General features: G+C 42.2%; 1 protein-coding gene across 1 annotated transcript; it reads right to left on the bottom strand.

Annotated features, from left to right (window-relative positions):
* Positions 1 to 1356: 1356 nt before the first annotated feature.
* LOC120025080 (PHD finger protein 21A-like) lies at positions 1357 to 34519 on the bottom strand. The gene is made up of 16 exons (XM_038969516.1): positions 34439 to 34519; positions 33187 to 33219; positions 32348 to 32413; positions 9630 to 9803; positions 9242 to 9496; positions 8781 to 8864; positions 7798 to 8118; positions 7143 to 7265; positions 6675 to 6726; positions 6441 to 6520; positions 6107 to 6167; positions 4752 to 4918; positions 4044 to 4199; positions 2076 to 2151; positions 1875 to 1978; positions 1357 to 1755 (listed from the first exon to the last, which is right to left on the bottom strand). The coding sequence occupies exons 1-16, from the start codon at positions 34493 to 34495 to the stop codon at positions 1357 to 1359; spliced, it is 2208 nt and encodes a 735-aa protein (XP_038825444.1). The 5' UTR covers positions 34496 to 34519.
* Between the last annotated feature and the right edge of the window lie 16995 nt (positions 34520 to 51514).

Below are 51514 nucleotides of genomic sequence, written 5' to 3' on the forward strand. Positions count from 1 at the left end.
GCAAGGAACATCTAAAAAAAAAAAAAAAAAAAAGGATTTACATCGTTTTTTCCAGTTCTAATATATTTTATAAGAAACCAAAGTAATGCGAAACAGAAAAGCACTTTTGAAGAAGCATATCTTGATGTTCGAAAACTAGGAAGACCTGAATATAAACAGATTCCCCCAGAATAAATTGTTAGTTTCCTTTAGCAACAGATCCCAGGGGCGTGACAAACGGACACAAAAAACCTGTCAGACAATATCTGAACTGATAGTTGATAAGTCCCCGTGCAGGCCTAGAGCTGCATTCACATGGAATATTGATGCGGCAGCTTTCTGTCTATGTCTCTGAACGTATCAATCAACAAATTGGTCAATCATATTCTCAAAATAATAAAAAGGAATGCTAGGTTCAGCAACAATGGATAACGCAAGACAAGTCATGATAAGGTGACCTCGAAAAGAAAAACATCTTCATTGTCAATGAAGCCTGCAATGAGTCCATGTGATGCTGCTGAAGACCACAGACCGTAAGCTGAATGCTGGGCTCCTCCCACTGTAGCCGGTCCGTCTGGCTGTCTGTTGGGCAGCACTGAGGTGACAGTGGACACAACATGAACGTCAGGCTGACCTATGTTGATCCATCATCTGTCCTGCGATGTTACTTTAAGCTGTATTGTCAGGAGTTGTTGGTGATCGTAATGGGGCAGGTGGGATAGATGGATGGAGGTGAGCTGGAGCTCCTGTAAGACAAAAAGTGAGATTTGGGACTAATCATATCCCTCAGGCAATACTTCAGTGATTTTCAAAACTGTTGACAAATACTGCAGCAAACAAAAACCTCGTCCCCTGGTAGTTTATAAATTCCAAATGGCTGTTATGGTGTTTTGGTTGATCCAATTGTTTATGGTGTGGTGTAGGTGGTGGATCTTCAGGCGAGCGGGCAGGTCTCGTCTTTGGACATCTCGGATCCATCTCCCCTGAAGCTGCAGACTAAGACACCCTAAGAAACCATCCCCACAAAGAGGCGCCATGGCGACTATTGGAGGCACACATTGGTGTGATGTTTATTACTATTAACAATATCCTTATTATGAGTAAGAGCGTCAATGTCGTCAGACTTGAATAATAATCCTTGACCTCGATTGGCATACCACTGGTACATAAGTCACCCTCCTTCGTACCTTTCCATTTCTCGGTCTGATAATCATAATGTCCTCTCGGACAATCCAATAATACACAACTACAATAACAACGACCCCAAAAATATATATGTCGGTGTGTGTTAATCGATTGGCAACTTTGGGCAACTTCGTGGGGTGCTTAATCTTTTTCTTTCCCTCTCTTTGGGGGTTCCTGTCCCTGGACTGGGTGTTATTTGACCCCCTCTGCTATATCCACAAGGGCCGGTGCTATAGTCTGGGGAGGCTCAAAGGTTTTGCCAAGGCTGCTGCTGTTGAGGTTGTCAATCTCTTTAACTTCCTCTTTCTTCTCTTCCTCCTCGGTCGCCCCGTCCGCGTTGTTGTTCAGGTCGTCGCTGCTATTGTTAGTCATGTTCTTGTGCTCCTCAGGACTTGTGTCGTCCGTGTGGTCAGCACTGGCACAGTCTGCTCCTCCATTTGTCATGCTGGTCTGGAGCGCTGGCGGTGAGGCCTCAGGGGATGGGCAGAAGTTGATGCCCTGAATGAGACGCACCAGGCCCTTGACCTTCTCCAGGGAGTTGTGCATGTCCCTCTGACGGGCCAGGATAGTGTTCTTGTTCTCCATGCATTTCTTTAGAGAGAAATAGGGACAGACTCATTAGTAATTAACCATCCAGTTCATGTGCTGTTTCTGAGATGACTTCACATACCTTCAGGGTTAGCCTCAGTGTCATGCAGTGTAATGCTTACCGTTATGGATTGGCTCAGCTGTTTGACCCTTTGTTCTAGCTGTTCTCTGTCCTGCTTCAGTTCCAAGCTCCACTTCACCAGTTTCTGCTTCTCCTCCTCTTTAGCTGTCAGATAAACCATTGCAGTCAACATTTAAGTGCTAATTAGATGAACACAAATTAATTTGGAGGTAGCTCTTTTTATATCTGGCTTCTTCTGTACCTGCTTTATATGCAATGTAGGAATGAACAATAGCGAGGGTTCCAGGCCATGGGATTGCCTCATCTTTCATCAAAATCTAAAGAAGAAAAGAGGAAACAATTGAATCCATGTCAACAATAGGCTTAGTTATGCTTCTTTTTTTAATGTTTGAATAACCATTCAACCATCCATTATGTTTCAGTCGCTTTTTGGTGGAGACAAGCGAGCGGAGAAATACAATATAATTCAAATACTGAGCTATATATTGTATGCTCCCCCCAAAATTGGGAAATTATATTATACGAATATAATTGTTTAGAGAAAGAGATTTCTGTTTAACAAGTTATACTTTCTTCTCTCAAAAAAGGTAGCGTTCAAAATGATTGACACTCCTACAGATTCTTATAAATGAAGTAGTCAAAAGGTTTAGTATTTGGTCCCATATTACTAGCACATGTGATTCTACAAACTTGTTGGATGCATTTGCAGTTAACATTAGTTTTGGTTGTTTCAGATTATTTTGTTCCCAATAGAGATGACTGGTAAATAAATGTATCTAGTCACTTTGATTGTAAATAAGAATAAAATATGTTTCTAAACACTTCTACATGAATGTGGATGCTACCATGATTACGGATAATCCTGAATTAATTGTGAATAATGATGAGTGAAAAAGTTACAGAGGGTCAAAGATCATACCCCCAACACATGCTAACCTCCCCTGTTATTGGAAATGGTGAGAGGTTAGCATCTCTTCAGGGTATGATCTCTGGCCCTCTCACTCATTATTCACAGTACCATCCACATTAAATATACAAGCGCTTAGAAACATATTAGATTGTTATTTGCAATAAAAGTGACTCTAAAATGATGCAATACATTAATTACCATTCATTTGTATTTGGCACAAAATAATCTGAAACAACCAAATGAACTGCAAATGCATCCAACAAGTTTGTAGTCACTTGCCTAGTTAAATAAAGATGATATTAAAATGTTTTTAAAAAACCAAATAAACAAGCTTAATGTAGTGTGCTATGAATATGGGACCAAATGCTAACCTTTTGACTACTTCAATTCTACGAGTATTTATGTGTGTCAATAATTTTGATGACTACTTTTGAGAAAAAACATTATTACTTGTTAATCCAAATCTTTTTCTAAACAATTGTATTAGTTTAAAATAATATACTTTCCCCACAAAAAAATTGCATAAAATATAGCTCGGTATTTGAATTATTTTATTTATACAGTTATTATTGCTCATCTTTATCAAGGGTGTCAACAATTTCGGGCCGCACTGTATTATTTAGTTGAAATTGCCTGAATTCTTCGTCCACTTTTAGATGTTTACACAATCATGGCTCTGAACGCTGTTGTCAAGGATTTTAGGACAGAGAGACAAGGCCGTGAATCAAATGATTATTGGTTACTGTAGGTTATCATACTGTATGTTATGGAGATATTGCACAGAGGGATATCAATATAACACGTCTTCCCTTTCAACCAAGCTACCAAAAGCCCAGGGACACATACAGGGCCCCTTTGGAGCACTTTGGAGCACTTCCACATAAAGTGCACACATCTTTCAGAGACCAGACGGACAAGAAAAAAAATTAAAAGGTAACAAGATGACAGTGCAAGAAGCATTTTGAACAATTAATGAAGTGGAATGCATGGCGCTTTCTCATGCCTGTTCAAAAACTTTGTTTGGAGAACATACAAAGCTAGGAAACAGTCTTATTGCTCAGACCCCCTACACTAAGACAAGCTCTGAGATTCCTGAGAGCACTAGGACAAGGTGGCATGAGTGGTTCTCACTGAGGTTTCACCTTCTAATATCTCACTCTTACAAACTGGCTTGAATAAACAGGGGTGGCTGTGGCTCAGCTGGAGCTTGTATTAGCTGCATTTAGTTTACAACCGGCCTGGGAACTGCTGGGGGAGCTTCTAAGTGGCTGAGACTGCAGGGACAGATGCTGCTGTTACCTGGTCGTGACATTTGGGGCAGATCCACATGCCCCTGGGAATGGTTTTCAAGGGTGGAGCGAGGCAGTCCAGATGGTAAACACGTGCACATGTGTCACACATGAGCAACTGACCACTGCGCCTGCACACAGTGCAGAAGTCCTCATGGATGTCTCCCTGTCAGGAAGAATTGCATCAATCAGTATTGTGGCCACTACGCCCAACCGATCATACCTGGATATGTGGTACTAGAGGAAAGGGAGTCGAACTTCACTGAATGACACCTGCCCAATCTGACTGTGCTCTCAAACTGTTCACATTGTAATTGTGTTTGTGGGCACTGGGTGTTGTTCACACGAACCAGTTTTCACTGGATGACCGCGAGTAATGTTGCTGGTCACGGTACCCTACCAAACCCCAAACACCACTGTCAACAGCAATCACTTGCGATGCGTTGATCCAAACATCCTCAGCCAAAGGAGTGAGGGACTTTTCACTTTGTAAGGTTATGGACACCAGGACACACATAGATTGTCACACATAAATGAATGATGGATGTAATGGCATGTAGGGTGTAAAAGTGAATGGATGTGGAAGGTTTCATGTTGTAAGGAGGGGTGGTCTGTCCTGAAACCATAGGGCCTCTGGGAGATACCAGTGAGGGGGGGATTTGGGGGGAGGCTTCCTCTAGTCCTGGTAGGTGCAGTGGGCTCTCCATCAGCTACTTACATCCCCGGAGCTGGGTCTAGGCAGAGGGAGGGTGTGGGGGTGGACGGGGAAGTGAGAGCCCCCCCTCTCTGGCCGGTGGTGGGCCGGGGAGGCGGAATGACTGCTGGTGGGGGATGTTGGGGTGTGAAGACCCAGCTCAGGAACACTGCTGTATTTGGGTGGGCGACCTGGGTGAGATGAGACACGACAAAACAAAACAAAAACAAAAGAAAGGAAAATGGGAGAACAAAATAAAAAAACATTCTCATGACATACCTGTGACAATGGGTCCTCATTGGCTAGCGCATAAGGAAGAGGAAGAGGAGGAGCACAGACAGAAGCGTTAGTACACAGCGAGGGGGAACAGCATGAAGTCGGGTCAAGAGGAAGGGTGAGCTGGGCAAAGCTGACAGTTAATTAGGACAGTAGTTCCGAAAACAAAGCAGGTCAAAGCAAGACATAAGCCACATCGTATCGACCCGCAGGGCAAGACTTTGTTGAAACAAATGTAAAATCTAATATCTACATTATTTCAATGTACTATATGAAACAATAGGTCAAATACAGCTGCATTCAACATTGTCAGTCAGAACATGGGAAGCAAATGCTTGGTTCATATGAGGATTCATTCTCCTAAATGTTCTACTCACAGAACCGTAGTGTACCACTAAATATGTTACATAACAGGCCTCTTAAGTCTGTTACAAACAAATGGGTAGTGAGATCTGATTTGGCTTGGCATGCCATACTAGCCTGAAATCCACAAACCTGTTTTGTTAACATTCCACCACATATACTCCATGTAATGCTAAACATGAGAAAGAGTGGCAAGGAGTAGAATGCTAACTCAGACTGGTACCCAGGCTAATGCCATACACATAGCGTTCAGACAGCGACAGGGCTGAAATCCACATGGGGTTTTGCTTGGTGGAGTCCTGGGGTGAGCACATACAGTACAGAGCTGTGAAGCCATCCTCAACAATACATTCAGAGCAGGGTGGGAAGGCATCTTACTGAGAGGGCAAAGAGAGCTGGTTAAGTAGCACGAATTACAGACAGGGCAAAAGCACAGAGTCAAGTGGCATTAAAAGCAGGAAGTGCAAGGAAAGAGCCAGCTCTATTGCACTAGCATGATAGCACAACCAAAAGAGCTCCTACAGTAAGTCTGTGATGGGGCAGTATCACAGTACAACAAAACGATGTATACTGGTCTCCACAGTTGTACGAGATATGACAGCATAGACTTCCTCCTGGTGTCTGGGAGAGCAGGGGTGCGGTCCAATTGACATTGTGTTAACAAGGTTACAAGGTGGGACACTCCACACAACCCTGAGTAGCTAGACGTTTCCATAACCTGACAGGGGATTCATACTGACCTCTCTTCCTGGTGCCTTGGTGTAGAGGAGTGTTCAGGTATGTGACGCCGTTCTTCTTACGCTGTAAATATAGGTTGTGTTTACTACTAGGTTTGGTTCTCTCACAGCAGACCTAGAACAGGTACAGTATCCAGAGTTGGGGTCAGTTCCATTTCAATTCCAGTCAATTCAGAAAGTAAACCAAATTCCAATTCCACATTCTTAACCATTGAAGAGAATTGGAATTTCAATGTACTTCCTGAACTGACTGGAATTGAAATGGAATTGAGACCTACCCTGACAGTATCATCATAATGCCATAATAATAGCAACGTTAGTGGCCTATACACTGTACCTCAGGCTCAAACACTGCTCCACTGTATACTGGGTTTGCTGTTGTTCTCCTCTTGCGCTCCTGCCTCCGACTCTGGATCTCTGCACAGGTATAGAATAGACCAGGTCAGTATAACACATTGGACATATCTGATGTTAAATTGTCTTCATGCAGGCGCAGACATTATTGTAAAAACATATACAGAATAGGGTGGGGGGGGGGGGTGCTATAAAATATCCATTTGGGTCTTCCAACCTTCCAGATGGTCATATGTAACCAGTCCCAAGGACACCATGAAAGCACGTTTCTGTGGGAGAGAACAAGAAGTCAAATGTTCAGTCAAACGTGTCAGAAAACAAGATTGACCCACAAAGCTGACCATATACAGTACCAGTCAAAAGTTTGGACACGCCTACTCATTCCAGGGTTTTTCTTTATTTTTACATTGTAGAATACACTGGTTGAGAGAATGCCAAGAGTGTGCACAAAGCTGTCATCAAGGCAAAGGGTGGCTACTTTGTTTAACATTTTTTGGGGGGGGTTACTGCATGATTCCATATGTGTTATTTCATCGTTTTGACGTCTACACTATTATTCCACAATGTAGAAAATAGTAAAAATAAAGAAAAACCCTTGAATGAGTAGGTGTGTCCAAACTTTTGACTGGTACTGTACATTTATTTTCTTGTTTTCATTGCATCTGTGTATAGAGTATAGGCCCACCTGGGGGTTGTCCTCTCTCTTGTTCCTCAGCAGGGGTGGAGGGGTGCTTCTAGCGGTGTGTGAAGGGGAGGAGGGCGCACTGACCGATGTCTTCGGCTCTGTAACACCCCGAGCTTTAACAGTCTGGAGGGACGGAAGTAACGGAGTTAGCCGCACACAACAAGAGTCACAGTCCCTCCACGGTGGATGTGACGCCCCTTCATGAGAGACCGCTCTCAACGAGGAAAAACACACATTTTCACACACAGCAAACCAGGACAGAGGGTGGTGAGCACCTGGCTTATGTAGGTGGATGACTCTCCATTCGTGAATGTTATTGGGAGGTCTTCCAATATTCAGTGTATCTACGAACTCACTCTCTGGAATAGAGTTGTGGCAGCCGCTCAAGTACCTAGCCATGCACATCAACAAAGCAGGGTGTCTATGCCGACCAAATTGAGTTAAGTAAGAAGCCTGTGATGAACACAAAAGAGCCAGGCTAACAGCTGGGTGCTTCTTGGTTTAACAGCAATGAAAATGGTAATTCTACTACCGACGGCCCTACTGAAAATATTATCTGGAAGCTAATAGATTTCATTTGATTGGGTCCACGGAGAAGACTGTAATTTAAACAAATCATGTTTGCCCGCCCCCTCTTTGTTCCCCCTCCTCTCACCTTGGTGTCAGGGCTGAGGCTTCTGATCTGAAGGGTCTGATGAGTTGCCAGGGTGGCCATAATGGTGGCTGGCGAGGTGATGACGATGCCAGTCAGCTGGGCAGATGGCAGGGTCTTGGTGATGCTGGCGCAGGGCTGGCCGTTTACAATGCGTACCTGGTGGATGGGCCCGGTGGTGGAGGCCAGTGAGGTGGAGGTCAGCTTGGTGGTCAACATGACAGGCCGCTGGAGGAGTTGAGGGGCAGCCAGCATGGGAGGAGGGGGCGCAGGGGCAATGGGTACCGTGGAAGTGGGCGTAGGCGTGGCTGGTTTAGGTCGGACCTGGTCCACAATATAGACAGGAGGATAGTGAGTATACAGTATGTAAGGACCCATGTCTTTTAAACAGTAAGAAAAAGTGCATATCAATTATACAGCTTTGTCATTAACCCTCTGTGATCAACACACAAAGCAGCAACAACAGAGGACATGCCACATTCACAACAAAGGTTAGCAGGAGGTGGGTTGGCACTGGGCAGGTAGATTGAAGGAACAGCCAAAGCACGTGGTAAGGAACAACACCGCTGACATAGATAGTGAAGCCAGGTAGTAAGCAAGGGGTTACGAAAATGCCACTGAAACAGGTCTTGGGTCAAGCCTTCGGTCCTGAACAAAAAGCATACGAATGCAGGAACACACACACACACACGTCACAAAAGGACACAAGACAAACAACAAATTAGAAAGAACTTGCTCCACCAGTCCCCTCCAGTAGAATCCCTATTCAGACCTCTGAATAGAAAACCCTTGTAGTCTGGTAGGCTATCCAATCAAAGTACCTCAAATGGAGTACATTTGACGTTATAGGACGTCAGATGATAGCTAACGAATTAAAAGCTTAGAAGCTGGTCATTCTAGGACTGATATCCAGTCTAAACGCCCCCTGTTAGTGTTACTGGAGAGAGGCTGCGGGGTGAGGGGAGGGGAGATCCACGTGGACGAACCTGCGTTAGAAAGGTAGGTCGAGGCGTCAGTCTAGGCGGAGGGATAAACTGAGGAACTTTGATAGGCTGGGCAGTGGCCTGCACCTGCGATGAAACCATCCGTTTACACACGTTAGAGAATGCGGAAAACCATACACAGTCTCAAGGAGATAGACCATGAGAACACACTCATGAACGCGCAAGTCGCACAGTGAAGAAAAGTTGGTCCCAGATCCGACTCATTCCTTGTGAAATCTGCATTTGCAGACACTCTTGCGGCGACACAGAAAAGGGCGATACGTCCTCCTTATCTAAAGAACACGGCAACCCCACCTGTGCCCTGTGATTTCAAATGTTTGTTTACAAAATCAGAAATATACTATTAACACAATTGGGACTTCAGGGACACTTCAGTGTAAATTAATTGTATGTGCAGACAATGAAGGGGAGTGAGTGACATGTGGGACATACAGTATACTTACAACAATAGTGTTCTTGGAGACTATCCGAACCGGCTCCATTCCCTGATGGGTCAACTTGCTGGATGTCTGAAGGTTGATAGGTGCACTCAGTGAGTCAGGGTGACCTATGCTGGCCTTGGGCGTGTTGCTGATGGCTGTGACCTTGGCGACGGAGGGTCGCGGCGTCACGGCGGAAGCAGGCATGGTAGCGGTGGCAGCTTTCAGTACCAGAGGTAGAGTCTTAGTGGCGATGACCGGGGTGATCGTCATCGTGTTCTGTCCAGGAGAGAAGCTAAGTTGAATATGGGGCTACCCTTCAACAACACATACGAACAGATTACTATTACAGCAGTGTGTGTGTGTGTGTGTGTGTGTGTGTGTGTGTGTGTGTGTGTGTGTGAGCAAGTACCTGTGGCGTGCTCAGTTTGTCAGGCGAGGGCAGGGAGGGTGGGGTGTGGAGGTTAGGCAGGGCAGAGGCCTTCCCATCAGGCTGCACTGGGTGCTGGGGCTGCTGATGGGCCTGGACCTCCGGATGATCCTGTTTCACCAGCAGCTCTTTCCTCAGCTGCTCCACCACCTTCTTCTGCAAGACAGCGGAGGACACAGATTTAAGTCGACAGAAGGAATTCTGGAGTTTTCATATGGACCGTGCTGTCCTGGAGAGGTACATACATAATGATGACTCAAACAAAACTGTTCAGTACCAGGATATCAAAAGCACGAAACAAAAGTAGAGAGACAAGCAACTGTCCTTGTCAAATGTTATTCTTTACCTCATACAAACCCAATTCCATTCGTTGCTGACTCAGTCATAAAAAAATAAAAGTATCTTGATAGGCAATAAAGGCATTTTTTGCTTAAACGTAATAGAAATGCTTTTTGCTTAAGGCAGAGGGAGGTGGTGAGGTAAATGGGAACAGAAAGAGCGAGAAGAGAGAGGAACAGCATCTGCTTCAGGTTAAATTCACACTGAAGAGAACAGCATCTGCCTCAGGTTAAATTTATACTGAAAATAAACGACATCAGCTAACAAAAAAAAAAATGGCCACATCACTGAACTAAAGCAACGGTGGATTCCAAACTGTGTACATTACCCAGTTGATAGTTGAACAAAAAAACTATGTATCCACATTTTTATTCTGACTAGACCTTAATAAAATGAAATGAGGATTCTTTTCAAACGCATGTAGGCCTAAATCCGGTTAGATATACATGTAGCCCTCACTGGGCAATACCAGGAAGTGTCCTGGAGACTTCTAGTTATTCCTTTGTTATGGCAAAAAGGCACAGATTCAGTATTATATGTGTATATATTAACCACAACCAACTACTACAGCTAAACATTAATGCAAAGTAAATGAGGATGAACAATCCTCCTAGCCTCCTGCAGAATCAGTTCTTGAAATTCAGTTTGGAATTTGGTCCAATAAAATACCGCCTGGAACTGTTTTACACACACTGTGACAAAGACACACAAGGCTTGACAGCAAGCGAAGTGGCAGGTGTCCCAGATTCCCCCTGGCTACGGCACATAGGACACCTACCCCAGTTATGAGCAGCCTGCTTCTAGGCAAATCATCTGTGCCATCCCCCAACAGGTTTATACTGGTTCTGACACAGCAAATCAAACATTCTCAATTATCTGTAACCTTACCCACACAGTGAGCATCAATCCTTATCTGGTAGGCTCATAGAATGCTTTGCGGTTTATAATATTTCCTGCTTTCTTTTATGCCCAGACAGCTAATTGCTGAACCTTGCACACACGCACACACACACACACACACACACACACACACACACACACACACACACACACACACACACACACACACACACACACACACACACACACACACACACACACACACAGTTTCCAATTGGCTTGGCTTCAGACTAGTTCGCATTGACTGTGGCACTGGCACTGCCCCTCGCGGGCCAGCCAGGAGATAGGAGAGGACACATATGATGAAGTCAGCACAATGAGACGCAGTTCATTCTTCCCTCACATTCACTCTATTGACGTATGCATTGAAAGTCCCCCCCCCCGCCCCGCCCCGCCCCGCCTGCGTCTGATAAGACAGAACAGAGTCCGACCGCTCTAGTTCACCTCTGTCCATTCACTCACACTCACTGCAGTGAAAAGTGAGCCAATGTCCTCTCAGCAGCCATGGGCGGGCCGAGCCAAACTTTTTGGAGGGTATCTGACTGTTTATACGTACATTCTGTCAGAGCAAGTAAAAACACCCAACTGTAGCTTTACAAGGAAAATATAACCATTAATGAATAAATATAAATCCCAATAATGTATATTCTTTCTTACCTTTTATCTGACTTAGTACAGTAATGATCATGCTCTTTTTTTGGGGTATATATATTACTGGCATTGACAATTGTTAGATTCATACTACACTGTTGAGGAAAGAGCTTTCAAGTAAGCATTTCACTGAAATACCATTTCAACTTAATTTGATCCCCAATAGGTGAACAACCTTCATGTTTCTTTCTATTCATTGAAATAAAATATTTTTGTTGATCAAATCAAGCAGTAGTACAATACGGAACAGCCTATTTGGAAATAGACCCGACATGCGTGAACAAACACTCTGAGACCACATGGCAACTGCAACATGAATTAATAATGGAAGAGCAATAAGCATGAGGTTTTTAGAAGTGCTGTTGTGAATGGCATGGGTTTGTGTGTTAGTTTAACAAGAGGGGATGTATCAGTATTTAGCCAGTGACTTCCCCCTTCCATTCATGTACTACATCAACCCTCTGGTCTACAGTCCCACCACTGCACACCTCTAATGTAATCTTTCATTGGTTTTGAGGTGAGGGTCCTGTCTGCTCTACATGGTGATGCTGCTCACATTCCCTTACCTCCTCTTAAAAATCAGGCCTATTTAACTGCTACAGGCGCTGCACTTTCCACCACTCAGTGCAGCATTCCACCACTCAGTGCAGCATTCCACCACTCAGTGCAGCATTCCACCACTCAGTGCAGCATTCCACCACTCAGTGCAGCATTCCACCACTCAGTGCAGCTTTCCACCCCCCCAATTTTTTTTTTTTTTTTTACATACATTTTTTTCAGAGACTTCCATGTGCGCATTAATTAATCAATTATAAAGTCAATTTGATTTGACCAATCTAACTACATAATGGTAATCATGTATTTGGATGGTAAATCTCTGTTGATAAACTGCGTAAATCAAGATGTAGCCTAGGCCTATCCACAACACAGGTGAATGCATATGCAATAGCAGTGTGTGCATGCATTGTGTTATTGAGCTTGTTTTGACTGACATTTGGAGATAATAGCAGTCAGTTAGCATGACTTTCATGAATTGTGAAGCCTGTATATGGTTCATTACATGAATTGTGAAGCCTGTATATGGTTCATTACATGAATTGTGAAGCCTGTATATGGTTCATTACATGAATTGTGAAGAATTCACAACAAGTGACGTTAGCTGATGAACATTATCTCATATAACCACACGTATAAGATCTCCTAAACCTGCTTTTACCACAGATCTTATTTTCAGCGTTTATCCAAAATCCCTCAAAAAAAAACAGCATTGATTTTCCCCGTAGGCTTTGTCCAACGAACCATTTTTGAAAAAATGTTATAGTATCGAAAAAGTACAGACGTTTAGGTATACCGTGCAACACTACTAATAAGGACTGAAGGCTCAACATTGGAATTTCATAATCTGCTCAGCGCACTCCTGTTAAGCCTTGAGGACCGATGCAGTGATTGCTATTATACTTTTTGTTTAACTAATGATTTCGTTTTAAACAAGCCTTTTTACCGTCCGCTTATTATGGGAATTCTAATTAGATGATCGTGTAAAAGGACTCCACATTAATTGCATTTTTTTTTTTAAAGTCAGTGTAACGCTTTAGATTTTATTTGGCAAGGTCATTGATGCATATGCACAAGCTGCCCTTTAGTGCTCCGCAAAGAAGAATTGGGCACATTCAAGCATTATTTGCTGTTATTGCCATCAGCTACATTGAGTCAATGGACAAATAACTTTCTATGCCACGCACACACAACCACAAGCACGCAAAGCAGGACAGCTGCCACGGCGAGACAGGTTTCATCAAAGACCACCCTCGTGATTCTGACAGTTGTCCTTATCAGACAACAGCTATCAGCCGCTAAGGTCTTGGGACATCTTGGGCTAATGCAAGACATCTTGTATCATCCTCAAATGTTCCACCTCTCTTACTCCACATATAGCTACAGTATGTGAACTACTGTCCTTAGGTCCTTTTAACGTACCTCATCTTTTAGCATAACCGTTCAGTATTATCTGATGCTCAGTAATAGCTAGACCAAGCTGACAGCTTTTCAGAGACCATTTTCACAGCAGGATAAGTTTCATTATGCAGAAGTCCTTGGGCATACGGTAGATCAGCCAGTTACATTTCCTCTTGGGGTCTCCCTAGTGATGGAATGCTTTTTGTTGAGAGAACACAGCCCAGTAAGACACGGTAAGAAACCTGCACAGGCAGAGATGACCTCCAGAGGGCACAATGGGGGACACTGTTTATCAGTTGTATGTACAGACAATGTGGTCAAGGCTTAAATGATAAATGATGAATAAATACAAAGTCAAAAAGACACGAATCTCTCAAAAACCAAAACAGGATTGGACAATAACTAAATGTTACACACAGTCTAACGTACTTTCTTAAAATCATTTGTTGAGAGACCATAGCAACAATTCCTTTCCAGTTATAGATTTGAACCACAAGTGAGTCATCTCCAGATGCTTGTTGGCGTGTTTCGGAGGCCTTGCAGAAAGCCCTGTGTGTCTGCTGAAGTGCTGAGTTGGCTGCTGAACATACGGCGCAAAGCAGTGGTTGGCTAATCAAAGGCCCAGTGCTCACTCAGCACGCACAGCAGGGCGCCCTATAACTGGCCCCCCTCCCTCTTTCTCTGGGAGGGTCTGTCGTTCACAAATTATACATGGTGGAAAGTCCAAAGGATGCCTCCCGGGGAAAAATCTGAACCAATGCTCTACTAAATGGTCTTTAGTCTCTGGCTTCAAAGAATCAGCTGTTTCCTCTGTGAGGTTTCCTCTGTGAGCTTTCCTCAGGGTGTGTCAAAACCCATAGCACATGTTTTAGAAATCCCTTTCTTCATCGGCATTGCCGTTATTCAGGCATTCACTCGGTGACATTGTCAGACCTCTTTGTCATGAGTCCCCGACTACACGTCGATCACTCACTGGGATCTCTACCGCGTGAGTGACGGGCGAGGGTAAATTGCACTTCATCACTCAGCCTCCGACGGCCATCCCCCTGTCAACGAGGACAGAATGCTGTCATTTCAAATGACATACAAATGGGAGGGGAAGCAGTGACTCACAGATGAGATTGACTTTATAAAAGCACAAGCTCCTTTATTTCCCCATCTCATCTCAAGGGAGGGATATAACAGATGGAATGAAGGGGTACACTCTGTTCAGACTCACTCCTCCTCATCATGCCATATCATGGAAACCGTGTACAGCAGACCTGGGTCAAATACTGTACATATGGCATATATACTGAACAAAAATATAAACGAGCCAGGCCCAGCCCATTAGAATGAGTTTTTCCCCACAAAAGGGCTTTATTACAGACAGAAATACTCCAGTTTCATCAGCTGTCCAGGTGGCTGGTCTCAGACAATCCCGCAAGTGAAGAAGCCGCATGTGGAGGTCCTGGGCTGAAGTGGTTACACGTTGTCTGTGGTTAGGAGACCGGTTTGACATACGGCCATATTCTCTAATACGATGTTGGAAATTAACATTAAATTCTGGTAGAGAAATTAACGTTAAATTATCTGGCAACAGCTCTGCTGGACATTCCTGCAGTCAGCATGCCAATTGCACACTCCCTCAAAACTTGAGACATCTGCGGCATTGTGTTATGTGACAAAACTGCACATTTTAGTGGCCTTTTATTGTCCCCAGCACAAGGTGCACCTGTGTAATGATCATGCTGTTTAATCAGCTTCTTGATATGCCATACCTTTCAGGTGAATGGAGTATACTGGCAAAGGAGAAATGCTCACTAGGGATGTAAACAAATTTGTGCAAAACAATTGCGAGAAATAAGCTTTTTGTGTCTATAGCAAATTTCTGGGATATTTTATGTCAGCTCAGGAAACATGGGATCAACACTTTACATGTTGCGTTTATATTTTTGTTCTGTATACTTTTAAATGACTAACATGCGCTTGATTTCATTTGCCTGGTACAAAGAAAAAAAACAAATAGTCCAAACATTTGATTTAGCTTGGAGTTATAAATATTACATTGGTACTGACCCGGTATATAGCTTACTTATGTTCTTCTTATTTCTATTTTCTTTGTGTGTTTTTGTTCTACTTTTTTTTATAGTACTACGGATATAGATTACTGCATGGGAAAGAGAAAGCAAGAAAGGCATTTCACTGTACTTGTGCATGTGACAATAAAAACATAAAAACTAGAAACTTCAAGATAAACAGACGTATAAACGATGGCATCCAGTACTAATCATCAACATTCCCTAAGATGTATCTTTTCCCATAAAAGCCAGATCCTGTGTATTGGTACTCAGCTATCGTCATTGGCTTACGACCTGCTGACTCTGGCTTTCCTCTCCCTCTCATTTTTATATTTTCATTTTTTATCTTCCTCTGAAACAGGATGAAATGTGAGCGGCACATCTGGCGCTTCCCAGCCATGTGGAGGGAGGTCTGGTGGGGTTGGGGCTGCCTGCCGCCTCTCAGGTGTGAGGATTTATCCCCCCCGACAGTCTCCCCTCCCCTTTTGTGCTGATGGTATTTAAACAGCATGTTGAGCCCTTGATTGAAATTCCTCTCACACTACCGCTTGCCTCACAGTCTTCCCTCTCTCGCTCCCCCTCCCTATCTCTCGGAGCTAGAACTAAACCCATCACAGACACACATTAACACTCCCCTCTCGCTCCATCTGGGGAGATCCATGACACATACAAAGCCTCCATACTGCAGCCAGTGTGTGTAATTGTAACACATACTGCCATGCTTGCACGCACACACACTACAGATTACATTGGGATATCTGTACACACAGTAGCAAGGGGTAGGCAACCCTGTTCCTGGAGTGTTGCAGGTACTGCCGGATTTTGTTCCAAATAGGCATCATTGATCCGCTAATTGATCAGTTTAGTGATTGCCTAAATTCAACACGCCTGGTCTTCCAGGTCGGTTCAATCGAAACCATGAAGTGCCTGCGGAACTCCAGGTGCCTGCAGAACTGCCTACCGCTGCAGTAGACTCCTGTTGCCTTCCTCAGTTGGACACAGGGTTTCCCAACCCTCTCCTCAGCTCCCCGGAAGTTTCACATTTCTTGTTTTAACCCTACGGACACACCTGATTCAATTAGTCAACTAATCATCAAGCCTTTAACTAATTGAATCAGGTGTGCCAGTTCAGGGTTAAAACTAAAATGTAAAACATCTGGGGGGGGGGCCGAGGAGACGGTTGGTAAACCATGAGTTAGAGGGAGTGAGTCTTCCATGTCCTTTTGTTTCGCAGCAAAGATTCGTGAGGGAGTAATAAACACCAGAGGATGCAACGCGTCAGCTACAATTATTCACTGCTCAAAAGTTCCTATCGCCACACATAAATACACAGACACACACATATATACGCAGTTACGCACACGCAGCCAATTCAAAAGTACCAAGTGTCAGGTAGAGCTGTATTGTTATGAGATTATCTTCACGCCACAGCTGTCTAATGATGGCAAGGTCATATTTTCACACTTCTTTCATAAAACTAGAGCACATTTCTACAAACTGACAGAGATTGTGGGGCAAAATACTGAGAACATGAAAGAGTGAAAGATGACACTTGATATTGAGGATGAGACGTTGAGTGTGACAGGAAAGTCAGAGCAGGGATCCTATCCTAGCCTGACACCATGTAGCTCCTCCACACAACCCCTTTCCACCGTCTGCCCTTTCCCTGTGCCTTTCATTATCACCCGTTACAGTTAAAGTGATAGTCAATTTCCCTAACTGTCAAACACTCCGCTGCCAAGACAACGCTCTTCACGGAGGCAGAGTGACCAATGCATATTACAGTAAGTACGAGTGTGATTTACATTTTTAAAAACGCAGCCAGGCCGCCTCAGTTGCACTAGATTGTGGCGATTTCATGCCGCGTCCATCTCTATCTACTCTGTTACATTGTTACTTGACATTATTAGTTACATTATGCAATTATTGCTTGACAATAGTAAACATTTCTTACAGAGGGTAAAATAAAAGGGATAAAGAGCTGGTCATCCCGTCAGTTTCATCTTCCTCTCACAAGAGCCTGAAGCTGAGTTTAAAGTCAGAGCTACCTCGGGATGGCGTCATTGTAAAGCATTGTAAGGGATCCTGGGATATTTACTATGCTGCTGTACTTTAATGGTAGTCGTTAATATCAATTAGCTGGGGAGCGTTAAAACACAACGCAGCTTCTTTTTTTTGTATTTTAGAGAGAGGAGAGGAGACAAAGAGAGGTTGAACAAGAGGGTGCTTAGGTAATTATCATCAGGCCTCTAAAAGCATACACAAGCATTTAAGTTAAAAAAAGAAAGAAATTGATCAATTACATCCGATAAACGTGCATGGTAGATACGTGTCACTACTATTAATGCAATCATGGCTGGCCACATTAGAGGTTGACCTCGGGAGGCACTTTCACGTGTTGTCAGCCTTTAAGCTAAGCATAACCCAGCAGATTTAGCTCTACCCCCCCTCCCATCAAGCCCACCACACCTAGAGCTAAAACCCAGGGAGGAAACAGTAAAAGCTTTACAGTCTCCTCAAACACACACACACACACACACACACACCACTGCCAGAATGAAGTATTTACTCAGCAACTACATGCATCATGGGGTATGCGCTGCTCTCTTTTACTCAGTCAGTCTCTCAGTCAGCCACAGAGCGCTGTGAAAGTGGGTTAAGCAGGTATAAAACCTCTTCTCTATCCAGACAGCCCTGCTCCCTGCAGATACGCTCTAGTGGGGTGGGAGGAAATGCAGGGCACTGAATACAAATCTACTTTCAAAGTACAAAGTGCTGAACAATGTAAACTGCACCCCGGGCAGAAAAAGGATTAGCATTTCCATGAATGTGTGTTAAATCTTCAAACTTAATTTCTAAAATCAATTTACTGAGTCCACCAGGAGCAGAGCTTTACCTGCTTTGAAATAGATAAAGCAACTGATAGTATTAACAAATTGGGTGATTTGTTTATTTTCTTCTAATATTTACCAAATAAATTATTTATAATCTCTCGTAATTACCTACAGCATTTCTTGTGTGACGCATATTCTAAATCCTTCTCAGTACAGAATAGAAAACAAGAGAGAGAAAACAGAATCCATCTACCCACATACTTAACAAGCTCATTGTCTGTAGTCACCTTCAAAGCGTCCTATGAAGCACATAGCATTCAAATATATTTTTGTAGGATCTTTAAATTGAGTCAAAGACCTTGGCCTGGTGACTTATTCAGCCTGAGCAAATGTTAATCTACCGAGAGAATGGTGATGGTGATGTAAGTATCAGTGAATTGCAGGTGGGGTCATTAGTTTTAAGAACACGCCAAGGAAAGCACACCCCAGGAGGTAGTATATAAGGCTCATTTCTGATTTTCACTGTATTAGTCAGGCATCAAGGAGATTATCCCGGATTGTAGTTTAAGGTTTCCGGGGGCAGACAGGACAGACATGCAGTGGAACAGCGCGGGGGCATGTCTTAGTGAAACTCCTCCCCACACGGCTCCCAGAGAGCATGGTAGTTGGCCCCAATCTCCCAGTGACAGCCAGCCAGGCTGCTCCCTTTCTCCTGCTCTCCTCTGGCCTGCCACAGTCTCCTCTCCAGACCACAGTGCAGGGAGCCAGGGGGCATCTGTGTGGAAGAGTGAAGCTGACATTCTAACACAGAGAGGCACCGTGCTGCTGGATTAAAGCACATCCTTCTGGCAAACACACACTCCCTCCCTCCCTCTCCTTTCAAAACAGTGACTTAGCAACGTTCTGCCACAGCACTTCTCAGGAATAGGGATTTTCTGATTCTTTTCAGTTTAACGAGAAAAGACATTGATAGAGATTTGATAGAAATAGAGATGCATTCCTCCCCCATTAGCTTTTAAAGTGTTGAGGGTAGAGGTCGACCGATTATGATTTTTCAACGCCGATACCGATTATTGGAGGACCAATAAAAGCCGATACCGATTAATCGTCCAATTTTTTAAAAATGTATTTGTAATAATGACAATTACAACAATACTGAATGAACACTTATTTTAACTTAATATAATACATCAATGAAAATCAATTTAGCCTCAAATAAATAATGAAACATGTTCAATTTGGTTTAAATAATGCAAAAACAAAGTGTTGGAGAAGAAAGTAAAAGTGCAATATGTGCCATGTAAGAAAGCTAACGTTTAAGTTCCTTGCTCAGAACATGAGAACATATGAAAGCTGGTGGTTCCTTTTAACATGAGTCTTCAATATTCCCAGGTAAGAAGTTTTAGGTTGTAGTTATTATAGGAATTATAGGACTATTTCTCTCTATACCATTTGTATTTCATATACCTTTGACTATTGGATGTTCTTATAGGCACTTTAGTATTTGCAGTGTAACAGTATAGCTTCCGTCCCTCTCCTCGCTCCTACCTGGGCTCGAACCAGGAACACATCGACAACAGCCACCCTCGAAGCATCGTTACCCATCGCTCCACAAAAGCCGCGGCCCTTGCAGAGCAAGGGGAACAACTACTCCAAGTCTCAGAGCGAGTGACGTCACCGATTGAAACGCTATTAGCGCACAACCCGCTAACTAGCTAGCCATTTCACATCGGTTACACCAGCCTAATCTCGGGAGTTGATAGGCTTGAAGTCATAAACAGAGCTGAGGAGGAAGAGCTGCTGGCAAAACGCACGAAAGTACTGTTTGAATGAATGCTTACGAGCCTGCTGCTGCCTACCATCGCTCAGTCAGACTGCTCTATCAAATCATAGACTTAATTATAACATAATAACACACAGAAATACGAGCCTTAGGTCATTAATATGGTAGATTCCGGAAACTATCATTTCGAAAACCAAACGTTTATTCTTTCAGTGAAATACGGAAACGTTCCGTATTTTATCTAACTAGTGGCATCCCTAAGTCTAAATATTGCTGTTACATTGTACAACCTTCAATGTTATGTCATAATTATGTACAATTCTGGCAAATAAATTACGGTCTTTGTTAGGAATAAATGGACTTCACACAGTTCGCAACGAGGCAGGCGGCCCAAACTGCTGCATATACCCTGACTGCTTGCACAGAACGCAAGAGAGGTGACACAATTTCCCTAATTATAAGAAATTCATGTTAGCAGGCAATATTAACTAAATATGCAGGTTTAAAAATATATACTTGTGTATTGATTTTAAAGAAAAGCATTGATATTTATGGTTAGGTTTGGTGCAACGACAGTGCTAAATCATCACCCGTTTGGCGAAGTAGGCTGTGATTCGATGAGAAATTAACAGGCACCGCATCGATTATATGCAACGCAGGACACGCTAGATAAACTAATAATATCATCAACCACGTGTAGTTAACTAGTGATTATATGAAGATTGATTGTTTTTTATAAGTTTAATGCTAGCAACTTACCTTGGCTTCTTGCTGCCCTCGCATAACAGGTAGTCAGCCTGCCACGCAGGCTCCTCGTGGAGTGCAATGTAAGGCAGGTGGTTAGAGCGTTGGACTAGTAACCGGAAGGTTACAAAAACGAATCCCTGAGCTGACAAGGTAAAAATCTGTCGTTCTGCCCCTGAACAAGACAGTTAACCCACCGTTCCTAGGCCGTTATTGAAAATAAGAATGTGTTCTTAACTGACTTGCCTAATAAAGGTGTAAAAAAATATTTAAAAAATGTATTTAAAAAAATTAAAAACGGTGTTCAAAAATATCGATTTCCGATTGTTATGAAAACTTGAAATCGGCCCTAATTAATCGGTCGACCTCTAGTTGAGGGTAAAAGGGGCTGTAGGGTAGAATGGAGGTGTAGCTACTCCACTAACCTTTGAACTGTAAGTGGGAAAAGTCAGTGAGAGGACTGGCTCTTTACTCTCCTCTCTTGAGACGGAGCTAGATGTCTACGGCAGATGTGTCGGCGCACTCTGGGAGGTGACCGGGAGATCACTGACATACAGTACACCTGTCCCAGCCACAAGTGCAACCCTAATCACCCCACAAGCGCCAGCAGAAAAAAAAAACTCAAAGTTCTAGCCAGCTGCTCACGAAAAGACCGACTGTGCCAGAAACGACCATATGGCTCACCTGTTGCTAAGGAACAGTGATCACTGAACCCTGTGCAGACTGACTCCAACGCAGGTACCTAACACAGAAGAAATAGGAGTCTACCTGGTGGGCTGAATGTAATATGTATGCCCCTACTGTGTGTGTTTTCAAAGTGTGAGGAGGGGAAAGTACAACTTAATGTGTGGTACAGCCTCAGAGTGTGGTAATAATTAAAAAGTACATTAGTCAGAAAACGTAATTTGATGTATATGCAATTGGAAATTGCGTGAAACAATGCTTGTCTGCATATAGAAGAGTGCAGCCGAGGACAACCATATATTGTATGCAGGAAATGTTTGGTTCATTTGAGGGCAATACTGTGAGTCATCCCTCAACAACACTAAAGCACTTTTAGTTTTCAGCTCTTTTCATGCCCAACCCATCTCTCTCCTCCCTACCTCCCCTCTTCTCTTTCCTGGGCACACAGCAGAGACACACATCTAGACTCACTCAATTGTTCCACGCATGGAGGAGCAGCGGTGATAATAACTGGGCCTCGCAGCAGGGACTCTCGTTAGAGCCTGCAAATACAGCTCAGACGGAGTGCCAGATTAACCAAGCCCAAACCAAACTTGCACCAGCCTTGAAACCAGCCCTGAACCATTCCTGAAGTAGCCATAAAACAACACTGCCAAAAAATGCCCCACTAGCAAACTTGTGTCCCTAGAGCAATATAAGAGTGATAATAGTATCATGAATACAGAATGCTAAAACTTTACTCCACTGCTTGAAAGTCTGTGTTAATCCATTTACAACATATTCATAACGTGTGAGATTTAAGAATAAAAGCATTGACAAAAGATGGGGAAAAGGTTTTTTCCTTGGCGTCAATGGTTTAGTCCTTCCATTATCTAGCATATTATCATACAGTCTTTCTATTCCTCACGTTTTCACAAATGGCACAAGCGCAACTAAACTCAGCAAAAAAAAGAAGAAAACATCCTCTCACTGTCAACTGCGTTTATTTCAGCAAACTTAACATGTGTAAATAATTGTATGAACATAACAAGATTCAACAACTGAGTCAAACTGAACAAGTTCCACAGACATGTGACTAACAGAAATGGAATAATGTGTCCCTGAACAAAGGAGGGGTCAAAATCAAAGTAAAAAGTAACAGTCAGTATCTGGTGTGGCCACCAACTGCATTAAGTACTGCAGTGCATCTCCTCCTCATGGACTGCACCAGATTTGCCAGTTCTTGCTGTGAGATGTTTACCCCACTCTTCCACCAAGGCACCTGCAAGTTCCCAGACATTTCTGGGGGGAATGACCCTAGCCCTCCGATCTAACAGGTCCCAGAAGTGCTCAATTGGATTGAGATCCGGGCTCTTCGCTGGCCATGGCAGAACACTGACATTCCTGTCTTGCAGGAAATCACGCACAGAACGAGCAGTAGGGCATTGTCCTACTGGAGGGTCATGTCCGGATGAGCCTGCAGGAAGGGTACCGCTTGAGGAAGGAGGATGTCTTCCCTGTAACGCACAGCGTTGAGTTTGCCTGCAATGACAACAAGCTCAGTCCGATGATGCTGTGACACACCACCCCAGACCATGATGGACCCTCCACCTCCAAATCGATCCCGCTCCAGAGTACAGGCCTCGGTGTAACGCTCATTCCTTCGACGATAAACGCGAATCAGACCATCACCCCTGGTGAGACAAAAACGCTACTCGTCAGTGAAGAGCACTTTTTTGTCAGTCCAGTCTGGTCCAGCGCCGGTGGGTTTGTGCCCATAGGTGACGTTGTTGCCGGTGATGTCTGGTGAAAACCTGCCTTACAACAGGCCTACAAGCCCTCAGTCCAGCCTCTCTCAGCCTATTGCGGACAGTCTGAGCACTGATGGAGGGATTGTGCGTTCCTAGTATGACTCGGACAGTTGTTGTTGCCATTTTGTACCTGTCCCGCAGATGTGATGTTCGGATGTACCGATCCTGTGTAAGGTGTTGTTACAAATGGTCTGCCACGGCGAGGACGATCAGCTGTCCGCCCTGTCTCCCTGTAGCACTGTCTTAGGCGTCTCACAGTACAGACATGGCAATTTATTGCCCTGGCCACATCTGCAGTCCTCATGCCTGCCTTCAGCATGCCCAAGGCATGTTCACGCAGATGACAGGGACCCTGGGCAACTTTCTTTTGGTGTTTTTCAGTCAATAGAAAGGCCTCTTTAGTGTCCTAAGTTGTCATAAATGTGACCTTAATTGCCTACCGTGTGTAAGCTGTTAGTGTCTTAACAACCGTTCCACAGGTGCATGTTCATTAATTGTTTATGGTTCATTGAACAAACAATGGGAAACAGTGTTTAAACCCTTTACAATGAAGATCTGTGAAGTTATTTGGATTTTTACAAATTACCTTTCAAAGACAGGGTCCTGAAAAAGGGATGTTTCTTTTTTTGCTGAGTTTAGCTTATCAACAGCTGCGAGACTTTTACAGTGGGCCATAATGTCACGTCACAGCCAGTCCGTCGGATTCCCCTCTATTCAGTACTGGGCAGGCCAGTTGAGACGAGCCCAACCATCCAGTGCAGTGCCATTTCTCTGGACCCACAGGGCTCCTCTCCTCATAAAATGGCCCGTACTATTCAGACCATTGAGGCAGTCAAAGAAAGGACAGACTGCAAAAAAAAATATTCAATTGTGCCTAGTTTCAGTGCCATGGGTCATTATTTCTACAGTGGAGGAGCTCAAGGTGTTTTATTATCCCTGGGTGGGAGCCACACAGGCAGACAGGTATTCCGAGACAATAGAGCTTCCTCATTTAAAGGATGGCCAGCAGCCTTTTCTTTGGAATTCTGCAGACCAAATTGAATAGCACACCTCTTAAAAGAGGAAGGGACCGCCACATAGTATCATAAATACAGAATGCTGGAATTTTACTCTACTGCTTGAAACCTGCTTGAAAATATGGATAAATCTTGTGCCAACCCACAAAGAGACATAAGACACCAGCTCACTGACACACAGTCTCCCTGGAGTACATTATCAGAGAAGGTAGGTTCAGCACTTTCTGCCCCCATGTGTCCCAAGTTTATCAGGCCAGATCTGACCAGTGGTTGAACCCCTTTTATTCTCACGGCCATCCTCAGCGGTATACCTCTCAAAAGCCAATAAAATGTAAACTCGCCAACAGAGCTACAATAACGCTCAGAAAGACAAGCTACTGAGTCTCTACAAATAACAACGAAAAGCGACTTTCCTCTTCCAGAGTAACAAGGATTTTCGGAGAAATATTCCGATTATTTACCATTTATTTCAACAGTGAAGTCATCTTGAGACTAGAGTCTCTTTCGCAAATGAGCCCTGCACAATACAAAAACAAGCACATAAAACAGGCAAGTATAGATAAACATAAATATAGACAATATACACATTAAGATACAAAAACGAACACATTCTTCATTATAAAAGAAATCAGCAGTCTGAATTGTCCTAGGGACTTCAAAGCACCCAATCAAAACATTGTTTTGAGATTATCTGGAGGGCTTCCCGCATAGCTGCAAAATCAGACTGTAGCGTTGTCACAGCCAGGGCAGCAGTCGGGGAAATTGCATACATAATAGTGTCACCAGCATATCCATGAAATGTAAACATTTTAACAGATTGACCAATAGCATTTATATAAAATCGTAGAAAGAACAGGTCCTAGTATCGACCCCCACAAAATGCATGGCAGTTTATTTTAAATCCAAGAAGTGAGCTTTATGTCTGTTTTTTACTACTTTGTTACTTATCAAAATGTTGAAAGAACTGTGCTGTCAACTCAGATTATAACACTTCACACCGACACATAGATACAGTGCTGAGAGACTATGTGGAAAAAATACTGTAAATAGGGAACAGGGGAGAGTTAGGGGGGGAATACAGGAATCGATTTTTTTAAATTTTACATTTTTAAGGGTTTTCAACTGTGCTAAAGACAACCCCAGTCTGAAATCGATGGCTGGATCCTTGCAGCATGATTTATAGAAGCACAGCCAGGCTGCTTCCATAGCCCCCCGGTGGGCTGACATCCCCGGAGTTGAGCCTTTTCATTAAATGTGAGAGAGAGTTTACATCTTTTCAGTCCACACAATGAAAACTGCTGATGTGTGGAACGCTAATAGTCTCTTCCAGGACATTTTAACTAAACGGCTTCTGAAAAAGTTTCTCCACTCATAAAATAAGTAATCCGTGCTTTATGGGGGCTAAGCGAAGGTCCTAACAAGAATGAATTGCTTATAATGACCTTTTTCAAAAGCTTGTTAACAAACAATTAAATCATGATTTATATGTTTATAAGCAGAACGTCAAATGCTGTGTTACACAATTTATCTGTCAAAATTATATTCCTCAAGAGCATTGCCGTATCTAACTCCCAATCAAGCCAGTCCAGGAAATAAGTCAGCTAGAATCCTCTCGAACAGTGTGAAACGCTAGATGAAAACAGCTCAGGTCCATGAAATGGCCTGCAGGTTTCTCCACACACACACACACACACAACCCACCTGACCTTCAGTCAGTGCTTTAATATTTCATTCTTTCTGGTTACAATGCAGTGGTAGAGGTCGTGTGGCCAAAAGCACACTGGTGTGACTAATTTCAGCAGAAAATCCTCAGATTGAGTATTTGTCTTTCACACATAGTGCTGGAATGAAGTAATCCTCTCAATGGGCCTCTATTCATACAGACAACGAGTAGTTCAGTATGATAAAAAATGTAAATGCTCTATGGAATGATAATCTAATCGTTCCTGTGATAAGCTACGCTCATCCGACATCGACTTAGTGGAGGCCCCACACGTCATAGAATATAAATCAGCTGCTAGTGTGAATTTACAGAAAAACACTTTTAAAAATTCATAGCTGAGCTGCTGAAATACTTGGCCTGAGCAGCCTGCCACCCTTGTTAAATGAACCTGGTATTATTCACACTCCGTCAGCAGGTGTCCTGCCTTTCAGCACTGGGCAAGAGACAGTACTGAGAGTGCTATGCCTGAACTGTGCGATGTAGTAGGGAGTTGTATTTTCCAAAAGGCCAATATTCTACATAGTTTAGCGCAGAAAACGTGGTAGTTAACTACAGTGACCATAATACATTGAGCACCTACTTCTTTTACGCTTGCTACGTTAGTGTGGGGAAGACACGGAGAGAGACAGAAGAATGTGCAATCGAGACGGATAGAGAGCAGTTGTTTAACGAGGTATCTCTACCTGAAAATACATGAGCTAAGTCAGAACGGGCAAATTTGATTGTGGTGGGCGCAACAACAAAAAACGTCATGAGGGATTGCAGTTGCTCGCAGGTCTGCATACCTGTAGCACATGAACACGTGTGAAACTTACTCCCCAGCCTTATGTGTCCCACTTGTGTTGCCTCATTCGCTAGCTTTTGAGGTGGCGCGATCAGCTAAGACGCTTGAGGGAGGACGATCACATGTGCTAGCAAGGCAGAGGTACCGAGTTTGCGCCGAATCGGGAGCAAGTGGTACTCACTAAGCAGGCAGTGTGATATCCACTACATACCCACATGTGCATAACCCCCCCCACCACCGCATTGCAAGCTAAATATTTTAGTAGTCTCCTGCTTGACAGAGGAGAAAATGTTTACGTTTTAGAGTTCATTTTGTACAATTCTACACATTTTGCCACGGGACGTAGAGAAAATGTAGTTTTAAAGCAAGTTTGCTGCAATACTACACATTTTGCCATAGGGTGGAGAGAAATGTTTGCAGTTATTTATATGACATTTGAGTGAGGCTGACTAACAAAATCAAATGGGGGTCCCCAGGCTGGTAATTCGACCATGATTACTAAGTTTAGATAGCTGGCCACTTGACTTACCAATCAACATTTTTTTGCTTACGTGGGCTAATTAAGTGACTATCAGTGACTGACATAACAAGAGAAAAACTGCTAATGGACAGCCAAATTTCGAAATTGCACCTTGTGTATGCTACTATTCTAACTTGCAACAGTAAGTTGACACTAGAGGCCTTCACTGGTCCAAAAAAGTTGGACCCATTCCGAAATGGACCTGGGGCTTTCCCAACCGGACCCAATATGAATAAGTAAATTTTTACAATATAGAGACCCATTCCAGACAGACCTGAGGACAACAAGACTCATTCCATATTGGCCTGATTGGATCCAGACTGAGTGAGGGAAGCAGCAGAAAAGTAAAATGTTATGCTACTTTATTAACCGGAGCTGATAAAGTGCGAGGGAGAGGAGGTAGAGAGTAGTGACGCTCTAGCAGGGGCCAGTGCTGTGTGTGTAGGCTACTACACAGGGAGGAGGAAGGGAGAGGTGAGACTGCAACCAACCAAGCCAGCTCACGCTATAGTAGACTAATTGCTGCCATAGCTAGGTTATTCATCATCTAATATGATTACATAGTACCTGTCTTCAAACCGGGAGAAGCTAGTTAAGCTAGCTAGGTAGGCTAATTAAGGCTGCATGTGCTTTTTTGTCCTACACAGTTAAACAACAACTCCATTCAGAATATAGTAGTAGCAGCCTACCTGTTGGCTCTTGGTCATTGTAGGTGGTCCTTCTCCTTAAACTTCCAATTCCATCATGTTAATTCCATCTTCCATTGAATAGATATCTCCTAACTTTTGCCCCACACAGAGGCTCTATGACTAGCCTATTGCCTTTTTTGATGGCTTATTTTGATGGCTTATTTTGATGGCCAACAACAACAAGCTACACGTGCCACCTACGTGAAAAGCAAAGAGCCGCAACATAAATTATACAATTTCTCTCTCGCTCTCTCTACTGTAGCAGTCGTGTTTTTAACTATATGGGTCCTTCTGGAAAAGTCAGTTAAAATTACACGTACCTCGAGACAATCATATCTGATTCGACCCGTGACATTATTTAGAATTCTGGATCCGGACCCGCTTGTGTATTCGGGAACAGGCCCATCCCTGATCAGTTACCCATCCCCGATCTAAGTGGTTGATAATTGGTATTCAGTCATAAAAGTATGACTTATTTACTTTAAAGAACTACTAAAAATAGTGATTTTGTCATAGTATAGGCAGTTCTACAGAGATGACTAGGAAATAATGAAATAATAAAGTAATCAAATATAACAAATGTAATATAGACAACAAATTAAAGTAAGGTGAATAAACAATGGTTAATACGTGATCAGCAGTAATGGGCAGTCACTACCATCATGGGACTTTTATTAATTGTTTATTCTGTGTCGTTACAGCATTCAACCCAAATAATGCATTGAATGTTCAAAACCGAAAACTGATAATTATATATATATATATATATTTTTTTTTATTATAATCGGACCGAAACAGAACCAACCTCAAAAATCTAAAAGCACTAACCGCTTAGCACTAATGTGCACACACACACACACACACACACACACACACACACACACACACACACACACACACACACACACACACACACACACACACACACACACACACACACACACACACACACACACACACACACACACACACACACACACACACGAGTAACAAATATACTTCAAACGCGTTTCCCTTACGGAGCCGCAAGGTGTGGATTCATTTCATATAAGTTAAATAATGAAGACATTGACTCCATGTAAAGTGAATACAGAAGAGACTGCAACAGCAATCTTGTATTAATAAGCATATCTTGAGGGGGAAATAAGAATAAACTGAGAAAGTGCACCGCCACAAGCAGTGTCTGGATGGGACTATGGGGATGCAGGTTTGATGCTAATTCCAGTAGAATGTTCTCCTTGATTCTCAAATAACAACTCTCAATAGGTGTTAAACTACTCTTCAGATCAGATACCCATGCATCCACAGTGAGTATATGACCAACTACTCGCATAGCACAACCATAAAGCTTAAGGGTTCTCAAAACTAATACAGCAACACAAACAGCCTCAATTAAGGTACAACAAAAGCGCCGGCCTCTGCACAAATACCATGGCAATTATTTTCCTTTTGAAAGTGAATACAGGCCCTTTCCCAAACAGCATTTAAATGTGACGTTTTAAAAACCTCGTTGGTTGAGCCGACAAAGGGCCTGGAGAGAGGACGATCGATAACTGACAGGTGGAAAGAAATGGGACACGTCTACAGAAATCACACCCCTTCCTTTAGTCTGTAAAGACAATTAGACAACAGGGACATTGTAAACAGAGTTCAATAGAAACCTTCGTCAGTCCCAAGACTTAACCTAACCACAATAACAGGGTAAGTATATATGCAGCAAAGTGATTAAGAGGAAAAACATCATATCTCCAAAAGCCTGTTCAGTTCAAATCATCAAAACAAAGCCTTACAAGAATATGTTAATGGTTGGTTGAGGGGCAAATTCACTAACTCTAGCCTGCATGCATGCCAGTTGTACTTGTAAGTCAATAACAAATATACTGTATATCAGTGGTGGAAAAAGTACTCAATTGTCATACTTGAGTAAAAGTAAAGTATAGAAAATGACTCAAGTAAAAGTGAAAGTCACCCAGTAAAATACTACTAGATTGACAGATAGCCAGGGGCACACTCCAACACTCAGACATCATTTACAAATGAAGCATTTGTGTTTAGTGAGTCCGCTAGATCAGAGGCAGTAGGGATGACCAGGAATGTTCTCTTGATAAGTGTGTGAATTGGATGGTTTTTCTGTCAAAATGTAACGAGTACTTTTGGATGTCAGGGAAAATGTATGGAGTTAAAAGTACATAATTTTCTTTAGGAATGTAATGAATTAAAAGTTGGCAACAAAAAATAATATATACACTACCGTTCAAAAGTTTGGGGTCACTTAGAAATGTCCTTGTTTTTGAAAGAAAAGCACATTTTTTGTCCATTAAAATAACATCAAATTGATCAGAAATACAGTGTAGACATTGTTAATGTTGTAAATGACTATTGTTGCTTGAAACTCGAGGCTCTACTGGACCGGGTTATGTGTTGTGACGCTAGCCACAATAAGGATTACGCACAATAGTGACATTTGCGGTTTGCCTTCAAAATAAAAGTATGTCATTGACAGTGATGAAAATGAATACAAATTGTAGAATTATGCCATACCTTTATTTTGAAGGCTAACCGCAAAGTCCACTGTTGTGGCTAATCCTTATTATGGCTAGCTTCACATAGGTGCGTCCGACCACAATGAATCAATTAAGAACTGTCTTATAAATTAGGGTTATTTTAAATGACACCTAGCTATATAGTTAGCAAGCTAACTATATAGCTACTGAAACAGATTGTCGTTTTGCTATGTTTTTGGGAAAGAACATTGCTTGCATCCATGAGCTAACTAGCTTTTTTTATGACCAGCACTGTAGGTGCGCGCGAGACAACTTTACCAGCATCATAGCATATGTATCGATGAATCGTTGTGACATAAGAAATACGAGTGATAGTGTAATCAATGTGTAATAACTACGTAAAAAGATAATGAACGCGTTAAAGTATTATGTGATGTGCAGTCATATTTCAGGTCCTGATTGGTCAAATCGTGTTATTGAATACGTCAAATCGTGTTACTGGAAACGTCAAATCGTGTTATTGGACACGTCAAATTGGACACGTGTTAAATAGTATATTTTTTGACAGGCAAAGACCCAAATGCCGTTCCATAGAAATCCGATTGAGAATGTGACGACTGAACAAATGAACAACGAAACAGCACAGCAAGTAAGTGAAAGAAATAGGTTTAGATTATGTTTTACTGGTAATGGGGACATACGTAAATGCCAACAATATCACTTTTTGGTCAGTATGGTGTGTGTGTGTGTGTGTGTGTGTGTGTGTGTGTGTGTGTGTGTGTGTGTGTGTGTGTGTGTGTGTGTGTGTGTATGTGTATGTGTGTGTCTGTAACCTTAATTTAACTAGGCAAGTCAGTTAAGAACAAATTCTTCTTTACAATGAAGGCCTACCCCGGCCAAACCCGGACGACGCTGGGCCAATTGTGCGCCACCTTATGGGACTCCCAATCACGGCAGGATGTGATACAGCCTGGATTCGAACCAGGGATTGTAGTAACACCTCTTGCACTGAGATGCAGTGCCTTAGACTGCTGCGTCCATTTGTGTGTGTTAACTATTTACCTGTACTAGAATGCTTAAAAAGGCTGCTAAAATTTTAAATATCGGTATCGTTTTTTGGGGGCAAGGAAAATCGGTGCATCACTAACAGATACCCCCAAAAAACTACTTAAGTAGTACTTAAGTATTTTTACTTAGTATTTTTTACTTAAGTACTTTACACCACTGCTGTACATCGGTCCGATAAACGGTTCAAGTCTCAAATGACTCTTATCTCTACCTATCCCATGGTTGTCAATGGATGTGAATGTTAACAGCGTCACAGAGAGTGCTGCTTTTTAGTACCATGAAACTGGATCAGTCAGAAACCTACTCTAAGCCCTTAGCCTCAAGCAGGAGACAAAACCCAACTCAAAGTGATCCCAGGCTCACACCCTCAACTCTACAGAAATCATCCATCACGTGCAGTAACATGCAGGACTCTTAGATCTGCCACATTGACTTGTCTAGGCCTACTCAAGAAAAAGACAAGAACAGAGAAAAAGAAAAGAAAGGATAGCTCTGGCAGGAAGTGAAAGTAGGCTCTGTCATGCAGAGAACCTCTAGCATTTTAATACACAGTGCAGTAATGTAAGACTGGGGAAGACCTTGGTGTGTGCCAGTGAGATGGTGCATGAAATCCCAGAGCCACCCACAGGTCTCCTCTCCTGTTTCAGTTGCCTACCTGCTTCTCACTCAGCGCTGTGATCTTGGCTTGACGTTCATGGAGCTGCTTCTTCAAATCAGCATTCTGCAACAACAAAAAAGAGAGCAACAAGCTTTGTTATAGCTCCCTTATACATAGCTGTGTTGAACTGCTCATTTGTGACAGCTGAGTTGGATGTGCGTGCTATGTGGGGAGTGTGCCAAGCTCGGGGTGCTGTATTTGTGTGCGTGTGTGTAGGTGTGGTGTAAAGAGCCGAGACAGCAGCTTTAACTAGCATGAAGTCCAAGCTAAAATGACTGTGCACACCGTTTTTTACGGGACGAGCGAAGTGAGGTGGAAAGAATAATCCACTCCCCTCACATCACTGGGCTACCACAGCCACAGCTGTCAGCCACATGAGGGGGAACTCAGAGCTGGGATGTAGGGACACCACTCAAATGTGGGATGGGCTGCTGCTGCTGCTACAGCAGAGTCTTCATAAAAGGGCTGCAGGATGATAAAGTATGGTGGGCGGATACTACAGAGATAGAAGAGCTCTGGGGAGTTTAAGGCCGTTCTCAAAATTGACAGAGTAAAGTAAAAGAGGTGGAATTTGGAAGACATCTAAAATCTCTGAGCCCCAGTGACAAGGACATCATATCTTGTCTTTTATCCGGTTTTCCTTTTAGGCTGTTTTAAATCATATTTTTCAACTGTGTAGATTGAGTAATAGGGATACTACATTCTTTCAAAAGATTGAAAACCTCTGAACAGACTGAACTGTTCTGTAATAATTAAACTAATGTCAACCCCAAAACGTATACTGTATTTGGGCCTAGCAATCTGGTACAACCGCCTTGGTGACAGAAGGGGCTTACCTGTGGATCCTGCTTCATCTGGGACACTAGTTTCTGTGAGAGAGAAATCATAAAAAGTTATCAACAACCACATAACAAATTCATTGATACACATAATATATTACAATGAGAGAGGCTGTGCCACTTGTTCCTAACATGTCACATGTTTCGTAATGGTTTGAGAAAAGGTTTTGCAATAGGTTTTTACATGTTTCCTAAGAGAACGTACCTTTCGCTCACCCCCCTTTAAACGCTGCAGTACCTAATGCATTCTTGTTGTCACAGCCATACAAACTGTAGACACAGTGGCCCCCAGAGGCACCTTCCAATACTGCAACCTTAGAGCACATTCATGGCTCCCCACTGTACAATCCATTCCAGACAAACAAGGAGGTTCATGCGCAACTGGATGGGCCACACCGGGAGGTACATTCAGTGGTTGCGAATAGGAACACTATACTGACTACACTGAACATGTGGGTCTCACTAATGTGATCGGTCTCATAGTAATGAACACGTGCCCCATTTGCATTTTTCTATAAAGGAGCACATCTGGCTAGTGATAGATGTGTGGGGATAGGTTTTCCTCATGTTTCTGGTTTCTGTATTTGGGTTGAACCAGATGGAGGGTATCATGCACCAAACCTCAAAACAGAAACATTATGGGATGGCAGGAAAATACAACTCATAAGACTACAGAGTATACATACACTCTTACAAAAAGGGTTCCAAAAGGGTTCTTCGGCTGTCCCCATAGGAGAACCTTTTTTGGTTCCACGTAGACCCCTTTTTGGAAAGGGTTGAACACAAAACAGTTCTACTTGGAACCAAAAAGGGTTATTCAAAGGGTTCTCCAATGGGGACAGCCGAAGAACCCTTTTAGGTTCTAGATAGCACCCTTTTTTTCTAAGAGTGTAGAGTATACATTTACAGGATGAAGTATATTTTTCTGACCCAAGCCCGACACTAAACCATACTTAAAGGACAATCGCTGAAGGAAGAGGCAGGGGGAAGCAGAGTAGAGAAGGTCGGTGGATAAGTTGACAGATAGGATGAGTCTAAGGATGAGTCTAAAGAGGAATTATTCATGGAGCAGTCTGAGGGCAAGAATCTGATGGAGTGAATTAACAAAAACCCAACCATATTCTGTTGCACAGTTTGGTGTGTTACCAACTTTCCTCCCGAAACACCTCTGATGATAATTTCCAGGTTAAGCGAGTAAACAAACGGTGGTTAAATGGCAGAAAAGCAGAGAAACGCATAGTCCCATTACCTGATGAACCTGTATTTCCGCTTTCAGGGCCTCTTGGAGGGTCTGTAATTCCATCATTGATCCTTTCTGTCGGAAGCTCAGTCCTGGACAGCTTTCAGCCTGTTCAGCCAGGAAGAGGGATATTTTATTCCTTCATTCAACAAGAATACTAATATGTCAACATAAAGACTTGTGACAGTGAAATCAAGTTGTGCTGATAACAAAGCAATGACATGGCATCAGGCCATAGAACACTGTAAAAATGGAGATGTTATCTATCACCTTGAGTAAAGGTGGACGTTAAAGTAGACATTTCAAAAACACTTCACAAAGAACATTTAATTATTAGTTTATAAACCTGTATATATATATATATATATATATATACACACACACACAGACATACAGTTGAAGTCGGAAGTTTACATACACTTAGGTTGGAGTCCTTAACTTGTTTTTCAATCATTCCACAAGTTTCTTGTTATGGCAAGTCGGTTAGGACATCTACTTTGTGCATGACACAAGTAATTTCCCCAACAATTGTTTACAGACAGATTATTTCACTGTATCACAATTTCAGTGGGTCAGAAGTTGACATACACTAAGTTGACTGTGCCTTTAAACAGCTTGGAAAATTCCCGAAAATTATGTTAAGGCTTTAGAAGCTTCTGATAGGCTAATTGACATAATTTGAGTCAATTGGAGGTGTACCTGTGGATATATTTCAAGGCGTACCTTCAATCTCAGTGCCTCTTTGCTTGACATCATGGGAAAATCAAAAGAAATTGGCCAAGACCTCAGTAAAAAAATTGTAGACCTCAACAAGTCTGGTTCATCCTTGGGAGCAATTTCCAAACGCCTGAAGGTACCACGTTCATCTGTACAAACAATAGTATGCAAGTATAAACACCATGGAAACACGCAGCCGTCATACTGCTCAGGAAGGAGACGCCTTCTGTCTCCTAGAGATGAACGTACTTTGGTGCGAAAAGGGCAAATTAATCCCAGAACAACTGCAAAGGACCTTGAAGATGCGGGAGGAAACAGGTACAAAAGTATCTATATCCACAGTAAAACGAGTCCTATATCGACATCATCTGAAAGGCCGCTCAGCAAGGAAGACGCCACTGCTCCAAAACCACCATAAAAAAGCCGGACTACAGTTTGCAACTGCAAAGTACAAAGATGGTACTTTTTTTCAGAAATGTCCTCTGGTCTGATGAAACAAAAATAGAACTGTTTGGCCGTAATGACCATCGTTATGTTTGGAGGAAAAAGGGGGACGCTTGCAAGCTGAAGAACACCATCCCAACCGTGAAGCACAGGGGTGGCAGCATCATGTTGTGGGGGTGCTTTGCTGCAGGAGGGACTTGTGCACTTCACAAAATAGATGGCATCATTAGGGAGGAAAATTATGTGGATATATTGAAGCAACGTCTCAAGACATCAGTCAGGAAGTTAAAGCTTGGTCGCAAATGTGTCTTCCAAATGGACAATGACCCCAAGCATACTTCCAAAGTTGTGGCAAAATGGCCTAAGGACAACAAAGTCAAGGTATTGGAGTGGCCATCACAAAGCCCTGACCTCAATCCCATAGAAAATTTGTGGGCAGAACTGAAAAAGTGTGTGCGAGCAAGGAGGCCTACAGGCCTGACTCAGTTACACCAGCTCTGTCAGGAGGAATGGGCCAAAATTCACCCAACTTATTGTGGGAAGCTTGTGGAAGGCTACCCGAAACATTTGACCCAAGTTAAACAATTTAAAAGGCAATGCTACCAAATACTAATTGAGTGTATGTTAACTTCTGACCCACTGGGAATGTGATGAAAGAAATAAAAGCTGAAATAAAATCACTCTACTATTATTGTGACGTTTCACATTCTTACAATAAAGTGGTGATCCTAACTGACCTAAGACAGGGAATTTTTACTTGGATTACATTTCAGGAATTGTGAAAAACTGAGTTTAAATGTATTTGGCTAAGGTGTATGTAAATTTCCGACTTCAACTGTATACACACACACACACGTGACAAATACATTTTTTCTTAAAGTTTAAAACAACTAATCTTTTTACGGGTTCCCATTAAAATGACAAGAATGTCATTAAAATTCCATGTGAGTTCACAATGCAGCTGTGCTGCTGCCAGCAAAGGTTTGGGTCCCTTTGTGATGGGTAAGCGTTGCACCTGTAATACCATTACTGTACCTCAATTCCACCAAAGTTTGCATTTCACCACCTTATCATTTAACTTCTAAGTATTGCCATACAGGACTTCGCTGTTGTCGCTTGCCTTTCTCATTTTTCCAACTGTTAACGGCGATGACGTAGTGGTGGAGAATTGACTCCAAAAATAAATGATTCCTCGACTCCTTGCATGTCGACTCCCGGTGTTGACTCCTATTTCTGAGTGTCAAGATTGTGACAGCTAAGTTGGGGTGTGCGTGTTATGTGGGGTGTGTGCCAAGCTCGGGGTGCTGTATGTGTGTGTGTGTGTGTGTGTAGGTGTGGTGTAAAGATCAGAGAAAGCCGTTTTAACTAGCATGAAGTCCAAGCTAAAATGACTGTGCACACCGTTTTCCAAGGGACGAGTGAACACAAACGCCCGCATCTTTCAAAGCGAACTAGCGAGGGACGATGAGAGAGGGGAGGGGCACAGTATAGGCAGGTCGGACACCAAGTAGGCGACGTCAGAACTAGTGCACTAGGCAATCAAAAGCTGCATCTAGCAATGGTATGCTGTATCTCGCATCATTAGCAAAGAGAAAGAGCAGGCGACCCAGCACGTGGGAGAGAGGTGTGCATACAGTGCCTTCTGAAAGGTATTCAGACCCCTTGACCTTTTCCACATTTTGTTACATTAGCCTTATTCTAAAATTGATTAAATAGTTTGTATTACTCATCAATTTACACACAATTCCCCATTATGACAAAGCAAAAACAGGTTTAGAAATGTGTGCAAATGTATTTAAAAGAAAACTGGAATATCACATTTACATAAGCATTCAGACCATTTACTAAGTACTTTGTTGAAGCACCTTTGGTAGTGATTACAGCCTTGAGTCTTCTTGGGTATGACGCTACAAGCATGGCTCACCTGTATTTGGGGAGTTTCTCCCATTCCTCTCTGCAGATCCTCTCAAGCTCTGTCAGGTTAGATGGGGAGCATCGCTGCACAGCTATTTTCAGGTCTCTCCAGATTTTCGATTGGGTTCAAGTACGGGCTCTGGCTGGGCCACTCAAGGACATTCAAAGACTTGCCCAAAGCCACTCCTGCATTGTCTTATCTGTGTGCTTAGGGTTGTTGTAATGATGGAAGGTGAACCTTCGCCCCTGTCTGAGGTCCTGAGCACTCTGGAGCAGCTTTTCATCAAGGATCTCTCTGTACTTTTCTCTGTTAATCTTTCCCTTGATCCCAACTAGTCTGCCAGTCCCTGCCGCTGAAAAACATCCCCACAGCATGATGCTGCCACCACCATGCTTCATTGTAGGAATGGTGCCAGGTTTCCTCCAGACGTGATGCTTGGCATTCAGGCCAAAGAGTTCAATCTTGGTTTCATCAGACCAGAGAATCTAGTTTCTCATGGTCTAAGAGTCTTCAGGTGCCTTTTGGCAAACTCCAGGTGGTCCGTCATGTGCCTTTTACTGAAGAGTGGCTTCCCTCTGGTCACTCTACCATAATGGTCTGATTGGTGGAGTGTTGCAGAGATAGTTGTCCTTCTGGAAGGTTCTCCCATCTCCACAGAGGAACTCTATAGCTTTGTCAGAGTGACCATAGGGTTCTTGGTCACCTCCCTGATCAAGGCCCTTCTCCCCGATTGGTCAGTTTGGTCGGGCTCTAGGAAAAATCTTGGTCGTTCCAAATTTCTTCTATTTAAGAATGATGGAGGCCACTGTATTTTTTAGAACCTTCAATGCTGCCGAAATGTTTTCTTACCCTTCCCCAGATCTGTGCCTCGACACAATCCTGTCTCAGAGCTCTATGGACAATTCCTTCGACCTCATGGCTTGGTTTTTGCTCTGACATGCACTGTCAACTGTGGGACCTTATATAGACAGGTGTGTGCCTTTCCAAATCATGTCCAATCAATTGAATTTACCACAGGTGGACTCCAATCAAGTTGTAGAAACATCTCAAGGATGATCAATGGAAACAGGATGTAACCGAGCTCAAATAAGGTATCTGTTTTTTATTTTTAATACATTCGCAAAAAATCTAAAAACCTGTTTTCGCTTTGTCGTTATAGGGTATTGTGTGTAGATTGCTGAAAGAATTATAATATTGAATCTATTTTAGAATAAGGCTGTAACGTAACAAAATGTGGAAAAAGTCAAGGTGCCTGAATACGCACTGTATGTCTTGGTTATCTGTATCTTTCAATGTCTTATCTAATATGCCTCGCAAATTCACCAAAGTAGCCTAAAGTTTACATCTTCCTCTCTGGTTTTATTTAAATTACACAACTTTCCCGAGGCCTTTATAGCCTATTGTCTAGTTAGACTATAACATGTAAAATCATATGTTTTGTGATAACTGCACTGTGATTAAAATGTTCAGTTATGTGTTAAGGATCCCAATTGCATTTAAACGTTCACACCCCTAACACACACACACACCATAAATGTTCATAGCTTTACCTTCACACAGTCTTCAGTTTTGAACACCATCCAATTTTGCATTGAGGGGGTGGCAGCTGTGACAAAAAAAAAAAGAGGGAATCAGATAAGCCACTCCATTTAAATAATGTCGCAGTACAACGTCCAGCAGCATGTCATAGTATGGGCTTTCCTCACCCACAGCAGGGGCACAAAACACTTGCTGTCCACTCTCTATTCTCTCTCACTGTAGAGCCCATTCAAAGACGTCAGGGCCAAAGGCTACTCCACTAAGTCGTTAGATTGTGATATGCCAGAGAAGATTCAGCATAATGTTTTGGAATAGTTTTTTTCTGGTTTTTGTTTTACATCATCTCACTCTACAATGTTTTGGATAGTATGGACTACCCTCTCTTCTCTAGGCCTGGTTGGGCCTTTAAAGTATTAATAGTACATTAGACAATTTTGTGGTCTACAGTAATGGGATAAAACAAACACAGTATTTTTTTTTTTAAGACAGTTTGATAATCATTGGCATTTAAATACAGATTCTGATATTCTGTACAACTTATTTAAAAGTAACCTACTGATTTCTGATAGTGAACTATAATGCTAATGTAACCGGTGTGAAATGGCTAGCTAGTTATCGGGGTGCGCGCTAATAGCGTTTCAATCGGTGACGTCACTTGCTCTGAGACCTTGAAGTAGTTGTTTCCCTTGCTCTGCGTGGGCCGTGGCTTTTGTGGAGCGATAGGTAACGATGCTTCGTGGGAGGCAGTTGTTGATGTGTGCAGAGGGTCCCTGGTTCGAGCCCAGGTAGGGGCGAGGAGAGGGACGGTAGCTAGTGTTACACCAAGAAAATAAAAAGAGATGAATGTGCAAACTCCCCAAAACATCCTACTAGTTTTGTACACTGTGTGTAAGCAATTCATAGAGAGTGAAAACTGGGAAAGAGAGCGAGTCAAATCGCAGCAGTAATACAGCCTCCCAGCCGGCGGATTGATTTCCGGCCAGGGCCTTGTGCCAAGAGAACAATAATAACATTGGAGCCATTACATGGGCTCACCACCTGGCTGAGTGGACTGGCTTCCTCCCTCTCCCATTTTTCACTCTCTCTCTGTCCTCCTGCTCTCCTCATATCCTTCCCTCACTATCATTGAGAACATGCCAACTTCAGGAGAAGGGAGTATATAGGTAAAACACAGTCCAGGTGTACATTAGTGATGGGGGAATAAATCGATAGTTACCTATCCCTAGGCCACATATATTTGGGGGAAATTACTATATACTGAAGCCTGCAAATTAGTTTTATTTTGTTCAGTAGGTAAATATGCTATATTATTTTTGGCTACTATACAGTGTCTTCGGAAAGTATTCAGACACCTTGACTTTTTCTACATTTTGTTATGTTACAGACCTTATTCTGAAATGGAATAAATGTTTTTTTCCCCCTCATCAATCTACACAAAATACCCCATAATGATAAAGCAAAAACAGGTTTTTAGAAATGTATGCTAATTTATCACAAATAAAATAAGTATTCAGACCCTTTACTCAGTACTTAGTTGAAGCACCTTTGGCACTGATTACAGCCTTGAGTCTTCTTGGGTATGATGATACAAGCTTGGCACACCTGTATTTGGGGAGTTTATCCCATTCTTCTCTGCAGATCCTCTCAAGATCTGCCAGGTTAGATGGGGAGTGTCGCTGCACAGCTATTTTCAGGTCTCTCCAGAGATGTTTGATCGGGACCGGGCTCTGGCTGGGCCACTCAAGAACACTCAGAGACTTGTCCCAAAGCCACTCCTATGTTGTCTTGGCTGTGTGCTTAGGGTCGTTGTCCTGTTGGAAGGTGAACCTTCGCCCCAGTCTGAGGTCCTGAGTGCTCTGGAGCACGTTTTCATCAAGGATCTCGCTGTACTTTGCTCCGTTCATCTTTCCCTCGATCCCGACTGGTCTCCCTGTCGCTGCCGCTGAAAAACATCCCCACAGCATGATGCTGCCACCACCATGCTTCATTGTAGGGATGGTGCCAGGTTTCCTCCAGACGTGATGCTTGGCATTCTGGCCAAAGAGTTCAATCTTGGTTTCATCAGACCAAAGAATCTAGTTTCTCATGGTCTAAGAGTCTTTATGTGCCTTTTGGCAAACTCCAAGCGGGCTGTCATGTGCCTTTTACTGAGGAGTGGATTCCGTCTGGCCATAAAGGCCTGATTGGTGGAGTGCTGCAGAAATGGTTGTCCTTCTGGATGGTTCTCCCATCTCCATAGAGGAACTCTGGAGCTCTGTCAGAGTGACAATGGTCACCTCCCTGACCAAGGCCCTTCTCCCCCAATTGCTCTGTTTGGCCTGGCGGCCATCTGTAGGAAGAGTCTTGGTGGTTCCAAACTTTTTCCATTTAAGAATGATGGAGGCCACTGTGTTCTTTGGGACCTTCAATGCTTCTGAATTGTTTTGGTACCTTTCCCCAGATCTCTGCCTCGACCAAATCCTGTATCGAAGCTCTACGGACAATTCCATCCACCTCATGGCTTGGTTTTTGCTCTGACATGCACTGTCAACTGTTGGGACCTTATATAGACAGGGGAGCGCATTTCCAAATCATGTCCAATCAATGGAATTTACCACAGGTGGACTCCAATCATGTTGTAGAAACATCTGAAGGATGATCAATGGAAACAGGACACACCCGAGCTCAATTTCGAGTCTCAGCAAACGGTCTGAATACTTATGGAAATAAGGTATTTCAGTTAATATATATATATGTATATGTGTGTGTATATATATATATATATATATGTATATGTGTGTGTATATATATATATATATATATATATATATATATATATATATATATATATATATATATATATATATATATATACACACATATATACACACACACACATTTGTACAAATATCTAAAAACCTGTTTTCACTGTAATTATGGGGTATTGTGTGTAGATTACTGAGGAAAAAGAACAGGGCTGTAATGTAACGTAACAAAATGTGGAAAAAGTGATGCGGTCTGAATACTTTCAGAATGCACTGTAGGTAGCGTTAGCTAGCGCTAGCCGGCTGTACCCGCGGAAAAACTATGGTATTTTTCATCCTATAGCTTGTTCTCCATCTTCTTTTTAAATAGTTAGCCAACATATTTTCAGCACTTTCACTTCCATGACTTATCAAAACGTGTTTTCTCATGCTCTCTCTTGTCTCTCAGCAGCAGACAAATAGTGAGCAATATGTTTGGAACATCAAAACGCCAATAAAATCGCAGTGTCGCATCGCAATACATGTCGTATCGGGACCTAAGTATTAAGATAATATCTGGAGGTCCCTGGCAATTCACAGCCTTAGTGTACAGGAAGTTCAGGAAGCTGATCTACTATTCAAATGATCTAGCAGGAGTACACTGCTTTTTCATACTGTAGGTTACTAAAAGTCTGTAAGAGTTCCAGTCATTTCAATTAAGGAAATAGTCTATATCCCTTGATTTAGAAGAATATGACATATTAATACATTATCAAAACCAAAAAACTAAAGACCACTTCTTAGTGCATTGTTTTTGATATCACAGAAAACTTTGTAAACAATTCTGTATAGCTTCAAATTATGTTTAAAAAACGTTACAGTATGTCGCTCTCATGGAATGTCATTGCTTGAACACCATAGCCTACGGACATATGATAAAAAAAACGAGCACCGTTTTTGCACCGTTGTTTTTGTTTTGCTCCTGGTCCACTCTTTGATGGTATGCACAATTTATAGTGCGAGGGTTAGGACACTGCAATGAAAAATCTAATCATCAACAGTTACAGTGGCTTTATTTTCTAAAAACCTGTACTTTCTGCAGAAATCCTTGAAATTGTTCATGATGACCATACTAAATGTTAATACTATAGGTTTAACAGTTGTAGGCCTACCAACCTGGACTCAGGGGTATACGTAACATAGTAAATGTAAATCCAGGACACTCCAATTAGTATGATATGTTTCATTTCATATGGTATGTACTAATTTGTGGATGTCCATCATCCATTTCATATGATGTTACGAATTGCAATTCGTACAATATGTTACAAATTGCAACTCGTACAATCAAATAAAATTGTATTAGTCACATGAGCCGAACACAACAACAGGTGTTCACCTTACAGTGAAATGCTTACTTACGAGCCCCTAACCAACAGTGCAGTTTCAAAAAAAATATGGATAAGAATATGAGATAAAAGTAACAAGTAATTAAAGAGCAGAAGTAAAAAATAACAATATATACAGGGGGGTGCCGGTACAGAGTCAATGTGCAGGAGCACCGGTTAGTTGAGGTAGTATGTACATGTAGGTAGAGTTATTAAAGTGACTATGCATAGATGACAACAGACAGTGGCAGTGGTGTGGAGAGGAGGGGGAGGGTTGGAACCAAAACATTAGAACCATTATTTAATCTGTATAGGAAAGTCGTGATGAGCAAATTGTATTTTGCTTAACAGCATGGTTTAATCATAATGAAAGACAAACACAAACACTGTGCTCCCAGTCACTACGGACAGACATGTGTAGCTAGCTGACAAGCTTGTGTGTGCAGAACAGCACTAGAATGAAAAACAAGTCTTACCTTTTTGAAGTTAGTTAAATCCAATGTGAAACCTGATAACTATGGTATCCTAAACTAGCATTGAAAACATTAATCCATTCTTCTCTAATTAAACATCTCTCCATAATATCGAAATCATGCTTGTAACGTCGTCAGTAGGCTAGTAACCTAAGCTTCCGAGGGGGAGGGGCAGGTAGCCTACACCTACACACAAATACACACACACTGGCAGGCAGACACAGGAATACGTTTCTGAGTGACAGAGTGAAGGCTTTGCATAGGCACTTTGTTGGATTTTTGGGGGACTGTAAAAAAAATGTCAGGAACATAAAATAATGTTATTAACCGGGTCCCATGCTTTTAAAATAACAGTTATGTTCCGGAACAGTATAGATCACTTTCATTTCCGGTTCTGTTCGTCAAATAACATTTGAACACCACAGCATCTCTGAGCATAGAATCCATGCCCCGAACAATTCAGGCTGTTCTGGATGGAAAGGGGGTCAGACCCGGTACTGGATGGGTGCTAATTAGCTAAAATGCTATTGTTGTCCGTGATGAGATTCGAACATGCAAACGCTGGGTTGCTAGACGTTCGCGTTATACACACACCCTACTTTTGTTTTTTGCCTTAAGTAACCTTCTGTCTTTAGTAACAATACCAAACGTAACATATCATACTAATTTGGTTTCTCGGTTTACGTTTACTATGTTACGTCTAGTCTATGAGACCAGGCTGGGCCTACATACGTCTAATCAAATCAAATTGTATTGGTTGCATACAAATATTTAGCGGATGTTATTGCGAGTGTAGCGAAATGTTTGTGCTCCTAGCTCCAACAGTGCAGTAAGTGAGTACAACAATGAGTAAGTAGCCTTACTACATTGTAATTCCGCTGCACCTGTCTAAATACACGATGTAAAGTGGGGCCAAACATGAACGTCATGCAAAACTAGAAATGTAAGCTACAGATGGGTCGACTTATACATCCAACTCCTAAAGTGGCCTACTGGACACGTCACTGCACCTGTCTGTCACTCAAAGAAACGAATAATGAGGGCATCGTTTAAGAAATACTGATACAATATCAAGCGTTCCAATCTCAGCCGTTCGACTGGAATAGGGCCTACAACTACCCCCACTATTTCACCAGCTAGGCCACATTTATTTGGGGGAAATAACTGTATAGCGAATCCTGAGAATTAGTTATATCTTGTTCAGTAGGTAAATATTCTTATTTCTCAGAGTAGGCTAGTATGTGGGGCACCAGGAGAAACTATCGAATTCCACTTGATGCAGGCATAACTAAATTAGCTAAAGATCATTCACGAGCTGGAGTTGCTCCTCCAAATAGCAAGTTGGTTGTCCAATGAGAATTCGCTTAGTTCTTTTACACTATTAACTTAAATATCACATGGTATAAACTTGAAACACAAATTAACTACGCAAGAGCAGGGGATGCACATGTCAAACCTATTTTGGAATAAAATACAAGAACTTATGTGATACGTTTTTTCTTTTACGTGAAATGGTAACCTACTCAATAGCATTCACTAACGCTTTTGTGGCGCTATTACGTGTTACTCGTCGCGAGACAGCGTTCCTTTACGAAAAAGAAACAGAGGGCAAGCAACAAAGCATTCGTTCAACTAAAAAGCAGACAAATTGACTTATTAACATCTTATTATCCATCTGAAATGGATGACTGTCCGGCAGTTCGCTACACAACAAAATACATTAGAATTGTGCTTTGAAATTCTTTGCAAACGGTGTTTTTATTGTATAACAGAGGCGTAAAGCTTAGCGCAAGTTAGAATCAGCCCCTTTACGCACTACGTTCAATACCCTCCAATAGCAAGGCACTTATAAAATATCACCCAACTCCTAGAATATGGATATATGAACAAAACGATTGCCCAGCGACTGTTTTCCTTCGACTAAAATGCGAATACACTTGATCTAAAACAACAATATTAATCAAATAAAAGAGAGTAGCAGAGATGGAAATGAAAGTTCTTATAATAATAGAAAGATCCCGAGATGTTCTTACCCTCCTCTTTTACTCACTTGAGCAGCAGCCAACCCTGCTCTTCTCACACAAATTATTTAAATAAATATTTACAAACACCGTAGTACTTCTTCACCGAAAAACGCCCAGAGCGTGTATTTATCCACTTAATATCCAAATACACTCCATTGCATATGATGTGATTTTCCCGATAATTTTTCGCACTATTTAATTTGAGTATAAAGAGAAAAACTGAGATACAGAACAAGAACTCTTCGTCAATCTCATTCACCCCCCTATCCTGAGCACATTGCACATCAATGCGCGTAGGGAGAGTGAGCGAGAACGGGGCAGGGAAAACTAAGCGGCACTTAGCACAAAACAAGTCACCAATGGCTCTGATTGATTCAATAATTACATTAAAGTATTAAATCGATTCAGTATATTGTTATGCTATGTATAAATAAAGATGAAATCGCATTTAGTAGAGGATCTACTTTATGTGACGGTGCGGCGAATTTATTTCCCTTTGCCTAAGGAACGGAGGTGATATGCCTCCATTGCCTAGGAAAAAAACCCGGATGTAGACTTGATGAAACGCTTCGTATGTAAAGTAACAGACCACTTTCACGAATTGTCGGACACAAATACCCCAACTCTTTGCAATGATATACCACATTCAGAAGCGTTGATCATAGTCAGACAAACAAACACGTACAAATCAGATATTGTTACTTACTAACGTGAATACATGTAATTGTAAATAATAATAATAATAATTTGTTATTAACTGACTTGCCTAGTTAAATAAAGGTTAAATATATAGAAAAAATAAAAAAATGTTTTGTTAGAAGAATTGAGGTTGATAATGAATGTAAGACTTGACCAAACTATCTGACACCAATAGGCATATACTTTTTCCACATTTTGTTGGCTTACAGACTGAATTTAAAATTGATTAATTTGATATTTTGTGCCACTGATCTACACACAATACCCCATATTGTCACAGTGGAATTGTGTTTTAATTTTTTTTTACACAATAACATTTTTTAATCTGAAATGACTTGAGTCAACCCTTTTGTTATGCCAAGCCTAAATACGTTCAGGAGTAAAAATGTGCTTCACAAGTCACATAATAAGTTGCTGGACTCACTCTGTGTGCAATAATAGTGGCTAACATGATTTGTGAATGATTACCCCATCTCTGTACCCCACACACATACAATTATCTGTAAGGTCCCTCAGTCGAGTAGTGAACTTCAAGCACAGATTCAACCACAATGACCAGGGAGGTTTTCCACTGCCTCACATAAATGGTCACCTATTGGTAGATGAAAGCTATACTAAATATATTCACGTCACAAAATAATTGATTAAAACACACTGTTTTGCAATGAAGGTCTATAGTAGCCTCAACAGCACTCTATAGGGTAGCACCATTGTGTAGCCGAAGGACAGCTAGTTTCCGTCCTCCTCTGGATACATTGACTTCAATACAAAACCTAGGAGGCTCATGGTTCTCACCCCCTTCCATATACTTACACAGTAATTATGACAACTTCCGGAGGAAGATCTCCAACCTATCAGAGCTATTGCATCATGAACTGACACATTGTCCACCTAATCAAAGGATCAGAGAATTAATCTAGTACTGAAAACATAAGCTTCATCTAGCTAGCACTGCAGTGCATAAAATGTGGTGAGTAGTTGACTCAAAGAGAGAAAAAGACGATAGTTGAACAGTTTGTAACAAACAAAAAATAATAATAAATTAAGGAGAAGCAAGAGAGAGAGAGAGAGAGAGAGAGAGAGAGAGAGAGAGAGATTTTGTTGTATTTTCTCTCTCACTTTCACTTAGCTAGCGAATGCAGCTAGCTAGTTTAGCCTACTCAAACACCCATCTCAAACAGAGAGGGACGCTACAGTATGTTAGCTAGCTGGCTATGGCTATCCAACACTGGAACACTACCAAGTCAAGGTAAGCTTTTGGTTTTATTAATTTATTGCCACCAGGGCCCACTGATGTAACTGCTAAACTGCTTGTTGACTGTACACTGTACTGCATGATTGTAGTAGTTATACTAACGCGTAATTATTTTTGTACATAAAAAAAAAAAAAAAATTGTCATATCCAATTACGATGTCTCATCGCTGCATCTCCCCAACGGGCTCGGGATGGGCGAAGGTCGAGTCATGCGTCCTCCGAAATATGACCCTTCAAACCGTGATCTTTAACACCCGCCCGCTTAACCTGTAACCCAGCTGCACCAATGTGTCGGAGGAAACACCGTTCAACTGACGACCGAGGTCAGCCTGCAGGCACCCAGCCTGCCACAAGGAGTCGCTAGAGCGCGATGAGCCAAGTAAACCCCCCCCTGGCCAAACCCTCCCCTGGCCAATTGTGTGCCACCCTTTGGGACTCCCAGTCACGGGCGGTTATGACACAGCCTGGGATCAAACCCGGGTCTGTAGTGATGCCTCAAGCACTGCAATGCAGTGCCTTAGACTGCTGCGCCACTCATTTTTGTTCATTGATTTCACCTGTGTTAGTTACTCACCTGATCTCATCAGCTCCTTATTTAGTTCAGTTCATTCTGTTTGTGCTTTTGTGAGGTATTGTTTGTTTTGACTCTACTAAGCCTTTTCCTAGCTCGTTTGTGAAAACCAGTTATAGCCTTCAGTCCTAGTTTTGATTCACCTGCCTGTTTGCCTACTTGTGTATGACCATTGCCTGCCTGTGATCACGATTCCTGCCTTCTGCGAAGGTGTAAACAAACACCTGCCGCGCTCGGCATGTGAATCTACACCTTTTTCTCCCTGAGTAGTCATTACAATTTTCAACTATAACAATAAAGTTTTCCTGCTGGAGAAGGATTGTCCCGACTTTCAAGAATCTCTAAACAGACTGTCTGCTATTCTGGAAATTTTGCCATGAGGCTGAAATCAAGTTTTGCTGTTTTTAAGCAAATTCATTTTGGTGGGTTGGGGGCCCCAAAGCTTGTGGGCACCCCGGTCAAGATTGGGAATTGAATGCCAGAACAGTTCCATATCTAAAAGGGCCTGTCCTACAGCCTAGATTAAACTACACTGTAGCCCGTATCACACAATTAGACAGAACATGGCTACAAAAGAAAACATGGCAATTTATTTGAAAGCAAATGATTAAGGCATATTAATCATATCCACAGAACATGTGGATATAATCATATTCAACATCTGCAAATTCTGGAGTGAAATACTTTGAATTCCAGATCCATTGTATTTTGTTGGAACACCACGAAAAGGATCAAACCATTCTTCTCAAAATGTCAATGTTTGTATGCTAAAAGGGTGTGCACATTTGCCCGTAGGCTATCATGCAAGTTGGGTATTCTAGTTTAATAAAAAATGTCCCGTTCACACAGTATGGAAATTACTATTGTGATTGAAGTAATATAGGATGTTTGAACATTACGAATGAGACGAATTTGTATTTGAAAGATGTACCATACTGTTAGAGATATATTAATACTCGTTCGTAAGGACAGTAGGCAAACAATTACCTGATCAGAACTTTCTATTTCGGCCCTATTCTGTTCTCCACAAATGCAAATTATTTTTACCCTGTTGTCTTGTTCAAGAAAGGTTAGCCTCGGACTTCAGTCAACGAGATGGGATTGGAATGATTGCAACGCAAAACTTATGTAGTCTTATAAGATATTGACCTGTTGAAATGATCAATCACATGCGTTATGTTGGAGATTGGGTTGTCCACAGTGAGTGCCTGCTGCATGGTCATTGTGTACACCCGCAGTAGTCCTCTTTCTCTTTGACCTCCTATTTGGCACAGAGCACTCTAAATGCACAACATCTCATGGCTGTAGACTAAAGTCTGTTTGCTCTTTGGGTTTGAGATTGATCTTGCAGCCACTTCAGTAGTGCTCATCAAAAGTGCTACTGTGGCCCTGACATCTCCTTTGTGTGCCACTGTCTCCATCACTGTAACAGCCAGATAGTGGTGATGATTAGTGCAGACACAGCATGCCTAAGGATAGAATCTGCACAAGTAGAACCTATAGGGCACAGGTGTCAAACTCATTCCACAGAGAGCCGAGTGTCTACGGGTTTTCACTCCTCCTTTATTGATGAATTAAGGTAACTAATTAGTAAGGAACCACACACCTGGTTGTCTAGGGCTTAATTCAAAGGAAAAAGAAAAACCTGCAGACACCAGGCCCTCCATGGAATGAGTTTGACACCCCTGCTATAGGGGATCACTGGAGACAGTCTTGTGTAGCCTACTGATGCAGGAGCAGGGTGCTCAGTTGGGATAAAATCACATCAAATCTTGATCCTGGCCTGCGGCATAGTAGGGTTTATGAAGAAAGGTCAGATGTACTCAATGTACTGCACAGCTGCAATTTAGGACACTAACATTTATTTTATGTCACGTACGAATGGCTTAAAATACAGTATGATGCAACATAGTGGCACACAATATGACAGGGTTAGGCAACTACATTCAGCCGTGGGCCGATTTATGTCAGAGCCGATGTTAGGGGGGGGGGGGATGTTTTGATATTGAAATAAAAATAGCTGCATTGGGCCTTTAATAATTTATGGATGCAGTGCTATGTGAAATATCAAGTTTAGTTATCATCACATAATATAAGTAGACCTATTGCAAAAGTTATTGTGTGGTAAACATGCATAGAGGAAACTCTTTCACAAAAAGCAGCAGTTTTGGGATCTCAGCAAGGTCACAGCAACAATCAGGTGAGTGAGTCATAGAGTATAGTACAGCCATCAGCTCAGAGTCACTCTAATGACATAGACTGTTTCAAATAGTGCCTTCAGAAAGTATTCAAACCACTTGACTTTTTCCACATTTTGTTGTGATACAGCCGGAATTTACAGTTGATTAAATTGAGATTTTCTGTCACTGATCTATACACAATACCCCATAGTATCATCGTGGCATTTTGTTTGTAGAACATTTTAGAAATTCATTTAAAAAAATTAAGCTGAAATGTCAATAAGTATCAATAAGTCAATAAGTATTCAACCCATTTGTTATGGCAAGCCTAAATACGTTCAGCAGTAAAAGTGTGCTTAACAAATCGCATAATAAGTTGCATGGACTCATTCCGTGTTTAATAACAATGGTTAACATGATTTTTGAATAACTACCCCATCTCTATACCCCAGACATACAACTATCTGTGAGGTTCCTCCAATTGAGTAATGAATTTCAAGCACAGATTCAACCACAAAGACCAGGGAGGTTTTTCAATGCTTCGCGAAGAAGGGCACCAATTGGTAGATGCGTAAAAAAAAAGCAGACACTGAATATCCCTTTGAGCAAGTTATTAATTAGGCTTTGGATGGTGTATCATTACACCCAATCACTACAAAGATCCTTTCTAACTCAGTTGCCGTAGAGGGAGGAAACTGCTCAGGGATTTCACCATGACGCCAATGGTGATTTTATAACAGATACAGAGTTTAATGGTTGTGATAGGAGAAAACTGAGGATGGATCAACAACATTGTAGTTACTCTACAATACTAACCTAAATGACAGAGTGAAAAGAAGGAAGACTGTACAGAATAAAAATATTCCTAAACGTGCATCCTGTTCGCAACAAGACACTTAAGTAATACTGCAAAGAAATTTGGAAAATAAATGTACTTTTTGTCCTGAATACAAAGCATTGTGTTTGGGGCTAATCCAACACAACACATCACTGAGTACCACTCTTCATATTTTCAAGCACGGTGGTGGCTGCATCCTGATATGGGTATGCTTGTCATCGGCACAAACTAGGGAGTTTTTTAGGATAAAAAGAAACGGAATACAGCTTTGAGCATAGGCAAAGTCCTAGAGGAAACCCTGGGAGGCCAATTCACCTTT

This window comes from Salvelinus namaycush, chromosome 30, assembly GCF_016432855.1.
Source record: "Salvelinus namaycush isolate Seneca chromosome 30, SaNama_1.0, whole genome shotgun sequence".
NCBI lineage: Eukaryota > Metazoa > Chordata > Actinopteri > Salmoniformes > Salmonidae > Salvelinus > Salvelinus namaycush.

Excerpts from the sequence above, each read along its gene's own strand:
- LOC120025080 (XM_038969516.1), bottom strand. The coding sequence starts at position 34,495 with ATGATGGAATTACAGACCCTCCAAGAGGCCCTGAAAGCGGAAATACAG. Across the intron at positions 8,119-8,780 it reads GACCTACCTTTCTAACGCAG|GTCCGACCTAAACCAGCCAC; the intron begins GTTCGTCCACGT and ends ATTGTGGACCAG. Across the intron at positions 6,727-7,142 it reads AGAGAGAGGACAACCCCCAG|AAACGTGCTTTCATGGTGTC; the intron begins GTGGGCCTATAC and ends TCTCTCCCACAG.